The sequence below is a fragment of the Zea mays genome, chromosome 5, assembly GCF_902167145.1.
Source record: "Zea mays cultivar B73 chromosome 5, Zm-B73-REFERENCE-NAM-5.0, whole genome shotgun sequence".
NCBI classification, from domain to species: Eukaryota; Viridiplantae; Streptophyta; class Magnoliopsida; order Poales; family Poaceae; genus Zea; species Zea mays.
In genome coordinates, this window is record NC_050100.1 from 63,883,537 (window position 1) to 63,954,113 (window position 70,577).

The 70,577-nt window shown below is 45.5% G+C and overlaps 4 protein-coding genes across 7 annotated transcripts; 2 read left to right on the top strand and 2 right to left on the bottom strand.

The window, feature by feature from the left end:
• Positions 1–15,800: 15,800 nt before the first annotated feature.
• Positions 15,801–19,012, bottom strand: LOC103628237 (putative UPF0496 protein 2). Of its 2 annotated transcripts, none has more exons than XM_023300129.1 (2): positions 18,615–19,012; positions 15,801–17,198 (listed from the first exon to the last, which is right to left on the bottom strand). In XM_023300129.1, the coding sequence occupies exons 1-2, from the start codon at positions 18,847–18,849 to the stop codon at positions 16,006–16,008; spliced, it is 1,428 nt and encodes a 475-aa protein (XP_023155897.1). In that variant the 5' UTR covers positions 18,850–19,012; the 3' UTR covers positions 15,801–16,005. The 2 variants fall into 2 exon arrangements, with proteins under 2 accessions (XP_023155897.1, XP_008646698.1); XM_008648476.4 differs by lacking the exon at positions 18,615–19,012 and adding an exon at positions 18,055–18,574.
• An 822-nt stretch (positions 19,013–19,834) lies between these two features.
• LOC103628238 (mavicyanin) lies at positions 19,835–20,514 on the top strand. The gene is made up of 2 exons (XM_008648477.1): positions 19,835–20,003; positions 20,120–20,514. The coding sequence occupies exons 1-2, from the start codon at positions 19,835–19,837 to the stop codon at positions 20,512–20,514; spliced, it is 564 nt and encodes a 187-aa protein (XP_008646699.1).
• Positions 20,515–30,787: 10,273 nt separating this feature from the next.
• On the top strand, positions 30,788–39,574 carry LOC100273158 (uncharacterized). Its single transcript, NM_001147604.1, has 10 exons — positions 30,788–31,538; positions 36,213–36,299; positions 36,383–36,514; positions 36,635–36,781; positions 37,103–37,168; positions 37,254–37,364; positions 38,608–38,697; positions 38,840–38,873; positions 38,966–39,039; positions 39,153–39,574. Exons 1-10 carry the CDS (start codon positions 30,855–30,857, stop codon positions 39,228–39,230), a joined length of 1,503 nt encoding a protein of 500 aa, NP_001141076.1. The 5' UTR covers positions 30,788–30,854; the 3' UTR covers positions 39,231–39,574.
• Positions 39,575–40,124: 550 nt separating this feature from the next.
• LOC100273416 (plant/F20M13-60 protein) lies at positions 40,125–44,773 on the bottom strand. 3 transcript variants are annotated; one of them, XM_035967803.1, is made up of 8 exons: positions 44,593–44,742; positions 44,319–44,495; positions 43,329–43,534; positions 42,200–42,271; positions 41,929–42,116; positions 41,062–41,477; positions 40,799–40,983; positions 40,125–40,697 (listed from the first exon to the last, which is right to left on the bottom strand). In XM_035967803.1, exons 4-8 carry the CDS (start codon positions 42,225–42,227, stop codon positions 40,330–40,332), a joined length of 1,185 nt encoding a protein of 394 aa, XP_035823696.1. In that variant the 5' UTR covers positions 42,228–42,271; positions 43,329–43,534; positions 44,319–44,495; positions 44,593–44,742; the 3' UTR covers positions 40,125–40,329. The 3 variants fall into 3 exon arrangements, with proteins under 3 accessions (XP_035823696.1, XP_020408750.1, NP_001141325.1); XM_020553161.2 differs by lacking the exon at positions 43,329–43,534 and having other exon boundaries at positions 40,125–40,716; positions 44,593–44,773; NM_001147853.1 differs by lacking the exon at positions 43,329–43,534 and having other exon boundaries at positions 40,129–40,697; positions 44,593–44,718.
• Positions 44,774–70,577: the final 25,804 nt, after the last annotated feature.

Genomic DNA, 70,577 nt, shown 5'->3' on the forward strand with positions numbered 1-70,577 from the left:
GCAAAAACAAATACAGAGAAAATCACTAGGGAGATTTTGGAAGGCTTATCAGAAGATACTGGTGAAAGTGATAGTTACGATGCAGACAGTGGGGGTGAGGATTCCGAAGATCGACCATGGCGACCAAGCCATTCAGTCTTCGGAAAATCAACTATTGGGCTAAGTCACCTTGAAAACATGAGGGGGAGATACTTTCGAGATATGTCCATCGTGAGGGCAGATGACGGAGAGAGAACTGTGCCGACTCCTGAAGCTAATGAAGTCGTTATCTTCCGAAGCTTTTTTAAAGCTGGGCTATGATTCCCTATAAGCAAGTTTGTGGTAGAAGTTCTGAAAATATATCAGGTTTACCTTCATCAACTTACCCCTGAAGCAATAATAAGAATGGGAATCTTTGTCTGGGCTGTGAAGAGCCAGGGCCTAGAGCCAAGTGCGAAAAGCTTTTGCAATACACATGAATTATTATACGAGACGAAGCCCTAGGGTAAAGAGCAATATCATAACAACTTTGGTTGCTACAGCTTCGGTGCTCGCTCTGGATCAAGCTGTCTCGTGCCAACCTTCCGGAAAAGATGGCCCGGAGAGTGGATGAAAGAATGGTTCTATGTAAAAAATGATTTGGAGGTTCGAGAAGATATTAAGGATATCATCATGTGCCCCATCTGGCAGCGCTTCAGACTCCAGAAACCGAAGGTAGAAATGGATGAAGTAGCCGAAGAATGCCAACGGGCCTTTGGCGTAGTTTGCTCTTTTATTGGGACAAGGGATCTAATACAAGAACACATTGCCTTCAGAGTGTGGCCTCTTGCAGATAATTGGGAAATGCCAAAAGAAACTGTTAAAGAAACTGACAAAGGTGGGCTAGTCAGGCTGAAGTATACATTCAAATACGGAGACAAATTCGTTGAGCCAGATGATGATTGGTTAAAGAGCATTGAGAATGTAAGTGATGAATTGCTTGGGGTATATTCGAAGGCCGAAGACACTGCATTGTCAGTGGCCTTCGGAGGCCGAAAAAAGAAAAGGCTCAACCGAGTGTTTGATGCAGTCGGGTTCGTCTACCCCGACTACCGCTATCCAGTGCGGGGGCAAAAAAGAAAAGGTACAACTTCTGCAAAAGAAACAGCTATAGCTACTCCTAGCGAGCCAGCGCCGAAGAGAAAAAGGGTAAAAGTTCTCACACACTGGCCACGCTATATTGAACCAGCCACGGTGCCTGAGTTCACCGGTGAGACCTCTTCGGCCACCGAGGCTAAAGAGCCAACCCTGCTGCCAGAAGTCAAAGAAATGGCCGAAGTGCCAGCGACAGAAAAGATGGAAGAGCCAAAGACGGAAAACGCGAAAGCATCAGCTGAGGGAGTGAAGATATCAGAAATTTTAAGTCCTTCAGAAGAAATTGAAGCAGCAAAAATTAAAAAGGGGCCAACAGTGACCCCAAAAAGAAAAAGAATGGTTAATGTGTTAGATGTTTTGGAAACAATTAAACTTCCAAGCACAACCCCAAAAAAGACTGCTGAAACTTCTGAGGCGCCTGCTGAAGTATCCGTTGCTGAAGCTCCGAAGCAACAGACCGGAGTTGAAACAGGGCCCTCAGAACCAACCAAGGTAATGCCTTTGGAAGCAGAAGAAACAAAAATTCCAAAGGCAACCAAAAAATGAAAATGTCAGAGCCAACTTTGGTGGAAGAAATTGACACCGCTGCCCCCGAAGCATCTTCCAAAATGTACGATTATATCGTGCGACATGCTTCGGGGAAAAAGTTATCGGAAGAAGAAGTTTTTGAAGCTAATCACTATGCCAAAGAATTGAAATATCCGAAGGGAGCACTAGTGTTCAATGGGACGAACGAAGAAGATTTCCTATACTGCCTCCCAGACAACAAAGAATTATCCGTCTGTCGGGAGATGGCTAGAAGTATGGGATTTTCGAAGCTTGAAGCTAGATTATGCGCTATGACGAAGGACGATCTTGCAGATAGTCTTGCGTACAATAGCCTGAAGGTATGAGAATTGCGCATTTGGAAATTTTATGATTTGAAAACCATTCTTTTATTCTTATACCAACTCTTTTACATATAGGGTTTAATATTAAGCAACGCGTTGAGAGCGCAAAAGAATGCCGAAGACGAGAGCTATGAAATTGCTTTCAACAACCTACGATCAGAGGTTATTAAACTAAGAAACGAAGCTCTGGAAAAGGATAAAATTCTGCTTACATTGGTGGACAAGGTAAAAAAGGACGAAGCTGCCTCAAAGGCCTAGGCCGAAGCCCAAAAACGCGAAATTAAAGGTCTTCAGAAACAGCTAGCTAGAGCCAAAGAAGAACGTATACTTGAAGAGACAAAACGAGAGCTTAGTGATCAATTGGCCAATCATTTAGAGATAACTGTTAAGGAGCTTCGCGCATCCCAGAGAAAATGCTATGTTAAATCCATAGAGTGCGTTAAGAAGATAAAATCCAGCTTCGCCAACGTTGGCGCGTTCTCTAGTGAAGAGAATTTCTCAAGAGGCAATCCTGAAGGTCCAATGGAATGGATCAGTCACGAAGCAGAGGCCTTCGAGGAAATCCTGAGTAGCCGCGGTGACATCTGCGCTTTTTCGGGTGCTAGAGGGATTGCTACTGTTTTGGAGAGGAAAGGTTGCGATCATGTAAAATCCTTAGCGCAGTCCGAAGCTACCTTGTCCTCTGAAGACATTAAAGACCTCTCACCCGAAGCGAGCATGGTCGGCGGGAAATTCTTCACCGATATCTGGGACAACGGCGGCCGAGAAATGGCGCAAGAAATTATTCAAAAGAGTGAAAAAGGTATCCACGATGCTAGAAAAGTAGCAGAAGCTGCCGAAAAAAGTACAGGGCCCGAAGGGCAGATAGGTACTAATTAGTGGCTTTTATTATGCTGTAATTTTTAATCCCAGACTTTTGTTCGCAGTTTGTAATAGTAATATAGCCGTATCTTTTCTTCCCTCAGAACCTGTTGAGGCATCTCCGGGCCCCCACCCGAAGGGGGACGATGAAATTAGAAAAATGGCCGAAGCCATTATGGACAAGGTTGTCGACCAACTATTGAATGAAGCTACAGAAATAGTGCTTAAGGAGGATTGAATGCTATCGTAGAAACATTTGAAACGTAAAATGTGTAATATATTGTAACTTTGAATGTAATATATAATCTATTTACAGTTTAATTCTTTACGATGCATGAAATTTTGCATACATACCATTTTTTGAGCCTTCGGCGAAAAAACACCTTCCCTTCTTTTCATGCTTCGTGAAGAAAATCCTTTCTATATCACAAGAATTTGTTTACTTCTCTGATGAAGAACATCCAAGCTTCGTGAAATTTTCTTCGAAGTTATAAAAAAGTTTTGAGTTGCCTCTCTAATGGGGCTACTCTTCGTCTCGATTCATCTTGTGCCTTAGCACGATTCTCTTTTCCAAAATATTCTCCGAAGATCAACACTGTATCCCCTTCTTGTTCCACATGCAATATGTTGTATGATGCTTGTGTTATGCAAAAATGATGTGATGATGTTATGTTATGCAAAATGATATTTGTGTCACAGATATAAGTCCCTGTAATAGAGCACACATACTTTTTATATCAGCGCTGACTTTTCGTTGTAAGCCTCCCTTAGGAGCTTCTTCGCCTTTTACTTTCAGCGGAATCAGCGTTTATTTTTCGTTGTAAGCCTCCCTTAGGAGCTTCTTCGCCTTTTATTTTCAGCGGAATCAGCGTTTATTTTTCGCTGTAAGCCTCCCTTAGGAGCTTCTTTGCCTTTTACTTTCAGCGGAATCAGCGTTTATTTTTCGCTGTAGGTTCAGAAAACTTACACTGCGCTCCCTTAGGAACGACTTTTCACTATTTTGCAGAATTTGCACTGTGTCCATTAAAACAAATTTTTGATAATACAAAGGTCCTTCATGCCACCATAAATTTGTATGCTTCGGCAACTCAAGCCTATGGAGAGGACATATTTTTATTATGGTAAAAAAGACGAAAGTGTTACAAGAAATTAAAAAACAATAAAAGACACTTAAACTCCTCATAATTGTTCCTTATTAACAAAAAAGGTAGTACTGAATGTAAAAATACGAAAAAATTGCTGTTGAGGTAGGATATTTATCAATAAATGTGCTTTGACTCTGGCACAGTGCTATTGACTGTGCGAGCTTCGGACTCCTCTCTGAAGTCTCTCTGAAGATGATTGTTCTGACTCCCTTCTGGCTGCTGTCCTCGCTGCGTCGGCGGTGGTGGTGGAGGGTGCTGCCAAGATGCTTGGGGTTGGCTTGCCGAAGCAACAGAAGCTGCGGGGTGGTTGCCTACATATTCTGGAATATAAGGCGAATGATACGAAGCAGTATGCATGACCTGCTTCGGCTGACTTTGTTGCGCAGCTGCTTCTGCTATCTCCTTCTGCTTCTGGATGGTAACGTGACACATCCTGGTGGTATGGCCCTTGTCTTCACCATAGAATAGGCAATAAATTTTTCTTGGCTGATCTCCAAACCTTCCCCCGAAGCCCCTGGCGCCTCTGCCCCTTGGCGCTGGCGGCCGAAAAGAACTTTGCTGCTGGCCCGAAGCTTGTGAAGAGTATTGTGGCCTTTGCTACTGACTCCCTCGATCATCAGTTTGAGCAGAGTTATGAATTGACCTAACGTGCCTCGGGTGAAATCTTCCTCCGAAGCCCCTGGTCATTTCAGAGAATCTGAATGCTTCCTCCCTTCTTTGGCGGAAGTCATTGTCAGCTCGAATGTATTCATCCATCTTATGGAGCAGCTTCTCCAACGTTTGTGGTGGCTTCCTGGCAAAGTACTGCGCTGAAGGTCCTGGCCGAAGCCCCTTAATCATGGCCTCAATGACAATTTCATTGGGCACTGTTGGCGCTTGCGCCCTCAGGCGTAAAAACCTTCGGACGTACGCCTGTAGGTATTCTTCGTGGTCCTGGGTACACTAAAATAAAGCTTGAGCAGTGACTGGCTTCGTCTGAAACCCTTGGAAGCTAGTTATCAGCATATCCTTCAACTTCTGCCAAGAAGTGATTGTCCCTGGCCGAAGACAAGAGTACCAGGTCTGAGCAACGCTCTTGACGGCCATGACAAAAGATTTTGCCATGACTGCAGTATTGCCACCATACGAAGATATGGTTGCTTCATAGCTCATCAAGAATTGCTTCGGGTCTGTATGACTGTCATACATGGGGAGCTGGGGTGGCTTGTAAGACTGGGGCCATGGTGTAGCCTGCAATTCTGTTGAGAGAGGAGAAGCATCATCGAAAGCGAAGTTTCCATGATGGAAATCTTCATACCAGTCGTCTTCATTGTGGAAGCCTTCCTGATGGAGCTCTCTGCGTGGAGGCCTTCGGCTCTGATCATCTTGAACAAGATGACGAACCTCTTCAGAAGCTTCGTCTATCTGCCTCTGAAGGTCAACTAAATGAGCCATCTTCTCCTTCTTGCGCTGCACCTGTTGCTGAAGGATCTCTAGGTTTTGGATCTCCTGATCCAAGTCATCCTCCAGAGGTGTTGGACTAACGACCTTCCTCTTCTGGCTTCGGGCCTCTCTAAGGGAAAGAACGTCCTGATTGGGATCCAGCGGCTGTAAAGTACCAGCCCCTGTCGCTGAAGCTTTTTTCGGTGGCATGACGAAGGTGATGCTTGCCGAAAGTGTTCAAGACTCAAAAAATGGAAGTGAGTTCACCGGAGGTGGGCGCCAATGTTGGGGACTTGTTCTCAAATGCTATGAACCAAGAACAAGGCAACATAAAGTGTTAAATATCGAAAGCCCTTCGTCCCTCAAATCATTATTTCCCTTCGGATATAACAAATTTAGGACGAAGGTCATGAAGGACGTACCTTCATGATCATGATAAAAAATGGAGAACATCCAAACAAAATACAGAAAATAACATAATTTCTGTAAACACTATTATTAATATATTTCTATTTGTATTACTTATGTAAATAAAGATAAATTACAAATGTACCTTCGGCTTGAAGAAAATACAGGCGTGACACAAAAGTGGATGCCAAGTTCGCGTGAACAGTACGGGAACACTGTTCACCTATTTATAGGCACGGGTCGCAGCCCATGCAAAATTACATTAATGCCCTTTACATTTATCAATAACTCTATGATAATTCTTCGAGGTCTAATCTGGTTTTTCATCTTTAAGTCGGTTTCCCTTTCCGTCGTTATTCCGAAGCTCTTCTGCACACAGCTTCGTGATCGTCTTATCCTTCGTCGTGATTGCCGGCTCAGTTGAGCTTCGTCTTAACCATGCTTTTGTATACTCGCAACTTGACTTCGAAGGTACATGTTCACATATTTCTTTTGGAGAACATAGTCAATTATATTTTTGAGGACCTTCGGAAGCCGAAGGCCCCCAACAGTGCGCGGACAGTTCGCGCAGAGTCAGAGCAGCGCCAGAAGGCGCACCGGATAGTGAACAGTGCCTGTCCGGTGCCCCAAGATGTCACAGCTCCAACTGTCGAAACCGTCAGAACCCTAACAGTTGGTGACGTGGCTGGCGCACCTGGCTGTCCGGTGCGCCCATCAACAGACAGTCTCCCTAACGGTTGGTTTGGTGGTTGGGGCTATAAATACCCCTCAACCACCACCACTTCAAGAAACCAAGTTTTCCAGACATCTCATTCAATACAAGAGCTAGTGCAATCAATACAAGACACAATTCAATAGAATCAAAGCCTCTCCAAGTCCCAAATCCACTCCAAACACCTAGTGACTAGAGAGAGAGAGTTTTGCTCGTGTTCTTTGAGCTCTTGTTCTTGGATCGCTTTCTTCTTCCTCATTCTTGTTCTCAAGACACTTGTACTCAAAGCAAGAGACACCAAGTTGTGGTGGTCCTTGTGAGGGGTCTAAGTGACCCGTTTGATTAAGGAGAAAGCTCACTCGGTCTAAGTGACCGTTTGAGAGAGGGAAAGGGTTGAAAGAGACCCGGTCTTTGTGACCACCTCAACGTGGACTAGGTTCGCAAGAATCAAACCTCGGTAAAACAAATCACCGTGTCACTCGCTTTATTTCTTGGTTGATTTTTTCGCCCTCTCTTTTGGACTCGATTTTATTTCTAACGCTAACCCCGGCTTGTAGTTGTGCCTAAAGTTTGTAAATATCAGTTTCCGCCTATTCACCCCCCTCTAGGCAACTTTCAATTGGTATCAGAGCCCGGTACTTCATTAGAGTCTAACAACTAGAAGTGATGTCGGGAGGATCCGCCAAGAGGGAGATGAAACGGCCACAAGCCATGGGAAGGCTCCATCAAGGGAGTCTGGTGCCAAAGGAAGGGAGGAATCACCTCCCCGCGTCAAGTCGCATCGGAGTGGCGATAAGAAGAAGAAGATAAAGAAAGTGGTCTACTACGAGATTGATTCTTCGTCACCCTCCACCTCCGGCTCCGACGCTCCGTCCGTCACTTCTAAGCACCATGAGCGCAAGAAGTTTAGTAAGATCCCACTACGCTATCCCCACATTTCTAAACACACTCCTTTACTTTCCGTCCCATTAGGTAAACCACCGGTTTTTGACGGTGAAGATTATTATATGTGGGGTGATAAAATGTGGCATCATCTAACCTCACTCCACGCTAGCATTTGAGACATTGTTGAGTTTGGAGCGCAGGTACCATCCGTGGGGGATGAAGGCTACGACTCGGACGAGGTCGCCCAAATCCGGCACTTCAACTCCCAAGCCACTACTATACTCCTCGCCTCTCTATGTCGAGAGGAGTATAATAAGGTGCAAGGGTTGAAGAGTGCCAAAGAGATTTGGGACGTACTAAAGATCGCGCATGAAGGGGATGAGATGATCAAGATCACCAAGCGGGAGACTATCGAGGGGGAGCTCGGTCGATTCATCCTAAACCAAGGAGAGGAGCCACAAGCGATGTACAATTGGCTCAAGACCCTGGTCAACCAAGTGCGCAACCTCGGGAGCACCAAATGGGATGACCATGAAATGGTCAAGGTTATTCTTAGATCACTTGTATTTTGTAATCCTACTCAAGTTCAATTAATACGTGGTGATCCTAGATATAAGCTAATGTCTCCCGAGGAAGTGATAGGAAAGTTTGTGAGCTTTGAGTTGATAATCAAAGGCTCCAAACAAATCGTCGAGCAAGGCGGCACCTCCACACCCGAGGTGCAACCCGTCGCATTCAAAGCGACGGAAGAAAAGAAAGAAGAGTCTACATCAAGTAGGCTCCCCATTGATGCCTCCAAGCTCGACAACGTGGAAATGGCGCTCATCATCAAGAGCTTCCGCCAATACCTCAAGCAAAGGAGGGGGAAGGATTACAAACCCCGCTCCAAGAAAGTGTGCTACAAATGTGGTAAGACCGGTCATTTTATTGCTAAATGTCCAATATCAAGTGATAGTGACAGGGGCGACGACAAGAAAGGAAAGAGGAAGGAAAAGAAGTACTACAAGAAGAAGGGCGGTGATGCCCACGTATGTCGGAAATGGGACTCCGATGAAAGCACGACTGATTCCTCCTCCGACGAGGACACCGCCAACATCGTCGTCACCAAAGGCCTCCTCTTCCCCAACGTCGGCCACAAGTACCTCATGGCAAAGGACGACAAAAAGAAGAAGGTAAAATCTAGAGCCTCCACTAAATATACGACATCTAGTGATGAGGGTAGCTCTAGTGATGATGAAGATGATTTGCTTGCTCTTTTTGCCAACTTAAACATGCAACAAAAAGAAAAATTGAATGAATTGATAGGTGCCATTCATGAGAAGGATGAACTCTTGGATAGCCAATAGGAATTACTTATTAAGGAAAACAAAAGGCATGTTAAAGTTAAAAATGCTTATGCTCAGGAAGTAGAGAAAAATGAAAACTTGTCTAAAGAGCTTAGCATTTGCCATGACACTGTCTCTAACCTTAGAACTGAGAATGCCAAATTACTTGCTAAGGTTGAGAAGTTAAATGGTTGTGATGATTCTCTTGTCAATCTTAAAAATGATAATGCTAGTTTAATTGCTAAGATTGATAAATTGAATGAATCACTTTCTAGCCTTAAAATTGAAATGATAAATTAATTTCTAAGGCTAAAGATTTAAATGTTTGCAATATCTCTATTTCCAATCTTAGAAATGAGAACGCCATTTTGCATGCTAAGATTGATGAATTAAAATCTTACAAACCTTCTACATCTAGTGTTGATCATGTTTATATTTGTACTAGATGTACAGATATTAATGTTGATGCTATTCATGATCACCTAGCTTTAATTAAAGAACAAAATGATCACATAGCTCAACTAACTGCTAAAATTAATGAGCATGAGATAGAGAATCAAAAATTTAAATTTACTAGAAGCATGCTCTATAATGGGAGACGCCCTGGCATTAAAGATGGCATTGGCTTCCAACAGGGAGGCAATGTCAAGCTTAATGCCCCCAAGAAATTGTCTAATTTTGTTAAGGGTAAGGCTCCCATGGTTCAGGATAACGAGGGCTATATTCTATATCCTGCTGGTTATCCCAAGCATAAAATTAGGAGAATTCATTCTAGGAAGTCTCATTCTGGCTCTCATCATGCTTTTATGTATAAGAATGAGACATCTAGTTCTTAGCATTCTACCCATGTTAAAATGCCTAAAAAGAAATCTCATGTTGCATCAAATGATCATAACATTTAATTTAAGACTTTTGATGCTGCTTATGTGCTAACTAACAAATCAGGCAAATTAGTTGCCAAATATGTTGGGGCCAAACACAAGGGCTCAAAGACTTGTGTTTGGGTACCCAAGGTGCTTGTTTCTAATGTGAAAGGACCCAAGACCGTTTGGGTACCTAAGAACAAGGCCTAAACTTGTTTTGTAGGTTTATGCATCCGGGGGCTCAAGTTGGATCATTGATAGCGGATGCACAAACCACATGACAGGGGAGAAAAAGATGTTCTCCTTCTACGAGAAAGACGAAGATCCTCAAAGAGCTATCACATTCGGGGATGGAAATCAAGGTTTGGTCAAAGGACTTGGTAAAATTGCTATATCACCTGACCATTCCATTTCCAATGTTTTTCTTATAGATTCTTTATATTATAACTTGCTTTCAGTCTTTTTACAGATATTGGTGCTATTGTCTTTAGAAGAAGTGATGATTCAGTAGCGTTTAAGGGAGTATTAGAGGGTCAGCTATACTTAGTTGATTTTAATAGAGCTGAACTCGATACTTGCTTAATTGCTAAGACTAATATGGGTTGGCTCTGGCATCTCCGACTAGCCCATGTTGGGATGAAGAATCTTCACAAGCTTCTAAAGGGAGAACACATTTTGGGACTAACAAATGTTCATTCTGAGAAAGACAGGGTTTGTAGCGCATGTCAAGCAGGAAAGCAAGTTGGTACCCATCATCCACACAAGAACATCATGACGATCGACAGGCCGTTTGAGCTACTCCACATGGATTTATTCGGCCTGATCGCTTACATAAGCATTAGCGGGAGTAAGTACTGTCTAATAATTGTGGATGATTATTCTCGCTTCACTTGGGTATTCTTTTTGCAGGAAAAATCTCAAACCCAAGAGACCTTAAAGGGATTCTTGAGACGAGCTCAAAATGAGTTCGGATTAAGGATCAAGAAGATAAGAAGCGACAACGGGACGAAGTTCAAGAACTCTCAAATTGAAGGCTTTCTTGAGGAAGAGGGCATCAAGCATGAGTTCTCTTCTCCCTACACACCTCAACAAAATGGTGTAGTGGAGAGAAAAAATAAAACTCTACTGGACATGGTGAGGACCATGCTTGATGAGTACAAGACTCCGGACCGGTTCTGGGCTGAGGCGATTAACACTGCCTGCTACTCCATCAACCGGCTCTACCTTCACTGAATCCTCAAGAAGACATCATATGAACTCCTCATCGGTAAAAAGCCCAATGTTTCATATTTTAGAGTCTTTGGTAGCAAATGTTTTATTCTTATTAAAAGAGGTAGAAAATCTAAATTTGCTCCTAAGGCTGTAGAAGGATTTTTACTTGGTTATGACTCAAACACAAGGGCATATAGAGTCTTCAACAAATCCACTAGATTAGTTGAGGTTTCTTGTGACATTGTGTTTGATGAGACTAATGGCTCTCAAGTAGAGCAAGTTGATCTTGATGAACTAGATGATGAAGAGGCTCCGTGCGTCGCGCTAAGGAACATGTCCATTGGGGATGTGTGTCCTAAGGAATCCGAAGAGCCTCCACAAGCACAAGATCAACCATCATCTTCCAATCAAGCATCTCCACCAACCCAAGTTGAGGATCAAGCTCAAGACAATGAAGAAGAAGATCAAGAAAATGAGACACCTCAAGAAGAGGACAATGATCAAGGGGGAGATGACAATGATCAAGACAAGGAAAATGGTCAAGAAGTACAGGGTCAAAGACCGCCACACCCAAGAGTCCACCAAGCGATATAGAGAGATCACCCCGTGAACTCCATCCTCGGTGATATTCATAAGGGGGTAACAACTCGACCTTGAGTCGCTCATTTTTGTGAACATTACTCTTTTGTGTCTTCTATTGAGCCATACAGGGTGAAAGATGCAATAAGAGATTCGGATTGGGTGTTGGCGATGCAAGATGAGCTCAACAACTTCATGAGGAATGAGGTATGGCATCTTGTTCCACGTCCTAACCAAAATGTTGTAGGAACCAAGTGGGTATTCCGCAACAAGCAAGATGAGCATGGTGTGGTGACAAGAAACAAAGCCCGACTTGTAGCCAAGGGATATTCACAAGTCGAAGGTTTGGATTTCGGTGAAACCTATGCACCCATAGCTAGGCTTGAGTCAATTCGTATATTACTAGCCTATGCTACTTACCATGGCTTTAAACTTTATCAAATGGACGTGAAAAGTGCCTTCCTCAATAGACCAATCAAGGAAGAGGTCTATGTTGAGCAACCTCCCGGCTTTGAAGATAGTGAGTACCCTAAGCATGTGTATAAACTCTCTAAGGCGCATTTATGAGCTCAAGCAAGCCCCAAGAGCATGGTATAAATGCCTAAGAGATTTTCTTATCACTAATGGCTTCAAAGTCGGTAAAGCCGATCCTACACTCTTTACTAAAACTATTGCAAATGATTTGTTTGTATGCAAAATTTATGTTGATGATATCATATTTAGGTCTACTAACAAATCTACTTGTGAAGAATTTAGTAGGATCATGATTCAAAAATTCGAGATGTCTATGATGGGGGAGTTGAAGTATTTCTTAGGATTTCAAGTCAAGCAACTCCAAGAGGGCACCTTCATCAGCCAAACAAAGTACATTCAAGACATACTTAACAAGTTTGGAATGAAGGATGCCAAGCCCATCAAGACACCCATGGGAACTAATGGGCATCTCGACCTCAACACGGGAGGTAAATCCATAGATCAAAAGGTATACCGGTCGATGATAGGATCTCTACTCTACTTATGTGCATCTCGACCGAATATTATGCTCTCTGTATGCATATGTGCAAGGTTCCAAGCCGATCCTAAGGAAGTTCACCTTAGGGCCGTGAAAAGAATCATGAGATATTTAGTTTATACACCTAAGTTTGGTCTTTGGTACCTCAAGGGATCCACCTTTGATTTAAAAGGTTATTCAGATGCTGATTGGGCAAGGTGTAAAATTGATAGAAAGAGCACATCAGGGACTTGTCAATTTCTGTGGAGATCCCTGGTGTCTTGGGCTTCAAAGAAACAAAATTCAGTAGCTCTTTCTACCGCCGAAGCCGAGTATATTGTCGCAAGCCATTGTTGCGCGCAATTGCTTTGGATGAGGCAAACCCTCAGGGACTATGGCTACAAATTGAGCAAAGTCCCTCTCCTATGTGATAATGAGAGTGCAATCCGCATGGCGTATAATCCCATTGAACACAGCCGCACTAAACACATAGTCATTCGGTATCACTTTTTGAGGGATCACCAACAAAGGGGGGATATCGAGATTGCTTATGTTAGCACCAAAGAACAACTAGCCGATATCTTTACCAAACCATTAGATGAGAAAACATTTACCAAACTTAGGAATGAGCTAAATATTTTTGATTCTCGGAACTTTGATGGATACTTTGCACACATAGCTCATTTATGTACCTTTGATCATATCTCTTTTATGTCTATGACTAATGTGTTTTCAAGTATATTCCTATGATAAGTCATAGATTGAAAGAGAAATGGAGTCTTCGGCGAAGACAAGGCTTCCACTCCACTCTATTGGTATTATTTACCCTTCGCCGTCACTCCACACCACTCTTTACTTTGGTATAATTTTCACTCATGTTCATTTGTACCATTGAGGAGAAAGTAAAAAGGGCTCTCAAATGACTCTGTTTTTGGCGATTAATGCCAAAGGGGGATAAATATTAAGCCCAAAGTAAAAGGACTGCACCACCAATTTTCGAAAATAATGATTTATGTTTGTCTTTTCAATTGGCATCTTATAAGGAAAGTTTAATAGACATATTTCAAAATTGGTATGTTTTCCAATTGGTTAGGATTTTTCAAATTTGTATCTAAAATATCTAATCTTCTTTCAATTATTAAAACCCTCTTGATTACTAAGAGGAGAATTTCATCCAGGGGGAGTTTTGTGCTAGTCAAAGTAAAAGCATTTGAAACAGGAAGAGAAAATTTCAAATCTTGGAAATGCTTCTTGCAATCTTATTCAAAACTTTGACTATTTGCAAAAGGACTTTGAAAAGATTTTTCCAAAAGAATTTGCAAAAACAAAACAAGTGGTGCAAGCGTGGTCCAAAATGTTAAAAGAAAGAAAGCAATCCATGCATATCTAGTGAAAGTATAAATTGGTTTAATTCCAAGCAACCTTTGCACTTCCCTTATGCAAACTAGTTCAATTCTGCACTTATATATTTCCTTTGGTTTGTGTTGGCATCAATCACCAAAAAGGGGGAGATTGAAAGGGAAATAGGGTCAAACCTTTTCCTAAATGATTTTGGTGGTTGAAATGCCCAACACAAATAATTGGACTGACTAGTTTGCTCTAGATTATATATTCTACAGGTGCCAAAGGTTCAACACAAACCAATAAAAAGATCTAAGTTAGGGTTCAAAAGAAAGGGGCAAAAGAAACCGAAGAGAACCATAGTCGGGTGCACCGGACTGTCCGGTGTGCCATCGGACAGTGCCCGGTGTGCCAGGGATTGTACAGGCTGAACTCTTCACCTTCGGGTTTCTGGAGAGCCGCTATAATTCACCGGACTGTCCGGTGTACCACCGGACTGTCCGGTGTGCCAGTGGAGCAACGACTATCGAGCGCAACAGTCAACTCCAACGGTCGCCTGTAAAAGTGAACAGTGCACGGACAGTTCGCGTAGAGTCAGAGCAGCGCCAGAAGGCGCACCGGACTGTCCGGTGCCCCAAGATGTCAGAGCTCCAACGGTCGAAACCGTGAGAACCCTAACGGTTGGGTGACGTGGCTGGCGCACCGGACAGTGTCCGGTGGCGCACCGGACTGTCCGGTGCGCCCATCGACAGACAGCCTCCCCAACGGCTGGTTTGGTGGTTGGGGCTATAAATACCCCTCAATAGAATCAAAGCCTCTCCAAGTCCCAAATCCACTCCAAACACCTAGTGACTAGAGAGAGTTTTGCTCGTGTTCTTTGAGCTCTTATTCTTGGATCGCTTTCTTCTTCCTCATTCTTGTTCTCAAGACACTTGTAATCAAAGCACGAGACATCAAGTTGTGGTGGTCCTTGTGAGGGGTCTAAGTGACCCGTTTGATTAAGGAGGAAGCTCACTCGGTCTAAGTGACCGTTTGAGAGAGGAAAAGGGTTGAAAGAGACCCGGTCTTTGTGACCACCTCAACGGGGGCTAGGTTTACAAGAACCGAACCTCGGTAAAACAAATCACCGTGTCACTCGCTTTATTTCTTGGTTGATTTGTTTTCGCCCTCTCTTTTGGACTCGATTTTATTTCTAACGCTAACCCCGGTTTGTAGTTGTGCCTAAATTTTGTAAATTTCAGTTTCCGCCTATTCACCCCCTCTAGGCGACTTTCACCTGAGCATGATGTTCTGCTGGTTAGACAGCTTCGCCCATTGTCTCCCACCTTTCTTCCATCAGACTGTGGGTTCAAACCCCACCTCGAGACTTTTTGTAAAAAGATGACGCAGGACGACCGTTGAAACTGGTGCTATAGTAGAGAGTAGAGATCTAGATGGCCAAATAGGCCATGTCTGGCGAGCCGCCCCGAGACACGACCCATTTAATAGTGTCTGGGTCAACCCGACACAAGTGTCGTGCGGTGCTTGGCACTTAGCCTCGACCCGTAGTGCTGGTCCAGCCCGACACGATTATTTTTTTATTTTACTAAAAAATCATATCTACATATGTACACTTTATATTAAATTTTATAAACACTTGAGCATGATGTTCTACTGGTTAGATAGTTTTGTCTAGTGTCTCACACCCTATTTTTATGAGGGTGTAGGTTCAAACCTCACCTCCAACATCGCATGTAGAGACTTTTTTTGTAAAAAGATGACGTAGAACGACTGTTGAAACTGGTGTTTTATCTATAATAGAGATAGAGATTAGTAAAAGCCAGTTTGGAAAGTCCATTTTTCTAAAAGGTATTCTATTTTATCAAGAAAAATAAAGTAATTTATCTTAAGAAAATGAAATCTCTTGAAAAAAATATAGTTTCCAACCTAGTCCTAATAAATGTTTTATTAATGTAGTGCTACTATAAAAACACGATCTAACTCGATTCCTAACTGCCAATTCTAGTTCATATCTAAATGCAATATATAAAATATGCTAAAATAAACCAGCACAAACAAAAGGAAAAACATATCTCAAGTAAACAAGTTCAAATGAGTATTTGTACCTCGGTCGTACACACACCCTTCCTATAAAAATTTTCGTATACTACTACTGTACATGTAAAAGAATTATTCGTCTAGTTTCAACTATAGAATCGATCATATGAACAATGATGAGAAACCAAATCGTTTCCTCGTCTTTCTCACTCACACAGAAGCTAATGTTGTGGCGTCGGCTGCAGCGAGCCTCCCGTCATCTCGTGCGCCACCATCCTCCTGCTCCGGTTGATGGTGATGAGGCAGAGGCAGACATGCTCCTCTAGCTCCTCCAGCTGCGTCCTGAGGTCCTCCTCGCACTCCGCCTCCTCCCTCGTCACCTCCTGCAGCAGCGGGCGCTCGCCGCGGCCCTGCACCGCGATGCGCGCCACGTCGCGACCGTGCTCCAGCTCGTCGTGCGCGCGCCGCACCATACAGCTCACCGTGTCCAGGTCCCGTCCAACGATGTATGCGCCGCGCGCCGCTGCGTCCACCGCGGCGCCCGCGCGCGCGTACCACCGCCGCCGCACGGAGGTGGCCGGGCCAGCTCCCACGCCCGCGGCAGCGGCGGCCGCCCCGATGCCCACCACGGCGTGCGCGGCGAACACCACCGAGGCCACGATGGCCGCCGCACACGCCGCCACGAGCGCCGCCGCGGCCGCGCCCCGCGCCACGCGCATCGCCCGCGCCAGCCGCCGCAGCCGGCGCTGCGCCGACGCCAGACGCGCCGCGAGCGGGCCGCACCGCCCGTGCACGGCGTGGAACGCCGCGAGCCGGCCCGGCGACGACAGAGGGTTGTCGAGGCGGACGTGCGCCGCGACTGCGTCCCACGCGGCGGCTTGGTCGTCGTCGTCGTCGTCCTCCAGCCGGCGGAGTAGGCGGCGGAGCGTCAGCTGGTGGCGCCGCGCCGCGGCGATGGCGGCGAGGAGCGAGGAGCACGCCTCGCAGGCCTCCTGCGTCACGTCGAAGTACTCGACCAGCAGCTTGTCGACGCGGCGCCTCCGCCTCCGCCGCCCTCGCCCCCGCGCGAGCACCTCCGGGCTGGGCTCCAGCACGAAGTCGTCGAGGACGGTGTACGAGCACGACTGCTCCAAGGCGGCGTCCGACGCCGCGTCGTGGTCGTGGTCCTTGACGACGCCGGCGGACTTGAACGACGACGACGTGGCGAGCTTGAAGGACGGCGAGGAGGAGAAGGTGTGCCTGAGGTGGCGGTGCGCGTGCGACCAGAGGTCGAGGAAAGACTTGGACTTGAAGGCGCTGTCGTACTCCTCGTCGACGCCGAGGCGGCTGCGCGTCGGCTGTAGCCTCGAGCTGCCCGGAGTCGTCCTGCTGGAAGAAGAGGTGGAGCTGCTCCTCTCCATGGTGGTGTCATCGGCTGCAACGATGAGTCGGACTAGTTGGAGAGATGATGATGATGATGATGAGACGACGTCGCATACTCGCATGAGAGAGACTATGAGAGCTAGCTAGAAGCAAACAAGGCAAAATAAGCAAGGCAAACGTACGTGCGTGGTTCATACATGTAGTATATGTGGGACGACGACACGGCATGCGGGAGAAAGCGTCAAGGAATGGGGTTTCCGATCGAGTAGAGATATTAGCGTTGCTTTACTTTACATGCAAGTATGTACTCCAGGAGAGTAACGAGCTTAGCTTAGCTAGTCTATAGAAATAAATAAGTACAGGTGTATGTATATATGTAGTATGTGCATCATCATATCGCCAGCAAAAGCAACTCCAATTCGCAGACACTGCGATCAAGGAGATAAACATGCATGCATGCTTCTTCACGTTTCAAACAACACAAGAAAAAGGAAAAAAAAAACATGCTTCAAGAAAAAGGAAAAACATGCATGAAAAATGCTGCCTCTATATAGCTTGCTTGACCAATGACCATGTGTGGAGTGTACATGCACGCATGCATGTACCAAATTCTCACACACTACTCAACAAGCTAGTAGAGAAACACGGCTACTACTATCGTGACTCAGTTGGATCTATCTATCTATCTATCTAGCTTGCGGTTGTGTTGTGTGTGTGCGATGGGAACATTGCTATCGTCCATTCAAAGCACAAAGGCAAAACTGTACTTGGATCCATGTTTGCTAAGATATATAGGACGGACAATCGAAGAAGAACCAAAGTAGCAAAACCATAATATAGTAAGATGAATGCATGATCAAAGGCGGGCGTGCATGGCCGTACGCTTTGGTAGGAATTAATTGGCTTACGAGTTCCAATCCCGAAAATGGAGGTCGACGACGACGATGGCAATGACGATGACAGAGAAGAAGAAGAAGGAGGCAGCGATGACGGTCTCATTTTGGCGGTGCTGGTTCGGAGAACAAATAAAACAAAATCGTGCTACCACTGGATTTGTCTGATCGATCAGTCAACAACCTAACATAACTGTATGTGTGTGTTTTTGTTTTTGCACATGGAACTTGAATTATATATAGGGCACTGGGATATCCGGGAATGTGGGGGCAGAGAAAATGATGATCCAAGAGAAAGCTAGCTCTTGCAAGGCAAGAAAGAGAGCCCACAAGCCACCCCCACCCACGCGCCAACAGAGAGAGAGAGAGAGAGAGAGAGAGAGAGAGAGCTAGCTAGCTGGCTTCTTCTTTCTGGATACAGGCTCGAGCTATTAAGGAAGGAAAAGGACACGTACAGAGGCAACACGGCAGAGAAAGGGACGACGAGACGAGACGGACGAAAGCACGCGACATTATTCCCAGGGCCGGGCACAGATAGATACATGCATATCATGCATGCGGAGATACGTACGTACCGTCTCGTTGCTTGGGCAGCATCACTGTTGTGTGTGTGTCCATATCTCTCTCCAGCACGCAGCATTGCGATTTGGCATGCAAATCGCCAATCCTGATCTCTCTCTCTCTCTCTCTCTCTCTCTCTCTCTCTCTCTCTTTCTCTCGTACAATCGTCCACGCCACGCGACCGGAGGATCCTCCGCTGGACCCGGAGCATCGCGGTCTTCTTCGGATCGGATGGCAGCTAGCAGGCATACAAAAGAAGAAAGAACCAGGAAGCTAGAGGAAGAAGAAAGAGAAGAGCGAGAGGCCGCATGCAGATCCATGCATGGACCGCGCGCTTGTCGGCGATCCACATCGATATGGATATATGAGAGAGAAGTGGTGGAGGGCTCCATCGATCGTTTACGTCCGGGGTGGTGATATGAATGATTCTAGACCTAGCTAGCTGATGTGCACGTTCACGCAACCGTATCCGCGCCGCGCGTGGCTTCCCTAATTAAACCCGTTGCCCCCCCGTCGCTCATCTGGTTTTTATTACTGCTCTTGCCTCTTGATCAAGACTTGTTGTATTGATCTGCCAAGTGCCAACCAACCATGCAAAGAATTTGGCAGCAGGGAACCGTGCTAGCTTGCAATTGGGCTGGCCTGCCGTGTGAGGCCCAGAATCCAGCAGCCGGCCTGCTGCGTCACGTGGACCAGGCTGCCGCGGCAGACGTCGATCCAATTGTCATCCAAGGATCCACCTAGCAAGGGAGCAGCGACCTCGCCTCACTGACCTCCTCCAAGTGTCCGCGCAGCAGCACTTGGAAGGGTCCGTCGCCGTCAGCGTCGGCTCTGCCGCTCCGCCTCGTCCTGGACCGGAAGCGTCGTTAAGGGTGCGTTTGGTTGAATATACAAAGAGAGATGGAATAAGGCGGCCATGTTTTCTATAGTGTTTGGTTAAGAGTCAAACAGGGGCGAGATGAACACCGGAGTGATTTTTGAGGGCGGTGTGATCCAAAAAATTTAGGGGACAGTGACGCCCCCGACTTATCCTACTTTGACATCAAACCAAACACACCCTAAGTAGCCATAACACAAGTGCTGAGTTGAGCTTGAGCATCCTGCCATATATATACCACAAGCTAAGTCCACAACACAACCACCCCCGCCGGCCGCCGCGGGCAGCACTCCATCCGCGCCAGTCACCACCACGCACGCAAGCAAAATTTACACAGCAGCCGTGATATATATGGCGATGCAGCAGCTGCTGGCCTTCGCCTCCCTGCTGCTTCTGTGGCCGGCGCGCCGCGCTAGCGCCGCCGAGTACGTGGTCGGCGACGTCGGCTACGGCTGGGACTCTGGGTCCGGCGTCAACTACGCCGCCTGGGCAAGGGCGCACGCCTTCGCCGTCGGGGACGTCCTAGGTGAGCTCACCAGAGCCACCGCCTGCTCGCCTCGGCTCGGCTCGTACATATTCGCGCATGATGATCGAGCTGAGTTTCGTACTGATCCGTGTGACCTACCCGCTAGCTGCGTGCAGTTTTCCAGTACGTGAGCACCCAGCACAACGTGTACGAGGTGACCGAGGAGGTCTACCGGTCCTGCGACACCGCCGGCGGCGACGGCGACGGCGACGGCGTGCGCGCCAAGTACACCAGCGGCTACGACCGCGTGGTGCTCGCCGAGGCGAGGGGCTACTGGTTCATCTGCGATGTCCCCGGCCACTGCCAAGGAGGCATGAGGGTCGCCGTCAACGTCTCCGCTGGCGCGGCAGGAGGAGGAGGAGGAAGCGGCGGGCCGCCGATGACTGTGAATCCCCCGCCGCCGGACGGCAGCGCGGCGTCGACGACGACAGCCAAAGGTCGCCTGGGTTGGGCTTGGGCGGCGGCGTGTCTGGCTCTCGGGGTCCTGGCGTTGATGAATACCAGTTACTAGGCCATTTTGTGCAATAGTCCCGGCGGCCATTTTGTCGCGGCGTGTCACTGACTGAAACAGAGCAATAGTCCCAATGTTTGGCGAGACACACCTCCGGTTAGAAAATTTTCCCAAAAAACATTTTATACATTTTAAAATTGATTGATAAAAATATGTACCAACATTTGTTTTTTTTCCATTAAGGAAAGCAATGTGCTTAGATGAACCACCATGCCTACAACATAATTATGCATTGCCTAATTGACCTACTAAAAATATAAACTGGACAGCTTGCTACAATCACATAATAACTGGTGTAAACAATAATATAAGCAGTTGTTGGTAACGTACTGCTACCCGGTCCAGATGTATGTGTTTGATGCTCTCATTGGCGGTTTCTTTCTTATTTTGACTGGACAGTGCACAGTGTTCATGTTATCATATGTTGCATTTTTCTGCGAAATTTCGATTTCATTGGTGTTCGAACCAGAAATGAGCCGGCGGACTGTCCGGTCCTGAGGCCGGACGGTCCGCGGTCCGGACGGTCCGCGCCTGTGGGCCGGACGGTCCGCGCGTGCGCAGAACAGATTAGGGTTCCGAGTTTTGTGCTACGGTTGTTAGCTATATTCGCGGGATTAGCTCGGAATCAGTTGTGTAAAGGGTCCAGCCCCCCTCCTCTATAAATAGAGAGGTCTACGGCCGATTTGTAATCATCAACAATCGAATCAATACAACTTTTATTCGCATTTTATCCTAGGAGTAGTTCTAGTCTAGTTTAGGTTTAGCCTCTCAATCCCCAAATTCTCCGCCTCTCCTCGACTCTACGTCGATTAGAGGAGTCTAGGTCGGTCTACCCGAGCCTAGACACCACCTAGGATCTCTACTCCCCGACGGGGTCCCTCCCGGGAGCAAGATCCAGGCGCCGTCGGCGATCTCCCGCCGTCCCTGCGTACGCGCGGACCGTCCGGCCCCAGGGCGCGGACCGTCCGGCCGTCAGGCAGGAGCCTTAGCCGCGCACCAGGCCGCGGACCGTCCGGCCCCAGGCCGCGGACAGTCCGCCCTTGCGCAGAGAGCACCACCGCGCCTCGTACCAGGCCGTGGACCGTCCGGCTCCTGCGCGCAGACCGTCCGCCCCTGTGTAGAGGGCACCGCCACGGTTCTTGTTGAGTGTTTGGCGCTCCAAAAAGGCGTCAACATACTTTTTGGCGACTCCGCTGGGGAAGACATATCTAAGCTCATCAAATCGGCCCTCAATGGCCGGTTCAAGGGATAGCTCTGATATTTCTCCAAGCAACATCATAGAGCCGACTTGGGAAACCTTGCCGGCTGACGAGCAGCTCCAGTTCGAGGAGCACAAGGAGCGGATGATCCAGGAGGCGAAAGCAAAGTTCTTGGCCAACTTCAAAGTGGACAGGAACAACAAGGTCGTCCGACATCGGGCGACGGATCCGGCTTCGCTCCAACCCACGCCAGATATCCCCAATGTAAGTAATACCAACGATCTGCAATCTCTTAGAAATTATGTAGAAGATCAGCGTGAACAAATGCAGAACATCATAGGGGGTATGCAAAGCGATCTTAAGAGACTAGTACGTGCATTTGATAAATCTAGTACCGCAAATTTTCCTTCGCACGAGGTTGAGTTAGGAGATAACGCGTGTAACACATCGGCTACAGGTTGTCACGACCAGTCACAACCCCTTTATGGGATGCCGATGGACACATACCCTAATCAACCGCAAATCGGCAGCAAACCAGCCGATCTGCACATGCCCGGACCGTCCGCACGTGAGCGCGGACCGTCCGAGCCAGCAACAGTCGGGCCTATTTTTAATGAGTTACCTAGATATGCGCCCGAGCCACCACACACGGCACAGAACCTAAACTACCCAGTCGGACCGTCTGCGTACAACAACGGACGGTCCGCACATAATCACGGACGGTCCGGGTCAATGTCCGGACAGTCCGCACATGACCTTTTTGAGGAGGATTGTTACCGGAATCCTCACCCGTCCCAGCAGCACTTCCCATCGCACTATACAATGCATCAACCCATTAATTCAAGATCCAGAGCCCAGGAAAGCTTTCCGGCCCCACCCAGGAGGCCGGAAAGAAACGATCAAACCTATGACCCATATAGGGCAAATGAAAATGCACCACGTAACTCAAACCAATGGGGGGAAAGACAGCATGCTAATATCCAGCCAACCCCACCTATGTTTGACCAGAGAGTCGGTGGTCTCGCACCGGCTGCCATTGATATAGTAAGGGAGGAAATAGCTGGGGCGTTCCGAGATAAGCTCGGAGTAAGCATGGTCCCTGTGGGGCAATCATATCGGAAACCTTATGACAGCCGATTTGATCACCACCCATACCCACAGGGAACCAGGATACCCGAATTCGCAAGTTTTTCGGGTGATCAAGGGAAAAACACACGCGAACATATAGGCCAGTTCTTAGCACAATTGGGAGAATTGGCCGACACAGAGGCATTTCGCGTACGTTTATTTTCGTTATCGCTAACAGGAACCGCGTTTGCATGGTATGCCACTTTACTTCCTAATTCCATTTCATCATGGGGGGATCTAGAACAAAAATTTCATGATCATTTTTTCTCCGGTGGCTATGAGTTGGATTTGGTAGATTTAGTGTCGTTGCGACAAACAAAAGATGAATCGGTTAATGATTACATCCGGAGATTCCGAGATATAAGAAACCGATGCTTTCAAATTCATTTAGCAGAGAAACAGCTAGTAGGATTAGCCTTTAATGGTCTGCGATATTATTTAAAAGAAAGATTAGAAGGCATCCAATTCTTTACACTAGCACAATTACACCAGAGAGCTTTGGCTTGTGAAAGCCGAAGCAAAGAAACTGCTAAAACAATTCGTCACAACGTACATGTAGTAGAATGCGACCAAAGTAGCTCAGAAGACGAATCAGCAGAGGTGTATGCTGCTGAAATGGTTTGGCCAAAGCAGGCCAAATCTTTGGCTTGTGCCTCCTTACAGCCGGTTCAAAAGAAACGGCAAGAGGAGGTTAAGTTTACATTTAATGTTGGTAAGTGTGATAGAATATTTGATGAATTACTTAAAAATGGAAACATTAAAATAAATCACACTGTTCCATCCGCCGACGAGCTAAAACGTCGTGCATATTGCAAGTGGCATAACTCGTTTTCTCATGCCACTAATGATTGTAATGTATTCCGTCGACAGATTCAATCGGCCATTAACGAAGGACGATTGAAATTTCAGGAAATGCAGGTGGATACAGAGCCCTTTCCGATGAACATGATTGACTTCGAGGGCAAGAAAGTCCTAGTTCGGCCAAACACAGCCGATAAAGACAAAGGCAAAGAGATAATCATCGGCAATGCTAAAGAGGCCGATGGGAATCGTAAAGTTTCTTGCAGGAAAGTGGTGGCCGAGAAGACTCCCAATGGAGGGGAGACCCTAAAGGTGACCATCACAGCCTCCAGTACTGGGGGGCAAGCGCAGACAGGGAGACAGATGCAGGAGCCCGTACTGCGTATCCCGGACGGTCCGGCACATAGGCGCGGACGGTCCGGGACCCCACCGGACGGTCCGGAGAGCTCCGACGGACGGTCCGGCCGTACTCAGGATTCACAACGTCCACGTACTTTCAAACCACGACGACCAGAGATAGGTACGTGGAAAACAAATACATTCAAAGCAGCTGGTCGGTTGGTTAAAGCCGGCCCAACTTTTGATCAATTATTGTCTAAATACGTAAAAAAGAAGGCCGGCCCCAGTGACCGGCCAGCAAAGCGACCCCGCTCACCCATTCATGAGCAGCGTCAGGTCAGGCCGATTGGACCACCCCACCAATCGGAAGAAATGAAAGGTCATATTGTACAAGTGAGACCTAACGTACCTGCATGGACACCTCCACCTCCATATCCACCTATGCCATATCCATACACATATTTACCTCCGTCATATGTCCCAAATCAAATGTGGGTCATGCCACCATATCCATTTGGGATGCCACAGTACCCCGCCTGGGGGGCACCCCAAACATCTGTTTTTGACAGGTTGACGCCACCAGTACAAGACCGATTGAGCACTGCTCAATCCGGTCACCAGGCACAAACCCAACAGGATTGCCGGACTACTCAGCCTTTCAGGCCGACCAATCCGACAGGGGGGCATATGCCTGCAGCAACTCAAAAAACAACAAAAAAGGACATCATCAAAATAGGCACTGCAGATGTTGTCATACAAGAAGATAATAAAGGGCCGATGATTTTCGGCGAATCGGCCAACACAACCGAAAAGGATACGGCTACTATCAAAACAGCCGATCCAAAATACTCCATGCCTCGATGGTGTACAGCAGGATTGACACGATCCCAAAAGAGAAAATTACAGCGCCTAAGAGCAAAAGAGAGCCAGGAAAAGGAGGCGGAAAAGACATTTAATGACACACATCCACTATACCCGCCACCGCAAAAGAAATGGAGACCAAAGGTCGTCGAGAAAAAACAAACGGTCACGGAAATAGAAAGTCAACCCGCACCAGGCGCGGACCGTCCGGCCTCTGCGCGCGGACCGTCCGTCCCTCACCAGGAAGCGTCTGGACAATCTGCACCAGGCGCGGACCGTCCGGCCCCTGCGCACGGACCGTCCGGCTTTCACCAGGAAGCGTCTGGACAACCTGCACCAGGCGCGGACCGTCCGGCCTCCGTGCGCGGACCGTCCGCCGTTCACCAGGAGGCCTCCAACGACACGACAACATCAATGGAGGAGGACGACCTGCTGGGAGAAGACCTGGTCGACTATGAGGCTTCTCCAGAACGCCCAGGTATGGATGTAAATATTATTACATTTTCTGCCGATTGTACTATTATCGGCGACGATGAACCTGTTGTTGCCCAGTTTGATTTTGGTCCTAAAGAAGCCGCCTTTACTAAACCAAAAGAATCGGTAAATCATTTAAAGCCGCTCTTCGTGCGCGGCCACATTGATGGGATACCGATTGCTAAGATGTTGGTAGATGGAGGGGCGGCTGTAAATCTAATGCCTTATTCATTATACAGAAAATTAGGTAAACAAGATGACGAACTTGTCAAGACCAACATGACCCTCAGCGGTGTTGGAACTGATAGTTCGATCAAAGCCAGGGGAGTCACGTCCGTTGAATTAACCATCGGGACTAAGACCCTTGCTGCTGCATTCTTCGTCGCTGATGTAGAAGGAAATTACAGTTTAATCCTAGGCAGAAATTGGATTCACGCCAATCAATGTATACCTTCTACATTACATCAAATGCTGATACAATGGGTAGGCGATGACATAGAATAAGTACATGCTGATGTATCGGCCTGCATCGCCGTGGCCGATGCCCCTGTACTCTGGACTTATGAGACTGCTACATGTCTCACAGGAGTAGACTTTTCTGATTATCAATTCATAAGTATAGATAAGAAAGGTTTCATTCCTGTAATGCTAGAGCCGATGGAGAATCGGCTAAATCCTAAATAAAGTTAAATGATGAATACACACAAAGTTCATGAGTCTTTGGTCACGGACAGTTCGGCCGCCAAGGCCGGATGGTCTGGTCTTTCACAAAAGAGTTCGGACTTTAAGACCGAACATCTACCACAGCGAAAAGACAGTATTACGGATGATCCGGTCCACGAGACCGGAAAGTCCGACATCACACAAAGATCATCTAATTCCTCTGTGGGGGACATGATAGAGGAATTCAGAGATCTTGATAAACTAGGACAGGGGTTTACATCGGTCGATCCTTTGGAGGAGATTGACATAGGAGATGGTAAAACTCCAAGGCCGACTTTTGTAAACAAGACCCTGGAGACCGATTCTAGAAATGAGATGATCGGTCTATTGAAGGAATATTCAGATTGTTTTGCTTGGAATTACACTGAAATGCCTGGACTAAGCCGAGAAATTGTCGAACATCGGCTGCCTATTAAGCCTGGTTTCAGACCTTTCAAGTAGAAAGGTAGAACATTTCGTCCAGATCTTCTCCCACGAATCAAGGACGAAATCCACCGGCTGCTAGAAGCTAATTTTATTAGACCTTGCAGATACGCATAGTGGGTCTCCAATATTGTGCCGGTGGAGAAGAAGGAGTCAGGTAAGCTTAGAGTATGCATTGATTTTCGTAATTTAAATAAAGCAACTCCTAAAGATGAATATCCCATGCCCATAGCCGACACATTAATCAATAATGCATCAGGAAATAGAATTATTAGCTTCCTTGATGGTAATGCCGGATATAATCAGATTTTCATGACCGAAGAAGATGCGTCTAAAACGGCCTTTATATGTCCAGGCTTCATTGGTTTATTTGAATGGGTTGTCATGACATTCGGTCTTAAGAATGCTGGTGCTACTTATCAGAGGGCTATGAATCTGATCTTCCATGAGTTGTTAGGAAACACTGTGGAAGTCTACATTGATGATATTGTAGTCAAATCGGCTGAGTTTAGTTCTCATATAGCTGATTTGCGCAAAGCCTTTGATAAAATGTGTCGGTATGGTTTAAAAATGAACCCACGTAAATGTGCTTTTGGAGTGTCGGCTGGTAAGTTTTTAGGATTTGTCATGCATGAACATGGTATAGAAATAGACCCTGACCGAATCAAGTCTATTCGGAATGTGGGGCCTCCGACGTGTAAGGTCGAAGTGCAGAGGTTTCTCGGCAAGGTGAATTATTTACGAAGGTTTATTTCTAACTTAGCCGGGAAAATTGATGCCTTCACCCCTATCCTTCGGCTTAAGAATGATGCTGAATTCACTTGGGGGGCAGAGCAGCAGGAAGCATTTGATCTCATTAAAAAATACTTGTCTTCGGCTCCCGTGTTAAAAGCACCACAAGTAGGAGCACCATTCAGATTATACATTGCAGCTGAAGACAAGGTTATTGGGGCTGTTCTGACACAAGAAACTGAGGGGAAGGAGCATGTGGTGACATATCTAAGCCGAAGGTTGGTGGATGCTGAAACAAGGTACACTTTTATTGAAAAGTTATGCTTATGCTTGTTTTATGCATGCACCAAATGTAGATGTTATTTACTGTCTAGTCATTGCACTGTTTCTGGTCAAGCCGATGTAATCAAGTACATGTTGCATAACCCAATTATGAGTGGTAGAATTGGTAAGTGGGCTTATGCACTCATAGAATATGACTTGGCTTATGAACCATTGAAATCTATGAAAGGCCAAGTCGTAGCAGATTTTATTGTAGAACATCGGGTTAATGATATTCATGAACTAGACATATCATACCTCACTATTACTCCTTGGACTTTATATTTTGATGGATCGGTTTGCAATGAAGGGCAAGGAATTGGCACTGTGCTTGTTTCACCAAGTAATGTCTCCTTTGACTTCTCTAGCCGATTGAAAACGTATTGCACTAATAATCAAGCTGAATATGAGGCCCTCCTATTCGGTTTAGAACTGTTAAATGGTATGGGAGTAAAACATGTGAAGGTATTTGGTGATTCTCAGCTGGTTGTCCAACAAGTGTTAGAAGAATATCAATGTCTTGATGGTACTCTAAATAGTTATCTTGAGAAATGTTGGAGCATAATCCATTCTTTTGACGAATTCAGTATTCAGCATATCTCTAGAGTTGAGAATCATAGAGCTAACAACTTGGCACAAGATGCATCGGGTTATCGGATAAAGAGAGGGAAATTTCACAAAACTGAAAATCTGATAACCAGTGCAGAGCCAAATTCCCAGGTCGCGGACCGTCCGCGTGTTGACGCCGGACCGTCCGAGGTTACCAGAAAGCTTCTCTTAATCGATTCGGCTGACAATGAAGCCGATACAAGTGATTGGAGGACACCTATACTTAATTATTTGCAAAATCCCAATATCAGGACAGATAAGAACATTCGGCGAACAGCTTTCAAGTATGTTTTGATGAGTGATGAACTTTACCGCCGAACGGTTAACGATGTCCTGCTTAAGTGCTTGGGCCCAGATGATGCTATATTAGCCATGGCCGAAGTACATGAAGGAATTTGTGGTACCCATCAATCAGCTCCAAAGATGAAGTGGTTGTTGCGAAGGTCTGGTTTTTATTGGCCTAGTATGACAGCTGATTGTTTGAAGTACTATAAGGGGTGCCAAGTGTGTCAAAAATTCGGTGACCTACAGTTGGTCCCTGCAGCCGAATTACATCCTATCATCAAGCCTTGGCCATTCAGAGGATGAGGATTAGACTTTATTGGAGAAATTCATCCTTCATCATCAAAGGGGCATCGGTTTGTGTTAGTTGCCACTGACTATTTCACCAAATGGACTGAAGCCGTTGCTCTAAAGAACATGACGCACAAGGAGGTAATTGAGTTCATAACTGAGCATATTATTCATAGATTCGGCATTCCCAGACCTTGACTACAGATCAAGGTACTTCTTTTATGTCAAAGGAGGTACGTGAATTTGCTGAATTATACAGAATTAAGCTGCTTAATTCGTCTCCATATTATGCTCAGGCCAATGGACAGGCCGAGTCTAGTAATAGGACGTTGATTAATTTGATAAAGAAGAAGGTATCTGATAATCCTAAACATTGGCATAAGATTTTGTCTGAAGCTTTATGGGCTCATAGAATATCTAAACATAGTGCTACTAAAGTATCTCCTTTTGAGCTTGTCTATGGGCAGGAAGCAGTGTTACCTGTGGAAATAAGTTTGAATGCTGTCAGGTTTGCCAGACAAAATGATCTAACTGCTATTGATTATTATAATTCAATGATGGATAATATTGATGAGGTGACCGACAAGAGGATGATAGCTTTGGGAGCAATAGAAAAGGACAAGATCATGGTAGCCAGGGCCTACAACAAGAAGGTCAAAGCAAAATCATTCCAAGTAGGAGACTTGGTGTGGAAGACCATTCTACCTCTAAGGAATAAAGACCGAAAGTTCGGGAAATGGTCGTTAAGCTGGGAGGGTCCTTATAAAGTGAAACATGTGATGTCTGGTAACGCTTATTTACTACAAACATTACAAGGCAAGGATTTACCTAAGACTTTGAATGGGCGTTTCCTCAAACAGTACCATCCTAGTATGTGGCAAGATGCCTAAGAAAACCGATGTGATCACATCGAGTTAGTTGCTTTTGGTTCGCCCAGCTCCACCAAAAGGCAGGGGGGCATATGTTCGAACCAGAAATGAGCCGGCGGACTGTCCGGCCCTGAGGCCGGACGGTCCGCGGTCCGGACGGTCCGCGCCTGTGGGCCGGACGGTCCGCGCGTGCGCAGAACAGATTAGGGTTCCGTGTTTTGTGCTACGGTTGTTAGCTATATTCGCGGGATTAGCTCGGAATCAGTTGTGTAAAGGGTCCAGCCCCCCTCCTCTATAAATAGAGAGGTCTACGGCCGATTTGTAATCATCAACAATCGAATCAATACAACTTTTATTCGCATTTTATCCTAGGAGTAGTTCTAGTCTAGTTTAGGTTTAGCCTCTCAATCCCCAAATTCTCCGCATCTCCTCGACTCTACGTCGATTAGAGGAGTCTAGGTCGGTCTACCCGAGCCTAGACACCACCTAGGATCTCTACTCCCCGACGGGGTCCCTCCCGGGAGCAAGATCCAGGCGCCGTCGGCGATCTCCCGCCGTCCCTGCGTACGCGCGGACCGTCCGGCCCCAGGGCGCGGACCGTCCGGCCGTCAGGCAGGAGCCTTAGCCGCGCACCAGGCCGCGGACCGTCCGGCCCCAGGCCGCGGACAGTCCGCCCTTGCGCAGAGAGCACCACCGCGCCTCGTACCAGGCCGCGGACCGTCCGGCTCCTGCGCGCGGACCGTCCGCCCCTGTGCAGAGGGCACCGCCACGGTTCTTGTTGAGTCCAAAAAGGCGTCAACAATAGGGAAAATACAGGACATTCCAATTGCTTATTTTCGGTGGTAATTTCAGTCTATCTTCTGAATCTGAAACAGTTTGCAGAACTTTCTCATGCTAATCAGAGGCAATTGTAACCAACCTGAAACTGTAATTAGCATCATAGCATCATCCAAACAATTCCAGCACAGGCACAGCACATCGTACGCAACCACATGAACACAATTATTCTCACATGCACACCGGCTGATCACTGTGGGGCTCAATCTTTCAATCCATACCCTGCAGCCTGCAGGCAATTCCTCTCGCACAGGAAAAACCCTTACCCGAAAATACTCATCTGTCGAGGTCCATTCCGGAAAACCGCGCCAGCAGGCCCAGCTCCAACCACCGCTCGTCTCGTCTCCTTCCTCCTCTGCTTCCTCCCGTCTCGTCTCCGACGACCTCGTCTTTCCCCCCCAGCCAGCCTCGCCTCACCGACTCCCCGATCCGGTCCCTCCCTTCGCCAGCTATGCATCCCTCCTCCGGCGCGGGGGACTACGCCCCTTACTACCCACCTTATCCCTCCCCGGCCGCGCCGCCTCCCGCCGCCTACCCGTCGGTGTCCGCCCCGGCTTCTGCGCCCCCGTACTCGTCGTACCCCGCGGACTTCGCCCCCGCGCCTTCGTACCCCGCGTACCCGCCCGCCGACCTCCCCCACTACGCGCCGCCGCCGGCTGCGCCCGCGCCCCCGCAGCCGTACTACCCCTACGAGCCGGCGCCGGCGCCGCCGCTGCCGCCGTCCCCGCACAACCCGGTGCCCTCTCCGTACCCGTCGCTGGATCGGGCGGGGAGCTACGGCTACGGATCTGGCCCTGGCTCCGGGTACGGCCAGGAGCTGTACCCGCCCAAGCCGGCGGGCGGGTGGTCCGACGACGGAGCGTACGCTTACAACGGGGGCGACGCGCCGGAGCCGTACGGGTCCAGGGGCACCGCACCGAGGCCGGGCTCGGGATCCGCGCTGTTTGATGACTACGGGAGGTCCATTGGCTCAGCTGCCGATAGGGGTGGCCGTGGGGGTAGCGCGGCCAGCCCCAAGGTGGTGAGGGCCGTGCCCAAGGCAGAGACGTCAGAGGACGTCAGGGGTGGGGTGCAGAAGTTCAGGGTCAAGCTGCTGCCGGAGGGCGCTGGGAGCCCCATGGATGTGCTCTGTCAGGTACTTTGCTTGTTTTGAGGCTGTGGAACAAGATGAATTTCGTGAACCTTGTCATGTTCTTATGGATGAGCTCTGTAGTCCATTTCTGGTGGCTTAGCATTCAGTGTGCTAACTATACAATTGACCCATTCATCAGTGTGCGAACAGATTGCATTTCATAGTAGTGCGTTGCTTACTGGCTTAGCATCGTCATTCAGACCTGGCTTCAATTTACTTGGAAGTTTTACAGCATAGGAGGTCACCGTGACCAGTAAATGTACCTACGGAGGTCTAGAGCCTTTTCCCCCTTTTAACCCTCTAAGGCACGAGGCGAGACGACTTCATAGACATATAAGTAAGGCGGATAAAAGCATAAAAAATGGAATATAATAGATAAATGATATAGGTCATAATAGGTAGATTATAGATAGAATTATAGATGGATCATAGATGATATAGGACATCAAGTCCTAATGCATAGCATAATTCACAAAATAACATAGTTTTGACCGGTGCACCCTAATACATAGTTCACAAACTAACAAGTCCACAAATGAACACATGACAACATTAAATTCAAATTCTCAGCTCTCAAGTGCTCTCCTTCTAGGCATATTCATCCATCAAGTCATTGTTTGTATTGGTAGGGAAATATTCACCACCATCTTCATGGTTGATGTGATCTTTATCTTGACTATCAACATCTTCAACATCATTCACTATCTTGTTCGCATCCCTTTCTCCCATACTTGGATCATCTTCCTCTTCTACATCAATTTCATCCTCCACTTGCCGCACCCTTCTTGTGTAGTACAATGGTTGACCATGAGCTCTCCTGGGGAGGCTACAATCTTGAAGATGGCTTGATGCACCAATAACATCGTCAACATGATCCCAAGTAAGGCCATCATGGCCTGCAATTTCATTGGTTTGTTTGGATGATGCATTAACCCATTCATTATTCCAATCAAACTCATCCAACACTAATGGATCATAACCTTTGATCCCCTCCTCATGCCTCTTTTGAAATCTAGCGACCATCTTCCTATTGTAGGACACATACCAAGTCATTCATTTTCTTGTGCAACAATCGGTTTCTTTTTTTGGTATGCATCTACCATGGTTATTAAAACGTCGTTTAAACGACGATTAAGCGTCGTTTAAACGCTAAAACGTGATTAGGAGGTAAAGCGTCCGCACGTTTTACAAAAGCTGTGTAGAACGTCCGTTCTGGACGTTTAATCGACGTTTACACGTCGGAACGCACGTTCTGGACGTTTTTCCCGTTATATGGACGTTCTATGCGTCTAAGCGTTCGTGGGCCTAAATGGGCTTTTAACCAGACAGATCCATCGCACCCACACGCAGTGCAGTGCTCCAGCCGCCAACCTGCAGACGCCATCGCGTCCACACGCCACAGTCGCGGTGCCGCCAGCCGCCGTCGGCCGTCCTCCACCGCCCTCCAGGTACGGCGGCGGCCCCCCTCCTCCCTCCTCCCTCCCCCCTCCTCCCTCTTCCCTCCACCTACAGGCACCAACCTGCCAGCGCCATGGCGCCATTGCTACAGGTCCAGGACTCCAGGCGCAACTGCCCAGCCAGTGCCAAGTGCAGTGCTCTTCCCTCTTCCCTCCTAGTGCATTGCTCCAGCCGGAAGGGCAGCACAAGTTCCGGCAACGATTACCAATGTTGTTTCTAAGGTTTTCAAACTCTCGTATGCTTAGTACTCCTTTCTTCCTTCCATCGAAGTAGCTTCAGAGTTCAGCCGTTGCTACAGTAAAAGATCCCATGCCCTTGCCCATGTGTGTCGGGGTTGTGCGAGCAGTAAAAGTTGGGGCATCAGACCCTCCATTACCCAAGTCAAAAGATTCAAGGTCATCTAGGACATCTCTCATGTCTGATTCAGCAGGATCAACTGCATCATCATCCTCTTCATCGAGATCATCAATAACTGATTCATTAGCTGCTGAAGTAGTTGGACTTTCTGATCCAGCGATTTGTTCAAAGTCCACCTCAGGGCCTGTCACGCCAGGAGGGAGCTCAAAGTGTGGGATTTTACCATCAATGTAATCCTTCAGTATCTGTCGAGCAGTAGTGGAAACGATGGTGATGATCAAGGCGTGGATGCTATTTGGTTTGTGAACTCAACTTATGTATGAACTTATTCTATATTTGAAATTTTATGTCAAGTCTGAAAAGACGTTTCAACGTTCGTTTAAACGTTTAAACGTTGAAAAGTTGGTTCATAACGTTTTAACGTTTTACCGTTTTAATAACCATGGCATCTACATAGCATTGAAAGGGACCATAAGGCTAACCAAACAATACGTAGCACAAACCTCATTTGTGCAAATGTCTTCATTTTCAACTTCATCAGTCTTGTTGAGGAGGGCATAGAACTTTCCAGGGTTCAAGAAGTGAGCTGCACCATACAAAGGGCTTGACATTTGATTATTCCAATTCCCATCCTTGATGTTTAAGATGCGAGTGATCAAAGCCTTGTTTTCAGTGGAGAAAGATTCCATCACCTTCTGTCTTGCAAGAGACATTAATGCTTGAACCTCTAGCATAGCAAGCATCTCATCACCATCAACCACTCGCAGCACCTTGAGTAATCACCATCTTCATGGTTTAAGATGCTAGTGAAGCTCTAATGCAATCCTCCACTTGGTTGAATATGCCATGGAAAGAACAATTTCAGTTGCCTTTCTCCCTGCCTCCGTACTTGCTAGCTTGTTTATAGTACAATCCACACATATAAATAGACCTCTCAATGCAGCTCTATGTTTGTTCAAACTTGTCAATGTGAAACCTAGTAGCAGCGGGTCTCACAATATCCACCCTCATGTCTTCTCCTTCATCAAACTAAGGAGCCCCGAATGCCTATAAATAAGTGTTGTTAGATGGAGGGCTTATGCAATAGGCTTCTTGAATTCCTTCAACTTTCCTATGTCTTCCAAGTTGCAGCATAAGGTATTAAGGTCCAAGCAAAGTGCAGTACAATGAGTCCAAAAAAGTGTGGGGATCCTTTCCATCAGAAGTCGGCCTGCAGCCTTGTAGTTAGCACCATTATCAGTACCTTCCATGCTGCCTCATGCTTGACCTTGCCATTGTCAATCTTCTTAACAACCATGTCAAGCACAGGCTCTCGCAAGTCATGATAACTAGGAGGCTTGAACCCTGAACCATATTGACATATTGTGCAATTGCTTCCACATCTATCTCAAATTGTCGTGAGTTTGCAACATTGAAGAGAATTCCACACTCATAAAACAACTTGGCTATCACAAGATTTACAGCTGCTCTTTCTTCTGTCTTTCTCATATAAGATTGCATGCTTGTTTGATAAGGTCCCTTTGAGTGTATTTGCTCTACGACCTCATGTGGTGTCATATGGATCTTGATACTAATTGATCAATGAGCTGGAACGTTGAAAGACAAGGCACTTTGCCTTCTTTTAGCTGCTGCCCCTGAACTTTCCACAGGCTTGCTCTCGCTCCTCTGACCCCCCTCCACACTCACATCATTTGTTGCTTCATCCTCCTCCACTAGAATAGGCTGGCCCCTATTATTTTTCTTCAAAGCAGCATCCATCTCCTTCATGATGACTTTGGTTCTGTTACACTGTACCACATCACCATATCCTCCTGCAAGATGTTCCTTGTATCTCTTACTCCCACCAGATATCCTTTTCTTACATAACGAGCACCACATCCAATTTCGAGTGCCAATCACATCCTAATACCCGTACTTCCAACAAGGATCATCACCTTTTGGCCTTCGTTTTGGATCTGTCATGGGATCATATTCAGATGCCTGAGAAGAACCTGTTTCAGTTGTGTTCATTGACTATTGCTCATCACTTGCAATGTCCACCTATAGAAGCAATCAAGCACTGAACTACTGAAGCATGCACAAAGACACAAATCAGAGAGATAAAGCCATAGAGGGATAGCAGAGGAAAGAGCCATACCAAGTCAGGTGCTGGCGGGTGGAATCTACAGTGGGCGATGTTGGGCCGATGGTGGACGGATGACGTGTGGGATTGGGTGCGTGGCGGATGGACCGCGCGGGCGATTAGGCGCGTGGTGGTCTGACGGATGGACGGCACAGCGAATAGCACTGGAGGACGGATGACGGCCATGCTGGCGAGCAGCGGCTGAGCCCCCGCGTGGCCGAGGCAGCGGTTGGGCAGCCATGGCGAGGAGGTAAGTGCACGGGCGAGGCGGCACGTTGAGGCGAGTCCGGCAGAGTCAAATGAACTAGGCTGCTCGATCTAGGGTTATTGGGTACTGTACTCACTTCCTATGATCCGTTGCCTAATCACCCACGGACGCCTTAGCCACATCTCATGGACGCCATTGGCCTAAGATCTAAGGCATCTGCTATGTCATCCTAGCTGGCTAGCTGCAACACCTTGCCGCTCAAGTGACACTTAGAGGACGCCATAACAACCATGATTTCTAACAAATGGTTGTGAATTTGCACCAAACTGAAAATGGTCAGGCTGGGGGTGGACTGTTGTTCCCAAAATGTTCACATTTAAAATTACCAAATAATGGTTTCCAATACCTGTAAACTTTTGCATTGAACTCCTGTTTAAGGAAGAGGTGTTAATAATGTTATGCTGCTATACTTGGCATGTCATAAGTTGGTATGATCCAGCAGTTATTGGTCAATACTTTTCTGCTTATGCAGGTTGGTCTGGATGGAATTCGGATGCTTGATCCCAACACTGGTAGGACACTAAGAATATATCCCCTTGAAACTGTAACTAGATGCGATGTAAGTAACTCATCCTTATGGCACCTTTGTAACTTGTCAAAATTCTAGTATTACTATTGTTGATTTTATGGTCTTTGTATCAGGTATTAGATTCCTCTATTTTTGCCTTTTGGTCCAAGAGTTCGGTGGATGTTGAAGGAAAAAGAATAAGGCTGAAATCAAACAGCTATACATCCAGCACCATTCTTGACACTGTCACAGCTGCGACTGTGCAGGTTTGGCATCTGTGTTATCAACATATTTTAAATCATCTGATAGTTTCTATATTTTGTATGGTTGCACTATATGTGGCTTGCCCAAAATGATTGATGTCTGTTAGTTTCTTTGGACTGCAGTTCAAGGAGATGGGTGAAAGCAGCATTTCAAGAAGTAGAGCAATTGCTGATGCATCCAAGCCCGCTGAGCAGCAAAATGAGAGGAAGAAAAATTTCCTTGATTGGAGGAATTTAATGAAGCCTATTAATGAGGAGAAAGATCACTGGGTAATTAGTCTCTCTATTTGTTTCTTGCTATCATCTCAAACCTGTAATTTCTGCATAATTTGCAAAGCTATATTCAAATTGAGCTCACTGTTTGTTTGCCTCTGTTGCTAATTTCCTATTAGTTTGATTGCATTGTTGGTCGTGTTTGTTCGATGGCATCATAGTGGAGCCTGCCTTGAATACTATTATCTGCAGTCTCCTTTTGATTTTTATACTTATCACATAATATGTAATATGTGTTAGCATATTTCCTGATTCTCGATTTGTTCATTGACTCGCTTTTTTTAATTCAATACATGTTTTCTCCTAATTTTCTTTCAGGTCCCAGATGAAGCTGTCAGCAAGTGCACAGCATGCGCAGCAGATTTCAGTGCTTTCAACCGCAGGGTAAGAACAGTTATATATTGATCTGTTCTGCTGATGATATCACCTTGGCATTTTTAAGATTTGGCAAACCTATTATATTTTTCAGCATCACTGTCGAAACTGTGGTGATATTTTCTGCGATAAGTGCACCCAGGGAAGAACTCCTCTGACTACAGATGCAGATGCTCAACCAGTTCGAGTTTGTGACAGATGCATGGTAATATTTCCCTTTTTCAATCCTTTGCCATTGCAGTACCTCTGCTCTTATTTATGTTACATTAGTTATTGTTTAGTTCTTTGATTTATTTTTTCTCCAGTTTAGAGGGCTCAAGGCATAAACGTTGAAAAAACAAACATGTCACTTGGATATATGGGTGGTAATGGATTACGATCCAAATGCTTCTTCACAAAATGATAGGGCACTAAATAAATTTTAGTTCAAAAATGAATAGAAATAGGGTCCGATCCAATCCTTAAATCTTATAGTGTCAAATTTAGAGCCCATCGTCACCCAAACTTGGATAATACAGCCTATATTGTTAATTTATAAGTTGGGCCCAAGATGTTTATATTTGAATAACCACTATATGTTCAGTTTGATATTTTATTGAGGCACTGAAACTTTATTGTTGATTATTTTCTTTTCTCAACAAGGAGCTACTGTTTTCTTCGAACTGCACTGTTGGGAAATAAATGAGGGAGTTAGTTTACGCCATTAGTGCATTTTCTTGTAAGAACCTGAAGATTTGCACTGTTTGGTGGGTTTATTTTCATCTAATAAAAGTATAAAACCTTGCTGCTGTTTTTGTCAAGGTCTTAAGTTGCCTGGTCTGTTTGGAGTGGTCTACTTGGCAGTGTTATTAAAACTATGTTTAAATCAAAACTCTAATTAGAGCTTGAAACCGCGTTTTGGCGTTCTAAACTATAAAACAAAGTGTTTCATGCGTTTTGGACCATTAGCTACTTTTGGGCCTAGTCTGTTAGTTACTTTTGGGTCTAATCCGGCTCATGGGTGAAGTTTTGGTAAGCCACTAACCTCTATGTTTTGGTATTTAACTTCATGTTATTGTCTAAAATTATGATATATTGATATTTTTCTATGTTGTTTAAAACTATGTTTAAACTTCATTTAAACGTTTAGAAGTCAAAACTTCACCCATGAGCCGGATTAATAATCTCAACGTTTTATCATTTTAATATTCTTGCTACTTGGACAACCTGAACATACAATTCCCAACAAAGGGACTTTTTAGCTTACGCTATTAGTGCATTTTCTTCTAAAAAAAGAAAGAAAAACTGAAGATTTGCATTGATTGGTGAGTTTCTTTTCAAAACCCTGTTGGTTTGTCAAGGTCTTTATAATACCCTGGTTTGTTCGGAGTGATCTACGTGGACAGCCTGAACATACAATTCCCAGTGAGCTATACTAATTTTCTCATCACGCCTTTCTGTTTTCAAAGGCTGAAGTAACGCAAAGACTTAACAATGCAAGGGAAGTGGCTAATCGACCTATTGTTCACAGCCACGAGGATCTTGCCAAAAAACTTCAGGTTTGTTAGCTCTTCTGTTTCTTTTGAGCGCTGTTGTCTTGTACAGTTCTACCGAACTGGAAGGGATACTAGTTTGGTCATGACTGCTGCCAAGATATACTCAAAACAACGCTCACTGGGGATATTATGTGGTTTTGAACAGGAAGCCATGGATATAAATAAAAGGTCGTCTTCAGGCGAGTGGATCCATCTCTGTAACCCATGCCAAAGATGCTCTCCTCCCTTGTGCTTTTTTAACAACAAACGTGTTGTTTTACCCCCTCGACAGGAACAAGGTCTTCAGATGTTTCTGGCAAGCGGATGCGGGAGGTCGCATGCCCAACCTGCACGGTCCATCTTCAGGTGTCTATTTTTTTTCCGCAACAATATACGCCTCTTCCGAATTCCGATGCCTAGTGGCCCGGTTGACAATCTGACACATCTGGACATGGCACAACGAATTTGCTTTGATCCAGGTCGAGGTTCCAGCTTCTGGTTCGGAGACGATAGAGTGCGGCGTATGTCAGAACCCTTTCCTCGTCAGCGCCCGTTGAACCGAGTTCAGCGGCTTCAGGCGCCGTGCGGCGGAGTCTTCTCGGATTCGCAAGCGAAGAGTCGGTCCTGTTCAATCGAGCCTGGCGCTTGAATTCCGGCTATCCCTGTCTGTCTGTACCCTAATTCTGCACGGAAGTCTGTCACTGCAAGTTGTTAGTAAGTTATATGGATGAGTAATGAGTTGAGTCGTTTGCAAGTTGTTAGTACAGTTGTGAGTTGCTTTGAGAAGCAAGCAGGGTCATGTGTTTGTACTGCCAACAACTAACTTTGCTGTTGTTACATGAGAAAAAAAATGGTGTAAACTATGCTGTTGCTACATGAGAAAATTGCATGGATCCAGTGTAATTCCTCGGAAGAGGAAACCGTCTGCTGGAGGCTGCGTTGATCTTGAACTGGGAATCGATGAGGTGTAATTCCTCGGAAGAGGAAACCGTCTGCAGCTGTTTCAGGTGGAGGGATTTCTGAACTTGCATCCGGGGAAGGCTGCTGCCGTGCAGACCGAGTCTTGTGTTCCACTTCCACCTCGAGTTGGCCCTTGTGATTCCCGGCGGGATCATCTGTATATACGTCCGTGAACATAGCTGCAACTGGCTGACTCACGTGTAGGGCCGTGGGGCCAGCTGCGGCTATGGTGTGGCCCCACACGTCAGGCGCCAGACGTAAATGTAAAGGAAACGCGCGTCCTGTGATTCTGGTGTAGGAACATTTGGTAGGTCACAGAATGCTGATGTGATGTGATTGTATCAGGGGAAAGGCAAACGATTCATTAAAATTAAGGAAGTGCATGATGCGTTGGCGCTGATCATTTTCAGGTGCTATGGTTGTTTTGTGTGTGACGACTTCTAATGCTGTTTTGATATCCCTATACTAGACCTGACGAGTCATGATTTTTCTTTTGTGAGAAATCCTTCTGTGCTACCTCCGTAGATGAGTGTTGTACAGAACTGGAAGCAACAAACTCCAAGCGTCAGCCTACAGAATCTACGCCAAAAAAAACAAACAAACAGTGGAGTTCTACTCTGTACAACCATGAACGAATCAAAGATCACAGGATCGGCAGGCTAGGCTGGGAGCTTTGTGGTCTTTGACAGCCTAGCCTTATCCTGCCGGCGAAGTTCTTCTTACAGCAGGGAGTTCCACGGAGCTGAGGTCCGCAGGGTACGGAGTCCACAGCCCCAACCCTCCTCTACTCTCCCTCAGCCCCTTCTCCACGATCTCGTCGACCGTTTTGGCCCACTCCACCTTAGACGAGTGCTCCCTCGTGTGCCTGTGCAGGACGAACAGCGAGTTGTACTCGCAGTTGGGGAACATGAAGAGCTCGAGAGCGTCGCCGAGCCTGCGCGCCACGTAGCCGAAGCTGATCTGGTCGCGTGGGGTGAAGAGGTTCACCTCGTTGAACCAGAGGCAGCTGAACAGGTTGGTCGTCGCTGTGTGTTCCCGGATCAGCACGGCTCCCTCCGGCACATCTGCAGGTTATAGCTTTAGCTGGTCTTTCAGGAAGTGCTAACGTTAAAGTGACAAAACAACAGTTGTGTAGAGTATTGTGGGCATGTGTGATTTCACTCACCGCCAGGCATCTTTTTCTTCGGGCTCCAAGGCTCCATCCCCTCGTAATAGTACATCTTCATCTGAAGATCAACCAAAGGGCGGGCGTAGCGCTTCCGTCGCTTGATCGCGTCGCCCTCCTCGTAGATGCTCCTATGATGCTTGTGGACAGCCACCGCGAATGTGTATTTTCCACGCCAGAGGTACCTGCAAAAGAATTTCCATTCCAGACCATCGATAGAGCACCACCACGACGTGTCTAGAGGTTCCAGATAGAAAGCCAACCTCTCGAGAATAAGCAGCGGATCAACTATGAGCTCCATTTTCCCGTCAATCCAAATGCTATACCAAGCTTGAGGGAATAGTCTGTGCGTCAAGATCTTGGGTATTTTCCCGTTCCTTCTAGGTTCGTCGAATGGGAGGCGGTGCACTGTTAGAAGTCGCCATATGCCAACCCATTTCCCTCCAGCGCTGTCGATCTTGACGGTGGTGTTCTTTTGGATAAAATCAAGAGATACTTCGTCCACCACCATCAGGAAGCAGAACAGCTTCTGAGACCGGCGGCTGATATTGGATGGCTGGTGAGGGATGTCGTAACCATCGAAAATACCAGAGGCAACCACGAATTTGCATTTCTGTATGTACTTGACATCAATGATATCCATATCTGCACCACTATTTTTCATAAATCCGCAGTGAACCTGAGCATATATACCACAAACCAAACACATATAACAGAGTTCAGGGGCTTAACGATGAAGCATTGTAACTTAAGATTCAGAAAATGATGAAAAAAAGGTCATAATAAGGTACCATTTAGAGGAAAAATAACTATTCTTTCGAAACAATGATGAATTTGAAGGTCTTTTTTTTTCATCGTATGCCCAAACCAGGCAAGCACTTGAAAACTACACTAACTGGCCACCAATATTCCTACTGCAGTTTTAGATTCTGGTGACCGACCTTCATCATCTATGGATCTTGGAGAATATCAAGTTGATGATTGGCTCATGCCAGACCCATTCATTTAGCATTCAACAATATCTGCAAATGCTTCAGTGCCAAATGCCCTAATCTATAAATTAAAATGAAGTATTGAAGTGTACAAGCAAGTTTATACGATGCACACACAAACTAAACGCAATGAGTTACCTTCATGGTAGAGTTCAGTTTAAAGCTCTCCTCCCTCTGTTTCCAGTTTTGACGTCCTCCAAACAGCGGTGAGGGATCTTTATCCTGTTTGTCAACAGTTATATATGCCAACTTCTTCACAATTGTGTTGGGAGTCCTCTTTGGTATGACAACAACATTTGGATCATCCGCAACAGGTATCGGGCAGCCTGTAGATTGAAGTAAGAAACGCGAGGCTATGAAGCAGTCACATTTTAGCCACCAAAAGAATTTTTTAAGGCACAAGTCTTACGGTGGAGTGGTTTGGATGAGAGCCCCATCGAGTCCAACACAGAGAGAACTTTACTGTCTTTTTTGCAAAGAGCTGCAGAAATACAAGGCACACCAAGGCATGTAATGCTAACTGATAAGACAAAGTGTCACTGTCATGATAAGCATCAGCCCATGGAAGACCAGGAGATATTTAACTTCTGAGTAAATGGTCTGAAGAAAATATGTATATTCAGACGATGTAGCACTGAAACAGCATCGTCAATTCATTACAGAAATTAAATAAAGTATTAGAAGAAGTATAATTATTGTGTGCAGTAAACATCCCAAGAGTACCGGTCTGCATTCCAAGCCTGATACCTCTCCTTAAGGATATGCCCAGGAGGTGTCTGCCCCCAAGACGGCAAATTTCCCCTCATTCTCTACGGCGATGACCACATCGGGTCCGAATGGGGAAGGCGAACATGGTCAAACAACCAGGAAAACCCTACCTCAGAAAAGCTTGATAGAATTCCTGTGTCAAAAGATTGGGAAGACATTTTCCCACAAGCTGTGATGAAGATTTCGCAGAGAAATTTCCGGCCATAACCATTTGCTGGTGACAGATGGTAAATGTGAAAATTTGCCTTTTATCCGGTTTAGGTTTGACCTCAATTGGCTGAATAACCCCGATTCTTCTTAAAGAAATAGAAAGAATTTGGTTGATACCTTGCAGGGCCGAAATAGCCCTAGACAAGATTCAACAAAAGTTCAAGTTGATTAAACATATTTTTAAAGGATGGGGATTTAACCTGCAAGGAGAACTGAGGGAAAAAAAGAAAAGAAAAGCTAATCAAATTGAACTACCAGAACTGGGAAAAAAATTAGAAGGCACAGGGTTCAATGCCCACCAGTTACAAAGAAAATCCTAACTGTTATGTGAAAATTTTAAAAGTTTAGAACAAGAACTTTACTGGTTTGAGAAGAGTCATGCACTTCTTGAATGGTGGAGAACGTTATGCACTAAGGTCTCTGGAATTGCAAGGGATGACCTCAATTCTCTAGTCATTTTGGGAGTTTGGACCTTATGGAAGCAGCGCAATGGCTGTGTATTTGACAATAAGAGCCCCAGTATTGCTGATGCTATCAGAAGAGTTGGGTTGGAGGTTGACCTTTGAGAGATGGCTGGTGCAAAGTTGTCTTTGCTCACCGCCCCCATTTCGGGCCTCCCTGCTAGTTAGCTAGCATTGTGGTAGTTCTTGTTAGTTTGCTTTAGTCATGGATGAGTTTCTGTATGCCTGTTACTGGCCGCCGTAGGGGCCCCCAGTTGTTTTCTTGTATCTGTCCCTCTTCTTTAATATAATATCGCGCAGTTCTCCTGCGCTTTCAAGAAGAAGAAAAAAAAGAGTCATGAAACATGGCTGCTTAAGGCCTTGTTCGTTTGGGTCGGATTACACCCGGAATCGTTCCAGCTAATCAAAGTTTATATAAATTAGAGAAGAAATCCGGTTAGGAATCGTTCCGACCCAGCAATCCAGCACAAACGAACAAGGTCTAAAGGGGATCTTAACACAGATCCCCCCCCCTAAGTGTGCTAGTGGTGTAAAGAAAAAGAACACTATTTAAAATCTTGAAAAAAGATAGCATTGTGATTGAAGGAGAATAAAACCTACTGTATCATGCAACTGAATACTATGCTGTACTTTTTTTTTCTAGATAAGATCTAGCCATTTTCAGGTGGTTCTGGTTTTTTTCTATCTCTATGCCCGAACATCTGTATTTCCGTTATGATCTAATGGAAATGGTGTTTCCTCGTGCGGAAATATAATTATGGTGTCCATAAGCAAGTAAGAAGTGATGAACATTAGCTGTAGCTCAGAAGCAAGACATCTTAACGCATGATTGCACACTGTAGTTGTCAGATACTGCTTCCAGTCGTGAAGAATGTGGATAGCATAACCGGGTGGTCCTGTTACTACTTGAGTTAACTGACTCCCAAGGCAATGTAGGCAGGCAGGCAAGCTTGCTCTACCGACGCATCATCAAGCTCAAGGCATTTGGGCATTGCAAAGAAGAAGTTGGGAAGCCATAGTGATAGAGTATAATGCCAGCAGAAGAGGTAAGCAAATCACAGTGGATCTATAGGCAACCGCGGGGCTGACCTGAGAGGAATGCGACGCGGGAGCTGCATGGCCGGAGGTGGAAGGCGAGCGCGACGAGCCCGAGCATGGCCCAGGCGGTGGCCGACACGAGCACCAGCCGCACGGCGCCCCTGCGGGACACCATCCGCATCGCCGCCGCGTCCGCCTTCGACGCCGCGTCCGTGACGCTGCCGCTGCCTGAGACAACCGAACCGAACCCTCAGATCCGAACAGGGAGAGCGAGCGCAGCGCCAATTGACTAGATCGGGTCGTGTCGGGTCCGTTCAGTGCCTACCTCTGCTTCGCCTCGCCATTCCCTCCGCCGGCCGCCGCGCCGCCCCGTGCGAGGCGAGGGCGTGGGTGACGTCAGGCCTACGCCTTATAGGGACGCCACCGTGACTGAGTGTGCAGGCAAGCTAACTCCATTCCACCTGGAGATGGAGTTGGTGCAGCCTGGAAGATCACAGTTTACAATTATAAATGGTAGAGGTAGTTTCACACAATTTTAAATCCATTAAATTTCCTAAAAATCTTGCACATACACGTATGAAGGAAGCATAGCAACAAGTCGTGCTTCAAAATGCATTTGTCATCGCACCTCCATGTGTTTCGGAAGAATCGGAGATCATTTTTCCCAGCTTAAAGCATTTGATCCTGTCACAAAATAAAGTTAAAAGATGTATACTAGCGGTATAACCGTGCGTTGCTACGGAGTTAAGATGTATACTCCGCCATAAAAAACAAACTATCACGACGTTTTTATGCAGAAGCAATGGAGAAAAATAGTGCAACAATAACATATGAATAGTCTTGCACACGTTTTTAATATAAGCACTGTCATGTCGTGTATAGTTGATAGTTAGGTGCCTGTGCATTGCAACATAATACAAAATATTCGATAAAATGTTAGTGTACAATAAATCAACGATTACATGAAAACGAACAACATATATGTTATAATCGATCTCAACAGCTAAGTAATAACTTGGGTTGGTTGTGCATGACTGTTTAAGGCTTTTCCCGAAGGTTCAGATTTTTTTCATGGCCTAGAAATGCATAGATATAGAGAGACAATGAGCTTGGATAAAAACATTGCGATTCTAGAGAAAAAAATATGCATAGCAAGAAAATACCCAAATATTGACCATTTCCTCCTAATAGTCTGTCGATGGCCTGACCATGAGGCCTCAATGGAATACATGATGTCAATTCAACAAAACATAATTTTAAATCTAGCTAATATTGTTCTAGTAAGAAAAACTTACAATCAAACAGATGCTTCTGCAGCATTAAAATTTAGAATGCCATCAAGTTACTATAGTTCTACTCAACCTGGTTGTTACTTATCTAGATGTTAGTCTAGATTGAATAGAAGCATTGTGCACATTGTTCATTGATGATGTGAAGTTATAGGCATAGGATCCAAAAGCATGGAGCCCATTTAGTACACTCAAGAAGAATAAGCTAATTTTGACATATTCAGCATAAAACAAGAACCACAAATGATGTATGAACTCTTCTTGGTGTATATCCTCCTCATCAAAATTGAATCATTAGCTTAGAACTCAGCTCCCAGTATGCTTCAGAATATGGAAATCTCTCCATCACAGGCAGAGCAATGTCGCCGGGATACAAACATCTAGAAGAACCGATAATTACGCTGCACAAATACATTGATGGTTAGTCTTGACAAATAGAATATTAGTAAATAAAATTTTAAATAAATAATTACAAAGTGTACCAGAAATAATATTTTTGAATATCAACTTTCAAGTATCTCTACTGAACTGCGGTTGCAGCATCGATGAGATAAGAATTAGAGTCAATGTTGGACCTACCTCGTTAATGCTCATCAGGTATAAATGGAAGACAAATAAACCACCCACAAACTACACAGAAAACAATAGATAATCAAAATAATTGATGCTGGTGTCTTCAACATGGCCTTCCAATTTGGCAATTGCTCAGCTGCTCTAATCTTTATCACATACACCCAATAGAAGGATAATACATACATGCAGAGCAATGTCGTCGAGGATACAATAATATAGAAGAATAGATAATTAAGCTACATAGACAGATTGATGGTCAGGTGAATTAAATAAGAGATTGTATAGTCCTCTATAATAATGGGTCAAAAAGACAATCATCGATTTTGAATGGAAGTGCCCCCCAATAGTATTGCTTTCTAAATTTAGGATAAAAAGAGAACTGGGAATACTCTATTGAACTGCATATTACTACAGGTAGACTGCAAACTCGATTTTTCTAGCCAAGGGAAAGAACAGGGGAATAAATAAGGTCTACATGATGAAAAACAAATAAAATTCACTCTCTAGCCTTCTGAAATTCAATGAAACTGAAACCACAATGTTTACTGATTGTGTTAAATGCCTTATCACATTCACATATTATAGAAAGAGAGATAAGCAACATACCCACGCAAAATCAGGCTGTCTAATGGGTTCATCTACAGGATCAAAATTCAATATGTGTTTTTCTGCCTCTCTATTTAGCCATTTGATCTACTCCTCGGCTTTTGCAACGATGAACCGTTATTAGTGCATGCTTAATGCTGATCAATGGATCAATGGAAATGGTAAGAGTGACCTTCAAGCTGATCCAAGGTCATGAAAAATGTGGTTGGATCTGAAATATTCGTTAACTTAGATTGATCGACAACGGGCACTAGTTTGTTGCAAAGAAAATGATATCAAGAAAAGTTAGTTTAGCGACATTCAAGCTCACACTGCTCCTGAAGATCTATAGGAAGGTTTTTGCCTAGCAAACAGTTTACCTTCCAGTATCCTTCATAGCGAACCGAGCCCGTTTGCAATCCAGTGCTGGCCTTCTTCCCTGTTGCTCTTTGCTGCCATTTGTAGAGGGGCTGTCTTTCACTCCATCATCATGGTAGAGAACCTGAATGTCCATGTGCTCCTTCAGCAGATTGTAGCATGCCCACTTTTTGGCTCTGCACCTATGGTAGCTTGTGGAGGAAAGTATTATGTTCTTCGCTTCCTTGATGGTCTGGATATAGGCTTTCAGAGCCTCCCTCGGATAGGAAAATATCATATGAAGAATATTTGACATTTTAGAGAAGTGAAGGTATAGAATCAAATGGTCATGCTGCAGACTCTACTGAACCCAACAAATGAATTGCAAGGCTTCACAACAACAGCACCATGGACACTGAAAGGCATAGGTAAATGGACTGTAAATTTTAAGAAGAGCAGGCTAGTTGTTGTCATCTAATAAGTTGATACAGAATATATCGTAGTTCAAATTTCCCTGAAAAATGTTAAATCTAAACGAATCAAATTTGACAGGCACAAGGCCCTCACCACGTACTCACAAAAACCATAAACAAACTATTTTTAAAAGAGATTTAGGAACCATATGAAATGGGAAATTATGGGGAAACCAAAACCAAAGGCGCTTGAGGGGATTGAATCAACTAAAGATTAAGAAGTCTCCTCACATGTTCTATCACCAAAATCCTTCAAGAAATTCGTCCCAAATCCCAGCCAAAATAGAAGAATTAAAATCCACCAAATAAGTCATAAAATCACATTAAAAGAAAAATCAGAGTACAAGAGGGAGATAAATCCTGCATAAACCTGCTACAAAATCGGAGTCCTCGAGGTCGAAGGTGAGGGTTAGTGTGACAGTGGGGGACCCCACGCATGGCGTAGAGGGACGGAGCCTTGAGGAGGTTCCGAGTTGATCGTCTTTCCCGATGTCCGTGGATGTAGTGGGGCGACATCGTTGTTGATGGCAGTGGGGCCACAGATTGAAGGAGAGCGTTGTGGATAGTAGGAGAGCACCATGGTTTGTCGCCTCATGTGGGAATGGAGAGTGGGAACACGAACCGGGAGAGACCTTGCCCATGTGGAGGTAGGCGGTGGCACGATTGGTGAGGAAGGCGATGTCACTGGGGTCAAGGAGCGCACCGAGGGTCTCGCAGTGGATGTGGCGTAGAGGGAGCAGGCGAGCGCGATATCGCCGGGGTGCGGACTACGGAGCCGCGCGGTTGTCGTTCTCTCACATCGCGCTAGGGGATCTGGGGCGACGGTGGGTGCGGATGTGGATCTGGAGTCGCCCAATCATGGCTCCTGAGCATCACGCCAAGGCCGAGAAGGACGCCCAGTCATGAGCACCATTTGTGGTTGAGTCTCTGGCGCTCAGGGCATCGGACGACGACATTCTCGAGCCCGACCATCGGTGACGCTGAGGCGATGATGAGCTCCATGAGCCCAGCGGCCGTGGTGAGTGCGGTCATCTCCCTGTCGTCGGCGGCGATGCAGTGCGAGAGGTCAACTGCCTCCAGCCTCGGGCACACCACCATGAGCGCCTCTAGGCCACACCAGCCGACGCAGCTAGCCCGCGTGAGGCGCACCTGGCGGACGGACAGTGGTGGCTCCTCGGGCAGTGTGGCAGCGAGGGAGGCATCGTCAAGACCCACGCACACGGAGAGGTCGAGCGATGACAACATCGGAAGGCGCGCAGCGCCTCCTGGCGAAGTACAGCGCGGCGCGACGGGACGCAGCCTCAGCGCGCGCGAAGGCGCAGTTGGCGAGCCGGCATGACTTGTGGTCCCCATGGGTCACGGACAACCGCTAGTGCGTGGGTCAGCAGGTCTAGTGAGAGGGACTCCACGGCAGCGCGGAGTCATGGCTCATCGCGATGAGATTAGCGGCGGGCGGCGGCGTAGGACAAGAGAAGAGTGTGTGGTGGTGGTAGGGGTCGAGGACGGGGACGGGGGTAGCGGTGGCGGTGGGGGCACAGATTCCTCAAGCTAGCTGCTGCACAAGAAACCTCATGTAATATAATCAGGCAAGGTATCACTACCATATTTACAAGGTTCGGCAATTCAACTGGGGCATGTACTTAAATTACTATCTAGCTACTCCTAACAAATAGGGATGATCTACGAGCATTTCTATATCCCCAAATTAATAGGATTGGAGAAAAAATGGACATATATGTTGCATGCCTAATGATTTGTAAATTAAAACAATGAGAATGTGAAGATATAAACATGTTAATCGCTTTGTTGGCGCCTTTTTGGGGCGCCAATCACTCAACACGAACCAGCGACGGTGCCATCTGCACAGGGCCGGACGATCCGCGGCCAGGTGCCGGACGGTCCGCGGCCTGGCGCAGAGCTAGGGTTTTCTGCCTGACGGCTGGACGGTCCGCGCGTGCGCAGGGGGCAGCGAAGGTCGCCGGCGGCGCCTAGATCTCGCTCTCGGGAGAGACGCCGTCGGGGAGGAGAGACCCTAGGAGATGTCTAGGCTCGGCAGGCCGACCTAGACTCCTCTAATCGACGTAGAGCCGAAGAGAAGCGAAGAATTTGGAGATTGGAATACTAAACTAGAGCTACTCCTAATGCATAAGGTAAAAACGAGAAATAGACTTGATTTGATCGATTGTTGGGGGGTTCAATCGGTCGTAGCCCTTCATCTATATAAAGGGGGAGGTCTGGATCCGCTTCAAACTGATTTCCGAGTTAATCCCGCAGTTTTAGGTAACAAATCCCGCAAGAAACTAGTAACCCTAACTGACTCTGTGCACGCGCGGACCGTCCGTGCCACCACCGCGGACCGTCCAGACCGCGGACCGTCCGGCCTTAGGGTCGGACCGTCCGCGAGGCACTTTTTGGTTTCCAACATATGCCCCCTGCCTTTTGGTGAAGGTTGACGAACCAAAAGCATATGAACTAAACCTGATGTAAGTCACCGGCTTTTCAAAATGGAGATCATTCAATAAAGCACCAATGCATAAAGGCCGTTTCATATTGTATCTTTCTCGGTCGTGGCCATTTGATCAATGGATCAAAAGGAATAGAATGGAGGTGCCCCCCAGTCTGGATAGACAAAGGGACTATACATGTACCATGGATTCATCATCGTACCATTCCATGTTTGAACAGGATAATATACCGACGATGAATAAACGGGTGGAAAGTACCCTGGTCTTATAGGATGAATAGGCGATGCTTGTTGTGTCGCCTTTCGGGCCGTTTTGTTTACCCGTTTCGTTTTAGCAGGTGATCGGGGTTTCTTCGTTGACCGACTACGTAGAATGGTCTTCTTGCTAGTATTCTTGGAGAGCAACTGATCAAAAGTAGGGTCAGCTTTGATCAGCCGACCATATGTGCTTTGCCATTGCATCTCTTTCCCTTTTAAAGCTTTGTGTGGAGGCTGACGCCTTTGGCCATAGGAGGACTGTCCGGCAGAGTTAGCCGGACCGTCTGTCTGAGCACCGGACCGTCCGCACGTATGTGCCAGACTGTCCGTGATGCTCAGGCCAGGCTGTCGTGCTTGGCTCATTAATTGTGACTGTCCCCCGGTGCCTTCGTACTTTTTAGCCTTATCGTACGGAGCCTTTCGAGCAATCTCCTTTTGTGATATATTTGACATGTGAGGATTGCCAATGACGATGTCTTTGCTTTTGCTTTTATCGGCCACTTCAGGTCGAACTAAGATCTTTTTGCATGCGATATCTATTGTATTAACATGAAATGGTTGTGTGTCCACTTCCATCTCCTGAAAAGCCAACCGACCCTCATTTATGGCCGATTGTACCTGTCGACGAAAAACATTACAGTCATTGGTGGCATGAGAAAAAGAATTATGCCACTTTGAAAGTCGCCTAGAGGGGGGGGGGGGGTGAATAGGCGGAATCTGAAAATTAAATACTTAAGCACAACTACAAGCTGGGGTTAGCGTTAGAATTGTAAACGAGTCCGAAAGAGAGGGCGAAAACAAATCACAAGCGAATAAGAACGGATGACACGGTGATTTGTTTTACCGAGGTTCGGTTCTTGCAAACCTACTCCCCGTTGAGGTGGTCACAAAGACCGGGTCTCTTTCAACCATTTCCCTCTCTCAAACGGTCACCTAGACCGAGTGAGCTTCTCTTCTCAATCAATCGGGACACTAAGTCCTCACAAGGATCACCACAATTGGTGTCTCTTGCCTTGATTACAATTGAGTTGAACACAAGAAAAGAGGAAGAAGAAAAAGCAATCCAAGCGCAAGAGCTCAAATGAACACAAATGTCTCTCTCTCTAGTCACTAAATTGTTTGGAGTGATTCCGGACTTGGGAGAGGATTTGATCTCTTTGTTTGTGTCTTGTATTGAATGCTATAGCTCTTGTATGGGGTTTGAAGGCTGAGAACTTGGATGCAATGAATGGTGGGTGGTTGGGGGTATTTATAGCCCCAACCACCAAAATGACCGTTGGTGGAGGCTGTTGTCGTATGGCGCACCGGACACTATCCGGTGCGCCAGCCACGTCACCAGGTCGTTAGGGTTCGACCGTTGGTGCTTCTGACATGTGGGCCACTGGACAGTCCGGTGATGCACCGGACAGTCACTATTCACTGTCTGGTGCGCCTTCTAGCGCTGCTCTGACTTCTGCACGCGCAGGCGCGCACTGTAGCGCATTTATTGTTCGGTGCAGACGACCGTTGGCGCTGTGTAGCCGTTACTCCGCTAGCGCACCAGGCAGTCCGATGCTACACCGGACAGTCCGGTGAATTATAGCGGAGCGGCTCCCAGAATTCCCGAAGGTGGCAAGTTCAGACTGGAATTCCCTGGTGCACCGGACACTGTCCGGTGCGCCAAACCAGGGCACACTTCTGTAGTCTTTTGCTCTCTTTGTTTGAACCCTTTCTTGGTCTTTTTATTGGTTTGTTGTAAACCTTTGGCACCTGTAAAACTTATAATCTAGAGCAAACTAGTTAGTCCAATTATTTGTGTTGGGCAATTCAATCACCAAAATCAATTAGGAAAAGGTGTAAGCCTATTTCCCTTTCAATCTCCCCCTTTTTGGTGATTGATGCCAACACAAACCAAAGCAAATATAAAAGTGCAGAATTGAACTAGTTTGCATTAAGGTAAGTGAAAAGGTTGCTTGGAATGAAACTAATAATTATTTCTACTAGATATGCATGGATGATTTTCTTCTTATTTAAAATTTTGGACCACGGTTGCACCACTTGTTTTGTTTTGCAAATGTTTTGGAAATTCTTTTCAAAGTCTTTTGCAAATAGTCAAAGGTATATGAATAAGATTTTGAGAAGCATTTTCAAGATTTGAAATTTTCTCCCCCTGTTTCAAATGCTTTTCCTTTGACTAAATAAAAACTCCCCCTTAATGAAATCCTCCTCTTAGTGGTCAAGAGGGTTTTTTATATTAATTTTGAAGAGGGTATACCATTGAAATTATATCAAATATAAGATACCAATTGAAAAAACTTTTCTTAACACAAATTGAAAGATTACATACATTTTTTGAAATTGGTGGTGGTGCGGTCCTTTTGCTTTGGGCTAATACTTTCTTCCCCTTTGGCATGAATCACCAAAAACGGATACTTTTGAGTGAAATATAAGCCCTTTTGACAAACTTTCTCCCCCTTTGGTAAATAATATAAGAGTGAAGATTATACCAAATTGGAGAGTGTTGTGGAGTGACGACGAAGGATGAATAATTCGATGGAGTGGAGTGGAAGCCTTTTGTCTTCGCCGAGGACTCTATTTCCCTTTTAATCTATGACTTAGCATGAAATACACTTGAAAACCACATTAGTCATAGCACATGAAAGATATATGATCAAAGGTATATAAATGAGCTATGTGTGCAAACTATCAATCAAAATTTCTAGAATCAAGAATATTTAGCTCATGCCTAAGTTTGGTAAATGTTTTCTCATCTAGTGGCTTAGTAAAGATATCGGCCAATTGATCTTTGATGTTAATGTAAGCAATCTCGATATCTCCCCGTTGTTGGTGATCCCTCAAAAAGTGATACCGAATGGCTATGTGTTTAGTGCGGCTGTGCTCAACGGGATTATCCGCCATGCGGATTGCACTCTCATTATCACATAGGAGAGGAACTTTGGTTAATTTGTAACCATAGTCCCTAAGGGTTTGCCTCATCCAAAGTAATTGCGCGCAACAATGGCCTGCGGCAATATACTCGGCTTCAGCGGTAGAAAGAGCTACAGAATTTTGTTTCTTAGAAGCCCAAGACACCAGAGATCTTCCCAAGAACTGGCAAGTCCCTGATGTGCTCTTTCTATCAATCTTACACCCTGCCCAATCAGCATATGAATAACCAATTAAATCAAAAGTGGATCCCCTGGGGTACCAAAGGCCAAACTTAGGAGTATAAACTAAATATCTCAAGATTCGTTTTACGACCCTAAGGTGAACTTCCTTAGGATCGGCTTGGAATCTTGCACACATGCATACGGAAAGCATAATATCCGGTCGTGAAGCACATAAATAAAGTAAAGAACCTATCATCGACCGGTATACCTTTTGATCTACGGATTTACCTCCCGTGTTGAGGTCGAGATGCCCATTAGTTCCCATGGGTGTCTTGATGGGCTTGGCATCCTTCATCCCAAACTTGGTAAAAATATCTTGAATGTACTTTGTTTGGCTAATGAAGGTGCCCTCTTGGAGTTGCTTGACTTGAAATCCTAAGAAATACTTCAACTCCCCCATCATAGACATCTCGAATTTTTGAGTCATGATCCTACTAAACTCTTCACAAATGGATTTGTTAGTAGACCCAAATATGATATCATCAACATAAATTTGGCATACAAATAAATCATTTTCAATAGTTTTAGTAAAGAGAGTAGGATCGGCCTTGCCGACTTTGAAGCTATTAGTGATAAGGAAATCTCTTAGGCATTCATACCATGCTCTTGGGGCTTGCTTGAGCCCATAAAGCACCGTAGAGAGTTTGTAGACATGGTTAGGATACTCACTATCTTCAAAGCCGGGAGGTTGCTCAACATATACCTCTTCCTTGATTGGTCCATTGAGGAAGGCACTCTTCACGTCCATTTGGTAAAGCTTAAAGCCATGGTAAGTAGCATAGGCAAGTAATATACGAATTGACTCAAGCCTAGCTACGGGTGCATAGGTTTCACCAAAATCCAAACCTTCGACTTGTGAATACCCCTTGGCCACAAGTTGGGCTTTGTTCCTTGTCACCACACCATGCTCATCTTGCTTGTTGCGAAAGACCCACTTGGTTCCTACAACATTTTGGTTAGGACGTGGAACTAAATGTCATACCTCATTCCTTGTGAAGTTGTTGAGCTCCTCTTGCATCGCTAGCACCCAATTCGAATCTTGAAGTGCTTCCTCTACCTTGTGTGGCTCAATAGAGGAAACAAAAGAGTAATGTTCACAAAAATGAGCAACACGAGATCGAGTGGTTACCCCCTTATGAATGTCGCCGAGGATGGTGTTCACGGGGTTATCTCATTGAATTGCTTGGTGGACTCTTGGGTGTGGCGGCCTTGGATCTTGTTCATCCTCCTTGTCTTGATCATTTGCATCTCCCCCTTGATCATTGTCGTCTTCTTGAGGTGGCTCATCTTATTGATATTCTCCTTCATCATCTTGAGCCTCATCTTCGTCTTGAGTTGGTGGAGATGCTTGCTGGGAGGAAGATGGTTGATCTTGTGCTTGTGGAGGCTCTTCGGATTCCTTAGGACACACATCCCCAATGGACATGTTCCTTAGCGTGATGCACAGAGCCTCTTCATCATCTAGCTCATCAAGATCAACTTGCTCTACTTGAGAGCCGTTAGTCTCATCAAACACAATGTCACAAGAAACTTCAACTAGTCCAGTGGACTTGTTAAAGACTCTATATGCCCTTGTGTTTGAATCATAACCAAGTAAAAAAACCTTCTACAGCCTTAGGATCAAATTTAGATTTTCTACCTCTTTTAACAAGAATAAAGCATTTGCTACCAAAGACTCTAAAATATGAAACATTGGGCTTTTTACCGGTAAGGAGTTTATATGATGTCTTCTTGAGGATTCGGTGAAGATATAACCGGTTGATGGCATAGCAAGCGGTGTTGACCGCCTCGGCCCAAAACCGATCCGAAGTCTTGTACTCATCAAGCATGGTTCTTGCCATGTCCAATAGAGTTCTATTCTTCCTCTCCACTACACCATTTTGTTGTGGCATGTAGGGAGAAGAGAACTCATGCTTGATGCCCTCCTCATCAAGAAATCCTTCTATTTGTGAGTTCTTGAACTCTGTCCCGTTGTCGCTTCTAATCTTTTTTATCCTTAAGCCGAACTCATTTTGAGCCCGTCTCAAGAATCCCTTTAAAGTCTCTTGGGTTTGTGTTTTTTCCTGCAAAAAGAACACCCAAGTGAAGTGAGAATAATCATCCACAATTACAAGACAATACTTACTCCTGCCGATGCTTATGTAAGCTATCAGGCCGAATAGGTCCATGTGGAGTAGCTCAAGCGGCCTGTCGGTCGTCATGATGTTCTTGTGTGGATGATGAACACCAACTTGCTTTCCTGCTTGACATGCGCTACATACCCTGTCTTTCTCAAAATGAACATTGGTTAGTCCCAAAATGTGCTCTCCCTTTAGAAGCTTATGAAGATTCTTCATCCCAACATGGGCTAGTCGGCGGTGCCAGAGCCAACCCATGTTAGTCTTAGCAATTAAGCAAGTGTCGAGTTCATCTCTAGTAAAATCAACTAAGTATAGCTGACCCTCTAACACTCCCTTAAATGCTACTGAATCATCACTTCTTCTAAAGACAGTAACACCTATATCTGTAAAAAGACAGTTGTAGCCCATTTTGCATAATTGAGAAACAGAAAGCAAATTGTAATCTAAAGAATCTACAAGAAAAACATTGGAAATAGAATGGTCAGGTGATATAGCAATTTTACCCAATCCTTTGACCAAACCTTGATTTCCATCCCCGAATGTGATAGCTCGTTGGGGATCTTGGTTTTTCTCATAGGAGGAGAACATCCTTTTCTCCCCAGTCATGTGGTTTGTGCACCCGCTATCGATGATCCAACTTGAGCCCCGGATGCATAAACCTACAAAACAAGTTTAGGCCTTGTTCTTAGGTACCCAAACGGTCTTGGGTCCTTTGACATTAGAAACAAGCACCTTGGGTACCCAAACACAAGTATTTGATCCCTTGTGTTTGGTCCCAACATATTTGGCAACTACCTTGCCCGATTTGTTAGTTAGCACATAAGAAGCATCAAAAGTTTTGAATGAAACATTATGATCATTTTATGCATTAGGAGTTTTCTTCTTAGACATTTTAATATTTGTAGAATGCCTAGAGCTAGAAGCCTCATTCTTGTAAATAAAAGCATGATGAGAATGAGTCTTCTTTGCATGAATTCTCCTAATCTTATCCTCAGGATAACCAGCAAGATATAAAATATATCCCTCGTTATCCTGTGGCATGGGAGCCTTGCCATTAACAAAATTAGACAATCTTTTAGGAGGGGCATTAAGCTTGACATTGTCTCCCTGTTGGAAGCCAATGCCATCCTTAATGCCAGGACGTCTCCCACTATAAAGCATGCTACGAGCAAATTTAAATTTCTCATTTTCTAAGTCATGTTCATTAATTTTGGCATTAAGTTGAGCTATGTGATCATTTTGTTTCTTAATTAAAGCTAGGTGATCATGGATAGCATCAACATTAATGTCTCTACATCTAGTACAAATAGTGACATGTTCAACGGTAGATGTAGAGGGTTTGCAAGTTTTTAGTTCAACAATCTTAGCATGTAAAATAGTGTTCTCATCTCTAAGATTGAAAATTGAAGCATTGCAAACATCTAAGTCTTTAGCCTTAGCAATTAATTTTTCATTCTCATTTCTAAGGCTAGCAAGAGATTCATTCAACATGTCAATCTTAGCAATTAAACTAGCATTACCATTTCTAAGATTAACAATTGAATCATCACAAATATTTGATTTCTCAACCTTAGCAATTAATTTGGCATTTTCATTTCTAAGGCTAGAAATAGTGTCATGGCAAGTGCTTAGCTCACTAGTTAATTTTTCATACTTTTCTACCTCTAGAGCATAAGCATTTTTAGTCTTAACATGCTTTTTGTTTTCTTTAATAAGGAAGTCCTCTTGGCTATCCAAGAGTTCATCCTTCTCATGAATAACACTAATTAATTCATTTAATTTCTCCTTTTGTTGCATGTTAAGATTGGCAAAGAGAGTAAACAAATCATCCTCATCATCACTAGAATTAGCCTCATCACTAGATGTTGCATATTTAGTGGAGAATCTAGATTTTACCTTCTTCTTCTTGTCGTCCTTTACCATGAGGCACTTGTGGCCGACGTTGGGGAAGAGAAGTCCCTCGTTGACGGCGATGTTGGCGGCGTCCTCGTCGGAGGAGGAGTCGGTGGAGCTCTCGTCGGAGTCCCACTCCTGGCAAACATGGGCATCACCGCCCTTCTTGTAATATCTCTTCTTTTCCTTCTTCTTCCCCCTCTTGTCGTTATTCCTGTCACTATCACTAGACAAAGGACATTTAGCGATAAAATGACCGGGCTTACCACATTTGTAGCAAACCTTCTTGGAGCGGGACTTGTAGTCTTTCCCCCTCCTTTGCTTGAGGATTTGGCGGAAGCTCTTGATGATGAGCGCCATCTCCTCATTGTCGAGCTTGGAGGCGTTGATGGGGACCCTACTTGGAGTAGAGTCTTCTTTCTTCTCCTCCATTGCCTTGAATGCAACGGGTTGTGCCTCGGGTACAGAGGAGGAAGCGCCTTGCTCGATGATCTTCTTTGAGCCTTTGATCATCAATTCAAAGCTCACAAATTTTCCTATTACTTCCTCGGGAGACATTAGTTTATATCTTGGTTCACCATGAATTAATTGAACTTGAGTGGGATTAATAAATACAAGTGATCTTAGAATAACCTTGACCATCTCATGGTCATCCCATTTGGTGCTCCCGAGGTTGCGCACTTGGTTCACCAAGGTCTTGAGTCGGTTGTACATCGCTTGTGGCTCCTCCCCTTGGTGAAGCATGAATCGACCGAGCTCCCCCTCGATCGTTTCCCTCTTGGTGATCTTGGTCACCTCGTCTCCTTCGTGCGCGGTCTTAAGCACGTCCCAAATCTCTTTGGCACTCTTCAACCCTTGCACCTTATTATACTCCTATCGACTTAGAGAGGCGAGGAGTATAGTGGTGGCTTGGGAGTTGAAGTGCCGGATTTGGGCAACCTCGTCCGAATCATAGTCTTCATCCCCCGACGATGGTACTTGTACTCCAATCTCAACAACATCCCAAATGCTAGTGTAGAGTGAGGTTAGATGGTGCCTCATTTTATCACTCCACATATTATAATCTTCACCATCAAACACATGTGGTTTGCCTAATGGGACGAAAAGCAAAGGAGTACGTTTTGAAATACGAGGGTAGCGTAGGGGAATCTTACTAAACTTCTTGCGCTCATGGCGCTTAGAAGTGACAGACGGCGTGTCGAAGCCGGAGGTGGATGGCGATGAAGAGTCGGTCTCGTAGTAGAACACTTTCTTCATCTTCTTTTTCTTTTCGCCGCTCCGACGCGACTTGTCGTGTGAAGGGGATCCCTTCACCTTGTTACCGGACTCCCCGGATGGAGCCTTCCCATGGCTTGTGGCGGGCTTCTCGTCGGTCACCATCTCCTTCTTGGCGTGGTCTCCCGACATCACTTCGAGCGGTTAGGCTCTAATGAAGTACCGGGCTCTGATACCAATTGAAAGTCGCCTAGAGGGGGGTGAATAGGCGGAATCTGAAAATTATAGACTTAAGCACAACTACAAGCCGGGGTTAGCGTTAGAATTGTAAACGAGTCCGAAAGAGAGGGTGAAAACAAATCACAATCAAATAAGAATGGATGACACGGTGATTTGTTTTACCGAGGTTCGGTTCTTGCAAACCTACTCCCCGTTGAGGTGGTCACAAAGACCGGGTCTCTTTCAACCCTTTCCCTCTCTCAAACGGTCACCTAGACCGAGTGAGCTTTTCTTCTCAATCAATCGGGGCACTAAGTCCTCACAAGGATCACCACACAATTGGTGTCTCTTGCCTTGATTACAATTGAGTTGAACACAAGAAAAGAGGAAGAAGAAAAAGCAATCCAAGCGCAAGAGCTCAAATGAACACAAATGTCTCTCTCTCTAGTCACTAAATTGTTTGGAGTGATTCCGGACTTGGGAGAGGATTTGATCTCTTTGTTTGTGTCTTGTATTGAATGCTATAGCTCTTGTATGGGGTTTGAAGGCTGAGAACTTGGATGCAATGAATGGTGGGTGGTTGGGGGTATTTATAGCCCCAACCACCAAAATGAACGTTGGTGGAGGCTGTTGTCGTATGGCGCACCGGACAATCTGGTGCGCCACCGGACACTGTCCGGTGCGCCAGCCACGTCACCAGGTCGTTAGGGTTCGACCGTTGGAGCTTCTGACATGTGGGCCACCGGACAGTCCGGTGCGCCTTCTAGCGCTGCTCTGACTTCTGCGCGCGCAGACGCGCACTGTAGCGCATTTATTGTTCGTTGCAGACGACCGTTGGCGCTATGTAGCCGTTACTCCGCTAGCGCACCGGACAGTCCGGTGAATTATAGCGGAGCGGCTCCTAGAATTCCTGAAGGTGGCAAGTTCAGACTGGAATTCCCTGGTGCACCGGACACTGTCCGGTGGCACACCGGACAGTCCGGTGCGCCAAACCAGGGCACACTTCGGTAGTCTTTTGCTCTCTTTATTTGAACCCTTTCTTGGTCTTTTTATTGGTTTGTTGTGAACCTTTGGCACCTGTAAAACTTATAATCTAGAACAAACTAGTTAGTCCAATTATTTGTGTTGGGCAATTCAACCACCAAAATCAATTAGGAAAAGGTGTAAGCCTATTTCCCTTTCACACTTACAATAAGCATGTCTCTTTAATTCATCTATAGGAGGGATATTATGAGTTAATTTAATATGGCCATTTTTAAGTAGCTCGTCAAATATCTTATCGCATTTGGCAACATTAAAGGTAAATTTAATCTCTTCTTGTCGATTCTTTTGAACCGGCTGTAAAGAAGAACATGCCAAAAATTTGGCCTTTGTTGGCCAAATAAACTCAGTGGTATATACATCTGTGGATTCATCATCTGAACTATCACGCTCTATTAGATGTATAGTACGGGCGGCCGATTTTGAAGTCCCTTTAAATCGGCTTTCACAGGCTAAAGCCCCCTGATGTAGCTGCGTTATCGAAAAGAACTGGGTCCCATCTAATTTGTCTCTTAAGTAGGATAGCAACCCATTAAAAGCTAGCCCTGCTAGCTCTTTGTCTGCGACATGGATCCGAAAGTATCGGTTTCTAGTGTCCCAGAACCTCCAGATATAATCATTCACCAATTCTTCGCGTCCTTGTCGGACTAAAGCTAAGTCAGCTAGTCCTAATTCATATTCCCCAGCAAAGAAATGTTCATGAAATTTACTTTCTAACTCATTCCAGGAATTAATGGAATTAGGAGGCAGGGCGTGAGAGCACCTAGAGGGGGGGTGAATAGGTGATCCTATAAAACTTTAAACTTAAGCTACAAAACTTGGTTAGACGTTAGCACAGTAATCGCCAAGTGGCTAGAGAGGAGTCTCAACAAAATACAATAACCACAAAGATATCAAACACAGAGATGACACAATGGTTTATCCCATGGTTCGGCCAAGACCAACGCTTGCCTACTCCACGTTGTGGCGTCCCAACGGACGAGGGTTGCAATCAACCCCTCTCAAGCGGTCCAAAGACCCACTTGAATACCACGGTGTTTTGCTTGCTTTACTATATCCCGTTTGCGAGGAATCTCCACACTTTGGAGCCTCTCGCCCTTACACTTTGATGATCACAAAGAAGCACGGAGTAAGGGAGGGATTAGCAACTCACACAAGACACAAAGATCACAGCAAGTACGCACACACAAGACCCAGACTTAAGCTCAAAAGACTAGCACACTAGAACGGAGCTCAAATCACTAGAATGTCGAACAAGTGCGCAAGAATGGAGTGTGAGTGATCAAGAGTGCTCAAGGAATGCTTGGTGTACTCCTCCATGCGCCTAGGGGTCCCTTTTATAGCCCCAAGGCAGCTAGGAGCCGTTGAGTGCATTCCAGGAAGGCAATTCTTGCCTTCTGTCGCCTGGCGCACCGGACAGTCCGGTGCACACCGGACACTGTCCGGTGCGGATTTCTTTCCTTCTGTGGCGTAGCCGACCGTTGGCGCCTGGGAGCCGTTGGCACACCGAACACTGTCCGGTGCACACCGGACAGTCCGGTGCCCCCTCCCGACCGTTGGCTCGGCCACGTGTCTCGCGCAGATCGCGCAGCCGACCGTTGGCCCGGCCGACCGTTGGCTCACCGGACAGTCCGGTGAATTATAGCCGTACACCGCCGAATTTTTCCCGAGAGCGGCAAGTTCGCCTGAGCCAGCCTGGCGCACCGGACACTGTCCGGTGCACCACCGGACAGTCCGGTGCACCCAGACAGAACTGGCTTTGGCTGAACTTAGTCATCTCTTCTCCAACTCGATTTTTCCTGTTTCCAGCACTTAGACACAATACATTAGTCCACAAAACAATGTACTAAGTCTAGAAACATACCTTTTGACATGATTTGCACTTTGTCCACCAGCTTGCATAGATTAACACAAAAGCACTTGTGTTGGCACTCAATCACCAAAATACATAGAAATGGCCCAAGGGCACAGTTCCCTTTCAATCTCCCCCTTTTTGATGATTTATGCCAACACAACATAAAGCAACTAGAACAAGTGCAATATCAATACAAATGAAGACTCAAATTTGTTTTGAATAAAATTTGGCATATATGGATCATTCTTTGCCACCACTTGGTTTGTTTTTGCAAATCGATCTCAATTTCCTAACTCTAAGTCAAACACACTTGTAGAGACATAAAGAGAGTTGTTCCAATAGAAATTTATCACAGTATCAAAAACTCCCCCTATTTCCCATAATCAACCATTCTCCCCACAAGAGACTAACTTTTGATAATAAGAAGCAAACAAGAGTATTTTGACAAACAAAAACTCTAACTCTACTTTTTCAAAATTCTCAAGTGGTAGCTGATCCATTTATTGCTTTGGCCTTTATTTTCTCCCCCTTTGGCATCAAGCACCAAAACGGGATCAATCTTGGCCCTTGAACCCCATTGCCTCACCAAAATTCTTCAACTAAGAGTAAAAGGCAATAAGAGTACTAAGATGAACTTGGAATAAGTTACCCTCTCATCGGAGTGCAGTGGAAGTCTTTCATGGTCCAAGTCCACCTTTTCCCTTTCAAACCTCCTTTGAGACTAAAACAAGCAAACTCAAGCATACGGTTAGTCTCAAAAGGTCAAGTTGTAGCACATCTCCCCCTAAATTTGTGCATCACTTGCAAATGGACTGGTAAGGTCCGGGGAGTGCTTGTACAACTTGAGCACCACAAGTAAGCAACAAAATGCATAAGGAACATGATCAAAGGTATAAACACATGTATGCTATAAATCAATCCAGGTTCCGCGAATCTAAGACATTGAGCTCACTACGCAGCCTGCAAAAGTGATAGTCGCCTAGAGGGGGGGTGAATAGGGCGAAACTGAAATTTACAAATATAAACACAACTACAAGCCGGGTTAGCGTTAGAAATAAAACCGAGTCCGCGAGAGGATGTAAAACAAATCGCAAGCGAGTAAAGCGGTGAGACACAAGGATTTGTTTTACCGAGGTTCGGTTCTCGCAAACCTACTCCCCGTTGAGGAGGCCACAAAGGCCGGGTCTTTTTCAACCCTTTCCCTCTCTCAAACGGTCCCTCGGACCGAGTGAGCTTCTCTTCTCAAATCACTTGGGAATCAAACTTCCCGCAAGGACCACCACACAATTGGTGTCTCTTGCCTCAATTACAAGTGAGTGTTTGATCACAAGAAAGAATGCGAAAGAAAAGAAGCGATCCAAGCGCAAGAGCTCAAATGAACACTACAAATCACTCTCTCTAGTCACTAAGGCTTTGTGTGGAGTTGGGAGAGGATTTGATCTCTTTTTGGTGTGCTTTGCAATGAATGCTAGCTCTTGTATAATGGTTGGAAGCTGGAAAACTTGGATGCAATGAATGGTGGGGTGGTTGGGGTATTTATAGCCCCAACCACCAAACATGACCGATGGTGGAGGCTGTTTGTCGTATGGTGCACCGGACAGTCCGGTGCACACCGGACATGTCCGGTGCGCCAGCCACGTCACCAAAGCCGTTGCGATTCGACCGTTGGAGTTCTGACTTCTGGGCCCGCCGGGATGTCCAGTGCACACCGGACATGTACTGTTCAATGTACGGTGTGCCAGCGCGCGCGTGCCTGACTTCTGCGCGCTTCTGGCGCGCATTAAATGCGCTGCAGGTAGCCGTTGGCGCGAAGTAGCCGTTGCTCCGGAGTTGCACCGGACAGTCCGGTGTACACCGGACAGTCCGGTGTACACCGGACATGTCCGGTGAATTATAGCGGAGCCCCTGTTGCAAATTCCCGAGGCTGCCAAGTTCCAGAGCTGCGTCCTCTTGGAGCACCGGACACTGTCCGGTGTACACCGGACAGTCCGGTGTACACCGGACAGTCCGGTGTACACCGGACAGTCCGGTGAATTATAGCGCGCTGGCTTCTGAAAATTCCCGAGGCTGAGGAGTTCTGCGCGAGGTCCCCTGGTGCACCGGACACTGTCCGGTGCGCCACCGGACAGTCCGGTGCGCCAGACCAGGGAGCCTTTCGGGATGCCTTTAGCTCTCTATTTTGAACCCAACTTTGATCTTTTTAATTGGCTTGTTGTGAACCTTTGACACCTGTATAACTTATACACTAGAGCAAACTAGTTAGTCCAATTATTTGTGTTGGGCAATTCAACCACCAAAATTATTTAGGAACTAGGTGTAAGCCTAATTCCCTTTCAATCTCCCCCTTTTTGGTGATTGATGCCAACACAAACCAAAGCAAATATAGAAGTGCATAATTGAACTAGTTTGCATAATGTAAGTGTAAAGGTTGCTTGGAATTGAGCCAATATAAATACTTACAAGATATGCATGGATCGTTTCTTTGTTTTTAACATTTTGGACCACGCTTGCACCACATGTTTTGTTTTTGCAAACTCTTTTGTAAATCCTTTTCAAAGTTCTTTTGCAAATAGTCAAAGGTAAATGAATAAGATTTTGTAAAGCATTTTCAAGATTTGAAATTTTCTCCCCCTGTTTCAAATGCTTTCCCTTTGACTAAACAAAACCCCCCCTAAATGAGATCCTCCTCTTAGTGTTCAAGAGGGTTTTTGATATATCGTTTTTGAAATACTACTTTCTCCCCCTTTTGAACACAATAGGATACCAATTGAAAATACTCTTTGAAAAACTAATTTTTTGAAATTGGTGGTGGTGCGGTCCTTTTGCTTTGGGCTCATACTCTCTCCCCCTTTGGCATGAATCGCCAAAAACGGAATCATTAGAGCCCTCGAAGTGCTTTCTTCCCCTTTGGTCATAAATAAATGAGTTAAGATTATACCAAAGACGAAGTCCTTTTGCTTTCTCCCCCAAAGATGGAGAGTGGCTTGGAGCGACGGCGAAGGATGAGTTACGGAGTGGAAGCCTTTGTCTTTGCCGAAGACTCCAATTCCCTTTCAATACACCTATGACTTGGTTTGAAATAGACTTGAAAAGCACATTAGTCATAGCATATGAAAGAGACATGATCAAAGGTATACAAATGAGCTATGTGTGCAAGTTAGCAAAAGAAATTGCGCGAATCAAGAATATTGAGCTCATGCCTAAGTTTGTTGAAAGATTGTTCATCAAGAGGCTTGGTAAAGATATCGGCTAATTGATCTTTAGTGTTAATGTAAGAAATCTCGATATCTCCCTTTTGTTGGTGATCCCTTAAAAAGTGATACCGAATGGCTATGTGTTTAGTGCGGCTATGCTCGACGGGATTATCCGCCATCTTGATTGCACTCTCATTGTCACATAGCAAAGGGACTTTGGTTAATTTGTAACCGTAGTCCCGCAGGGTTTGCCTCATCCAAAGAAATTGCGCGCAACAATGGCCTGCGGCAATGTACTCGGCTTCGGCGGTGGAAAGAGCAACCGAATTTTGCTTCTTTGAAGCCCAAGACACCAAGGATCTTCCCAAGAACTGGCAAGTCCCCGATGTGCTCTTTCTATTGATTTTACACCCTGCCCAATCGGCATCCGAATAACCAATCAAATCAAAGGTGGATCCCCTAGGATACCAAAGCCCAAACTTAGGAGTATAAGCCAAATATCTCAAGATTCGTTTTACGGCCATAAGGTGAGCTTCCTTAGGGTCGGCTTGGAATCTTGCACACATGCATACGGAAAGCATAATATCCGGTCGAGATGCACATAAATAGAGTAAAGAACCTATCATCGACCGGTATACCTTTTGATCCACGGACTTACCTCCCGTGTCGAGGTCGAGATGCCCATTAGTTCCCATGGGTGTCTTGATGGGCTTGGCATCCTTCATCCCAAACTTGTTTAGAATGTCTTGAGTATACTTTGTTTGGCTAATGAAGGTGCCCTCTTGGAGTTGCTTCACTTGAAATCCCAAGAAGTATTTCAACTCTCCCATCATAGACATCTCGAACTTTTGTGTCATGATCCTACTAAACTCTTCACATGTAGATTCGTTAGTAGACCCAAATATAATATCATCAACATAAATTTGGCATACAAACAAATCATTCTCAAGTGTTTTGGTAAAGAGCGTAGGATTGGCCTTTCCGACTTTGAAGCCATTAGCAATAAGGAAATCTCTAAGGCATTCATACCATGCTCTTGGGGCTTGCTTGAGCCCATAAAGCGCCTTAGAGAGTTTATAGACATGGTTAGGGTACTCACTATCTTCAAAGCCGGGAGGTTGCTCAACATAGACCTCTTCCTTGATCGGTCCATTGAGGAAGGCACTTTTCACATCCATTTGATAAAGCTTAAAGCCATGGTAAGTAGCATAGGCCAATAATATGAGAATTGACTCAAGCCTAGCTACGGGTGCATAGGTTTCACCGAAATCCAAACCTTCGACTTGGGAGTATCCCTTGGCCACAAGTCGAGCTTTGTTCCTTGTCACCACACCATGCTCATCTTGCTTGTTGCGGAAGACCCATTTGGTTCCTACAACATTTTGATTAGGACGTGGAACTAAATGCCATACCTCATTCCTAGTGAAGTTGTTGAGCTCCTCTTGCATCGCCACCACCCAATCCGAATCTTGGAGTGCTTCCTCTACCCTATGTGGCTCAATAGAGGAAACCAAAGAGTAATGCTCACAAAAATGTGCAACACGAGATCTAGTAGTTACCCCCTTATGAATGTCGCCGAGGATGGTGTCGACGGGGTGATCTCGTTGGATTGCTTGGTGGACTCTTGGGTGTGGTGACCTTTGCTCTTCATCCTCCTTGTCTTGATCATTTGCACCTCCCCCTTGATCATTGCCGTCATCTTGGGGTGGCTCATTTGCTTGATCTTCTACTTTATCAACTTGAGCTTCATCCTCATTTTGGGTTGGTGGAGATGCTTGCGTGGAGGAGGACGGTTGATCTTGTGCATTTGGAGGCTCTTCGGATTCCTTAGGACACACATCCCCAATGGACATGTTCCTTAGCGCGATACACGGAGCCTCTTCAATACCTATCTCATCAAGATCAACTCGCTCTACTTGAGAGCCGTTAGTCTCATCAAACACAACGTCACAAGAAACTTCAACTTGTCCAGAGGACTTGTTAAAGACTCTATATGCCCTTGTGTTTGAATCATATCCTAGTAAAAAGCCTTCTACAGTCTTAGGAGCAAATTTAGATTTTCTACCTCTTTTAACAAGAATAAAGCATTTGCTACCAAAGACTCTAAAATATGAAATGTTGGGCTTTTTACCGGTTAAGAGTTCATATGATGTCTTCTTGAGGATTCGGTGTAGATATAACCGGTTGATGGCGTAGCACGCGGTGTTGACCGCCTCGGCCCAAAACCGATCCGAAGTCTTGTACTCATCAAGCATGGTTCTTGCCATGTCTAATAGAGTTCGATTCTTCCTCTCCACTACACCATTTTGTTGTGGCGTGTAGGGAGAAGAGAACTCATGCTTGATGCCCTCCTCCTCAAGGAAGCCTTCAATTTGAGAGTTCTTGAACTCCGTCCCATTGTTGCTTCTAATTTTCTTGATCCTTAAGCCGAACTCATTTTGAGCCCGTCTTAAGAATCCCTTTAAGGTTTCTTGGGTTTGAGATTTTTCCTGCAAAAAGAACACCCAAGTGAAGCGAGAATAATCATCCACTATCACAAGACAATACTTACTCCCGCCGATGCTTATGTAAGCAATCGGGCCGAATAGATCCATGTGGAGTAGCTCAAGCGGCCTGTCGGTCGTCATGATGTTCTTGTGTGAATGATGGGCACCAACTTGCTTTCCTGCCTGGCATGCGCTACAAATCCTGTCTTTCTCAAATTGAACATTTGTTAGTCCTAAAATGTGTTCTCCCTTTAGAAGCTTGTGAAGATTCTTCATCCCAACATGTGCTAGTCGGCGATGCCAGAGCTAGCCCATGTTAGTCTTAGCAATTAAGCAAGTGTCGAGTTCGGCTCTATCAAAATCTACCAAGTATAGCTGACCCTCTAACACTCCCTTAAATGCTATTGAATCATCACTTCTTCTAAAGACAGTGACACTTACATCAGTGAAAAGACAGTTGTAGCCCATTTTACATAGTTGAGATACAGAAAGCAAATTGTAATCTAATGAATCTACAAGAAAAACATTGGAAATAGAATGGTCAGGAGATATAGCTATTTTACCAAGACCTTTGACCAAACCTTGATTTCCATCCCCGAATGTGATCGCTTGTTGGGGATCTTGGTTTTTCTCATAGGAGGAGAACATTTTCTTCTCCCCTGTCATGTGGTTTGTGCACCCGCTGTCGATGATCCAACTTGAGCCCCCGGATGCATAAACCTACAAAACAATTTTAGTTCTTGACTTTAGGTACCCAAACGGTTTTGGGTCCTTTGGCATTAGAAACAAGAACTTTGGGTACCCAAACACAAGTCTTGGAGCCCTTGTGTTTGCCCCCAACAAACTTGGCAACTACTTTGCCGGATTTGTTAGTCAAAACATAAGATGCATCAAAAGTTTTAAATGAAAGACTATGTTCATTTGATGCACTAGGAGTTTTCTTCTTAGGCAACTTAACATGGGTTGGTTGCCTAGAGCTAGATGTCTCACCCTTATACATGAAAGCATGGTTAGGGCCAGAGTGAGACTTCCTAGAGTGAATTCTCCTAATTTTGCTCTCGGGATAACCGGCAGGGTACAAAATGTAACCCTCGTTATCCTGAGGCATGGGAGCCTTGCCCTTAACAAAATTAGACAATCTTTTAGGAGGGGCATTAAGTTTGACATTGTCTCCCCTTTGGAAGCCAATACCATCCTTGATGCCAGGGCGTCTCCCATTATAGAGCATACTTCTAGCAAATTTAAATTTTTCATTCCCTAAGTTATGCTCGGCAATTTTAGCATCTAATTTTGCTATATGATCATTTTGTTGTTTAATTAAAGACATGTGATCATGAATAGCATTAATATCAACATCTCTACATCTAGTACAAATAGATACATGCTCAACGATAGATGCAGAGGGTTTGCAAGATTTTAATTCTACAACCTTAGCATGTAACATGTCATTCTTAGTTCTAAGGTCGGAAATAATAGCATTGCAAACATCAAAATCTTTAGCTTTAGCAAGCAATCTTTCATTTTCAATCCTAAGGCAAGCAAGAGAAATGTTCAATTTTTCAATCCTAGCAAGTAAATCATCATCATTATTTCTAGAATTGTCAATTGAAACATTACAAACATGAGAATCAACCTTAGCTAATAAATTAGCATTTTCATTTCTAAGGTTGTCTATAGTCTCATGGCAAGTGCTTAGCTCACTAGACAATTTTTCACATTTTTCTACTTCTAGAGCATAAGCATTTTTAACCTTAACATGCTTCTTATTTTCTTTAATAAGGAAGTCCTCTTGGGTGTCCAAGAGATCATCCTTTTCATGAATGACACTAATCAATTCATTAAGTTTCTCTTTTTGTTGCATGTTGAGGTTGGCAAAAAGAGATCGCAAGTTATCTTCCTCATCACTAACATTTTCATCACTAGAGGATTCATATCTAGTGGAGGATTTAGATTTAACCTTCTTCTTTTTGCCGTCCTTTGCCATGAGGCACTTGTGGCCGACGTTGGGGAAGAGAAGTCCCTTGGTGACGGCGATGTTGGCGGCGTCCTCGTCGTCGGAGGAGTCGCTAGAGCTTTCGTCGGAGTCCCATTCCCGACAAACATGGGCATCGCCACCCTTCTTCTTGTAGTACTTCTTCTTCTCCTTTCTTCTCCCCTTCTTGTCGTCGCCCCTGTCACTATCACTTGATAATGGACATTTAGCTATAAAGTGACCGGGCTTACCACACTTGTAGCAAACCTTCTTGGAGCGGGACTTGTAATCTTTCCCTCTCCTTTGTTTGAGGATTTGGCGGAAGCTCTTGATGACGAGTGCCATTTCCTCATTGTCGAGCTTGGAGGCGTGGATTGGTTGTCTACTTGGTGTAGACTCCTCCTTCTTTTCCTCCGTCGCCTTGAATGCGACAGGTTGAGCTTCGGATGTGGAGGGATCATCAAGCTCGTTGATCTTCCTCGAGCCTTCGATCATGCACTCAAAACTCACGAAATTCCTGATTACTTCCTCGGGGGTCATTAGTGTATATCTTGGGTTGCCACGAATTAATTGTACTTGAGTAGGGTTAAGAAAAATAAGAGATCTTAGAATAACCTTAACCATTTCGTGGTCATCCCATTTCTTGCTCCCGAGGTTGCGCACTTGATTTACCAAGGTCTTGAGCCGGTTGTACATGTTTTGTGGCTCCTCCCCTTTGCGAAGCCGGAACCGACCGAGCTCCCCCTCGATCGTCTCCCGCTTGGTGATCTTTGTGAGCTCATCTCCTTCGTGTGCGGTTTTGAGCACATCCCAAACCTCCTTGGCGCTCTTCAACCCTTGTACTTTGTTATACTCCTCTCTACTTAGAGAGGCGAGGAGTATTGTTGTTGCTTGAGAGTTGAAGTGTTCGATTTGGGCCACCTCATCCTCATCATAATCTTCATCCCCTACGGATGGTACCTGTGCACCAAACTCAACAACATCCCATATACTTTTGTGGAGTGAGGTTAGATGAAATCGCATTAAATCACTCCACCTAGCGTAATCTTCACCATCAAAAGTTGGTGGTTTGCCTAATGGGATGGAAAGTAAAGGTGTATGTTTAGAAATGCGAGGGTAGCGTAGGGGAATCTTACTATACTTCTTACGCTCTTGGCGCTTAGAAGT

What these genes read in the sequence shown, in the direction of transcription:
- LOC103628237 (XM_023300129.1), bottom strand. Translation starts at nt 18,849, where the DNA reads ATGCCTGCTAGCTGCCATCCGATCCGAAGAAGACCGCGATGCTCCGGG. An exon ending in GCTGCCCAAGCAACGAGACG is followed by an intron (nt 17,199 to 18,614) that starts GTACGTACGTAT and finishes TCATCGTTGCAG; the next exon opens with CCGATGACACCACCATGGAG.
- LOC103628238 (XM_008648477.1), top strand. Translation starts at nt 19,835, where the DNA reads ATGCAGCAGCTGCTGGCCTTCGCCTCCCTGCTGCTTCTGTGGCCGGCG. An exon ending in CGCCGTCGGGGACGTCCTAG is followed by an intron (nt 20,004 to 20,119) that starts GTGAGCTCACCA and finishes AGCTGCGTGCAG; the next exon opens with TTTTCCAGTACGTGAGCACC.
- LOC100273158 (NM_001147604.1), top strand. Translation starts at nt 30,855, where the DNA reads ATGCATCCCTCCTCCGGCGCGGGGGACTACGCCCCTTACTACCCACCT. An exon ending in TCACAGCTGCGACTGTGCAG is followed by an intron (nt 36,515 to 36,634) that starts GTTTGGCATCTG and finishes TTTGGACTGCAG; the next exon opens with TTCAAGGAGATGGGTGAAAG. An exon ending in GAGTTTGTGACAGATGCATG is followed by an intron (nt 37,365 to 38,607) that starts GTAATATTTCCC and finishes CTGTTTTCAAAG; the next exon opens with GCTGAAGTAACGCAAAGACT.
- LOC100273416 (NM_001147853.1), bottom strand. An exon ending in CCGCTGCTTATTCTCGAGAG is followed by an intron (nt 40,984 to 41,061) that starts GTTGGCTTTCTA and finishes ATTCTTTTGCAG; the next exon opens with GTACCTCTGGCGTGGAAAAT. An exon ending in GAAGAAAAAGATGCCTGGCG is followed by an intron (nt 40,698 to 40,798) that starts GTGAGTGAAATC and finishes TATAACCTGCAG; the next exon opens with ATGTGCCGGAGGGAGCCGTG.